Raw genomic sequence first — 58,046 nt, 5'->3', positions numbered from 1 at the left:
AATGGAGCGACCCAAGCATCGTGTGCTCTCTAGGGAAGAAGAGGCTAAGATTTCACGTAGTAAAAAAAAGGTCAAGGATGTTCACCACGGCGGGTTCAAAGTTGGAAATAGTGAAGGTGGTTCATCCCGTTGGCATCAAGAAGCATGGGGGTTGCCTAAGAAGTCCTTTAAGGATAAGCTCGTGGGAGAAATCCCAGGTGCATTCGCCAAGGCTTTTGATTTTACTGATATTATGGAGGAAGAAGCCGAATCAGATGATGAATTGCTGGATCTTCGGGAAGGTCTAGTAGCGGTGAAACTGTCCAAGGAAACCAAAATGAGGATTAGGAGCCCATGGGCTTTAATGTTAATTATCAAACCTTTTGGCAAGGCAGTGGGTTTTAGCTTTCTCCAAAACAAACTCAACTTGCTTTGGAAACCATCGGGGAGGATTGATTTGGTGAGGTTAGGATACGGTTTCTACTCAGTCCGCTTTACTCTGAAAGAAGATTTAAATGCTGTTCTTGAAAAAGGGCCGTGGTTCATTGGTGGACATTTTCTCGCCATTAGGCCATGGGAACCACTCTTCAAACCAGCTATTGCTAACGTGAACTCCATAGCTGTGTGGGTTCGGCTCCATGGTCTTCCCATGGAGTTATACGAAACAGAGGTACTGAAGCAGATTGGTGACTCCATTGGTAGGGTCCTGCGAATAGATTCTCACACGGCTATGGAAGAGAGAGGGGAGTACGCTTTACAGATAGATATAAATAAGCCTCTTATTAATATGGTGCTCATTGGTAGGTTTGAGCAGCCGGTGACCTATGAAGGTATACATAGTTTGTGTTTTTCGTGTGGGAGGGTAGGACACAGGAAGGAGGTGTGTCTGTACACTATTACGAACCAAAAGCCGCCGGAGGGTGGAGCTGGCGATGAGCGTGAAAATCAGGCCGTTAACCCTCACGCAATGCATGCTACGGATAGTACTAAGGTTGGGACTGATGTGTCAGATGGTAGTGGAGTGGATATGAACAATGAGTCGTACGGGGCGTGGATGATGGTGACACGTAAAAAATCTGGACAAAGAAGGACAAGGAATGCCGCGGGGGTGGAGGGACCTCCTGAATTGGGGTTGAATTCGGTTAGACAGTAGGAGGACGTTAGGCTTGGCACTAATTCCTCAAATGTGGGCTGGGACAGAGAGGCCAACAGGGCTGTGCCGAAAGGGGTCACAAGGAGTGGGCCTGAATGTATAAAGAGGGTAGAGGCCAATGGGCCTTTCGTTGTGGGCCGAGAAACATCTGCTGGTCACAAGAGGGGAGTGGTTCTTAATGAGGCCCGATCCAGCTCTTCGGTGAAGGGGAAAAAAGAATTGGCAAGAAATAGGGCTTCTAAGTGGGTGTCGAAGTCTGAGGTAGGAGAAGAGAGTAGAAAAGACACTCACACAAAGTCGGTCTGGGTTGCACAGGGGCAGGACGGTGATGGTTAGGGGTCCGGGGACTTGTTTCAGTTTGCAGCAAGTAACCGAGGCAAGCTTGGGCTCCAATCTCAGGCCGATGATGGTTCTGGGTGTGGCCGATTGGGTGGTGGTGCGAGTGTGAAGGAAGACCAGTCTGGGGATGGTGACTAGTGTAAGGCTAGAGGTCTTATAGCAAGCATCAGTGAGGTGCGAAGCAAGGTGAGCGGAGAGGGCTGTCCCATCGATGGGAGTTTGTGTGATCAAACCCATCTTAGAGAACAACAACCAGTCTGGGGCAAAGGAGCTGAATTGGGGTATGTTGAAGCTACCGACGATTTTGTGGTCCGAAATGGGAAGTGCACGGGAGAGGATGGCATGGATGGTTTGGAGTTTGGAGAGGAAGGCGGAGAGTTTGCTAACTCTGCTTGACTGGTTTGATCTTTGTAGTCTTTTAATAATGAATATTATAGTGTGGAATTGCAGGGGTGCTCTGAAGCCCAACTTTTAGAGGCATGTTAAGGAGTTGGTTAGGATGCATAATCTGGACATTTTGGTTGTTATGGAAACTCGGGTTGGGGGTGACAGAGCAAAGGAGATTACAGATCGCCTTCCTTTCGATGGTGCTATTATTGTAGAGACGGTTGGGTTCGCGGGTGGCATTTGGCTTCTTTGGAATTCAGCTAGAGTGGAGGTTGTGAAGCTAGAGAGTATGGAGCAAGAAATTCATGCCGAAGTGAAGGTACTTCATTCTAACCTTTCTTGGATTTTGTCTGCTGTGTATGCTAGGCCTAGGCTTGTGGAAAGGCAGGTGTTGTGGAATAATCTTATGAGAGTTGCAGAGTTGCATAGTAAGCCTTGGATTATAGCGGGAGATTTTAATGAACCCCTGGCAGAGGGGGATAAGTTTGGGGGAAGACCAGTTAGTATAAATAGATCGCTTCTTTTGAAGGATTGCCTGGATAAATGTAATATGGTGGATAAGGGTTTTAGTGGGCCGAGATACACGTGGACGAATAGAAGGGAGATTAGTAGTCTTATTCAAGAGAGAATTGACAGATATTTTATGAATCCTAGCTGGTGTCTTTTGTACCCAGATGCTAAGGTGTCGCACTTGACTAGGTGTCACTCAGATCATTGTCCAGTTTTGATGGAGACAAATCCTAGTAGACAGTTGCACCTTACGAGACCTTTTAGATTCCAATCCTTTTGGCTGTCGGATCCTTCCTTCTCCGATGTGGTTAATCAATCTTGGCAGCATCCTAGGAAGCTTCTTGAATCAATTGAGATGTTTACCAAACAGGCCAGTTTATGGAATAAGAACCAATTTGGGAACATTTTTCATAAGAAGAAAAGGGTTGTGGCTCGGCTTGATGGGGTTCAAAGGGCTTTGGCGAACCAGCCTTCATCATCTCTAGTAGGAAAATTTGCTAATTAAGGAGTTGGATGATGTGCTAGAACAAGAAAGGGATTTGTGGGCTCTTAAATCTAGAATTAATTGGATGATTTTGGGAGATAGAAATACTTCCTTTTATCATGTTTCAGCACTGGCTCGTAGGAAGAGTAATTTGATCAATGCTATTAAGAATGAGGCGGGGGAATGGGTGTCGGAAGAGCAAGAGGTGGCTAATTATATTAGGGATAGTTTTATTAATATCTACTCTACTTCTCAAGAGGCAGTGACTTGGGATTTCAACAACAGTTTGCAATGGCAGCCTAAGCTCTCATGTGAAGAGAAGAACAGTATTAGTCACTTGGTGACAGATGAGGAAATTAGAGTCGCTCTCTGGTCTTTAAAAGCTTTTAAAGCCCCTGGTCCGGATGGGTTACATGTTGGTTTTTTCCAAAGATTCTGGCTTGTGGTGGGAAGATCGGTTAGGGAAGAGGTGCATGCTGTTTTTAGGGAGAAAAAAATCCCGGAGTACATGAACAATACAAACATTGTGCTAATTCCAAAGAACCAGGGACCTGAAACCATTGGTAGCTATCATCCTATGAGCCTGTGTAACTCTGTCTATAAGATAGTGTCTAAGATCCTGGTGGGAAGAATTAGACCTTTATTGGAGCAAATTGTTTCCCCTTGCCAAACAGCTTTTGTTCCAGGGCGTAGGGGTATGGATAATGCGATTATAGTGCAGGAGATTATTCATACCATAGGGAGAGCTAAGGGAAAATGTGGTTATATGGCTCTTAAAATTGATTTGGAGAAGACTTATGACAAACTTGAATGGGGTTTCATTAGGAGTATGTTAATTAGATACAACTTCCCCGAAAACCTCATTGAGATCATTATGAGCTGCATTTCTACTGTTTCGACATCAATTCTTTTTAATGGAGGGAGCATTGAGCCTTTCAAGCCTTCGAGAGGTATAAGGCAGGGGGATCCGCTATCGCCGTACATTTTTATCTTGTGCATGGAGTTCTTAAGCCAGCTCATCCAAGAAAAGTGTGAGGCTAAGGAGTGGTGTCCGGTTAAGGCTTCCAGGAGTGGCCCTTCCTTTTCTCACCTCTTTTTTGCCGATGATCTTGTGTTCTTTGTTAGGGCAAATGCTGAGAATTGTAGCGCCATCAGGGAGGTTCTTGATACCTTTTGTAGGTGCTTCGGGCAAACAGTGAGTGATTCTAAGTCTAGGGTCTACTTTTCACCAAATATTGAACAGGATGATAGGGAGGCTTTTAGTGATATTCTCGGTTTCCATCAAACTGAGTGCTTGGGGAAATACTTAGGTTTCCTTATTAAGCATCAAGGCAACAGTAATCAGGACTTTGGTTTTGTGTTAGATAGAGTGAAGACTAAGCTTGCAGGGTGGAAGGCTAACCTCTTATCTATGGCAGGGAGAGCAGTCTTGATTCAAGCTTCCTCTTCAGCTGTTCCAGCTTATATAATGCAAAGCAATCTGCTACCTAGTAAGGTGTTGGATGGTATTGATCGAGTAAATAGAGATTTCTTGTGGGGGTCGACCGAAGACAAGGGGAAAATGCATTGGGTGGGCTGGAAGAAGGTTACAAGACCTAAAGATGAAGGAGGTTTGGGGCTTCAAACGGCTAAAGGAAGAAACACAGCTCTCCTAGCAAAATTGAACTGGAGGTTCCACACTGAAGATAAGGCCCCGTGGGCTAAAGTTCTTAGAATGAAGTACTGCAGCCCTCAGAGACTAAGTTCTAGAAATGCAAGCAAGCTTCCTAGCTCTAGAATTTGGAAGGGAATGATGCGAGGTAAAGAAGTTTTTAAAAATGGAATTAAGTGGCTTCCGGGGTTTGATAGTAATTTGGAGGTGTGGTATGATGACTGGACCAGTTTCGGCCCGCTAAGGAGTATAATTCATGGGCCTTTATCTAAAGAGGCGGCAGTTTTGAAGATCAAGGATGCTGTGGATTTGACGGGCAGGTGGGACTGGCCTTTATTCCAAATGGAATTTCCAGAAGAGGTCCTTAGTGACATACAGGCTACTCCAGTTCCTTTTTCTGACAGATTTAAAGACAGGTTGGCCTGGAAACTCTCGGCCAAAGGGGAATTTGAGCTTAGAAGTGCGTACTTGCTTGCTGTGGACTATAAAGGGGAGGCTCCTTTTAATGGGCAGTGGATTTGGAAGTTAAAAATATTGCCCAAAATTCAATTGTTTGTTTGGAAGTGCATGCATTTAAGCCTTGGGGTGAATCAGTGCTTGTGGGAAAGAGGGCTTCCAGTGGATGCCCACTGCCCTCGGTGTTATGGCGAGGCTGAATCAATTTTGCATATGTTACGTGACTGCCCTTTCAGCACCTCGGTGTGGACCAATTTAGGAGGCCAGGTAAGTAACTCAAATTTCTTTTCCTTAAGTCTTCGGGATTGGTTGTCCTCTAATGCCACCTCTAAGCTCATCTATAACTCGGGTCCCCTGCCTTGGAATCTTGTTTTTTTGTTATGTATCTGGATGCTTTGGGAAAATAGGAATTCGTGTGTTTTCAAACAAAAACAGCCTTGCCTAAACCTGAACAAATGTATTTTGGACCGGGCTTCTGAGTTTTTCTTTTGTGCCTATAATGGTGTGGTGACCAAAATGAGGATCATGAAGAGCATTAGATGGGAGAAACCGGGGGCGGGTTGGTTCACTCTGAACACGGATGGTTCGGTGGCTAGCAATTCTGGTTCAGCAAGGGGAGGTGGGCTTGTTAGAGATGAAAATGGCACTTGGGTTATGGGTTTTGCAAGAAAGATTGGGAACACCTCTTGTTATTTAGCGGAGTTATGGGCGCTTCGTGATGGTTTACAGCTGTGTTTACAAATTCAAGCTCATTCGGTGGTTATTGAGTTAGATGCAAAAACCATTGTGGAGGCTCTAAATTCTCCAACTTCTCCTAATTCTAGTGGAGCTCCGTTAATGGATGAATGCTGGCATATGGTTACCCGGATCCCTCAGAGGAGAGTTAGACATATTTATAGGGAGGCTAACAGGTGCGCTGACGCATTGGCTAGACTAGGCACTTTACTTGATAATGAATTCGTTGTATTCAACAGTCCGCTTGTGGACTTAGTATTCTGCTTGGAGGCTGATGCCATTGGCAGGGATGTTAACAGGGTGTGTCCTGTTCCTTTTCTTGCTGTTTAGTGTTTTATAAAATTTCCCTTTATACCAAAAAAAAAAATAAACGATTATTAAACATGACAGAGCGAGAAAACCCAAAGGGACCAGCCCATCTTAACTTGAACTAGAAAACTCAGCATGGGGAGTAGAAGATATGGGGATGGACCCAAACTGCAGGATTATGGGTCGAAGTGCTTTGTGTACGTGTAAAAGCAAAATCTCAAAAAATAAGACTAGAGAGGAGAGAAGCTATTATATCTGTGATTACATTAGCCATTTCGCCATTTCGCCAAAAAAAAAAAACTTTTACAAAAAACGTCGACAGCAGGGTTCGAACCTGCGCGGGCGAAGCCCAACAGATTTCAAGTCTGTCTCCTTAACCACTCGGACATATCGACATTGGCGATAGCTTTCCTCAAAAACCAAAAATATAGAGGTCCCTCTAATTCTAATTCCCTCCCAAATTCTTCGCCCAATTGACGATTTCATGGTAGCATGGAGGGCTCAATTTGATAAGCGATAAACTAATCAATAGCATTTTAAAATAGATTCAAACTAATGAATAAAGGGCTAATTCAATTTGTCTTTGGAGAGAGAGAGAGAGAGAGAGTGTGTAATGGAAATCAAGAAAAAGGAAATAAAAGGACAACAAAAAGGAGAAAGTAATATTAAAAAATCAATAGATGAATTAATAAAAAATGCTAACGTGGTTAATAGGATAATCTATATAACATGAGCAATGAAATTCAATTTTTTATTTTTTATTTTTTTAACATTAAGATAAAAAAAGACTCTAAATTTAGAAGATGTAATATTTATACAACATCGAATTTTCTAAACCCTAAATAATAAGTAAGAGCATTCACATTAGCTTTCCTAAAATTTATTTTTTATTTTAGGATAATCACCTACTTTTTGTAATGACCAAATGCAAAAAACAATCCTTATGGTTTAATTCTTTGTCATAACTTTATGAGGTTTTCATACTCCCCAAATTGAACATTGGAACTAACTTCACCTAGCTCTTATGGATGAAAAAAATCATCTAAAGATCAAATGGCCACATTAAGAAGAATCACCAACTAATTTGCACTACTGGTCAAGTGATGGTCACGAAATAAAAAATAGCTAATAAAAGTTAATTATAGGAGTCAATTTAGCTGATATGAAATATATATGGAAAAACTGAAATCCTATAGGGTATTTTCGCAACTAACCCAAACCTCGAAGGGTGTTTTTGCATTTAAACAATTTTCTATTTTAACTATCCACTTTTCAAAACATACACATTTGATTGTGTATTTAAATATTCATTTTTATTATTATTCCTATCCATATCTCTTTTTTATTTATTTTTTTATAGTTTTCCTCTGTCTTCTCAACAATCAACATAGGCTCACCGAAATTAAACCCACAAATCAACCCAAATCAAATCCACAAATCAACACCTAAACCCACAACAAAACTAACTAATCGTTCAAATAACTTAAAGGGATAGTAGGATCAGTAAAATAAGAGGACGAGTACGGTAGTTCTTGATTTTTGGGAAGGCATATATTGTAGCTAAATGGTATTTTGGCTAACGTTTAGATAGCCAGTGTGGGTGTTTTTATTAACAATTAACAATAGTGATATTTCCTTTATTTATTTATTTATCTAGTACGACATCCATCGATTACGACTTCATCAGCTTTTGAAAATTACAATTCATGAAATTGTGCATGTCTTCTTATCCATGTCACACCGTGGTCTGCTTTTGGGGATATTAATTCCTCTGTTCACATAGATAAATATATACATATATGCCTCTTAAACCTGATAATATTTCCACCGGAAAATCTTGTAATAGTGAATTACATCATGCAAATTTCAGATTAAAATATTAGAGGACGCGAAGTCCTCAACCATATTCATCAATCATCATCATCGTACATAGGTAAGTGGAAAATGTGAGTGGCTGATATCCTAACCTAACTACTTTCTTTCATCTGTAAGGCCAATAAATACACAGAAGGAGATGAAATAGAACTGTAGCAGCTAGGACCACTGGACCAGCGTAAAAAAAACTTCGACGACTAGGGAAGACCTTTGACTGGTCACCGTTGCGTATTGCCAGCTACTTGCATGCTATTAAAGTGCTTTTACTTCGTCTTCTCAAAAAGGAAAAAAACAAAAGAAGTGCTTTTTACTTCCATTCAAAATAAAATAAAGAAAGAAAGTGCTTCCATTATATATATATATATATATATGGACTTCTTCCAGAGATATTATTATTTGTTTTTTTGCTGTTTTTTATTTTTTATTTTTTATTTTTTAATCTAGTTTTATTCTGTATCATTCAATTCTTTTTCTTTTTCTTTTTAAAACCCTGTATCATTCAATTCAGACGAACATAAATTGAAAGGATTTATTATTATTCTTTTTAGAGTAAAATATCATTTTCATCCTTAAACTTTTATAAAAGTTCGTTTTTTGTCCCTAAACTTTCAAAAGTTCATTTTTCATCTCTAAACTTTACAAAATGTTTTACTTTTCATTCTTCCGTTTATGTTCGTTAGTTTATGTTCAATGTGGTCTAACAGAGTGATGATGTGATATCTGACTTGGACCAAATTGTTTTATTTATAAAATTATGGACACATGACAAAGATTTATTGGCACACATGGATTAAAATAAAATAAAAATATAATAGGTCAGATTTTAATGTAAGAATTTATCAAAATTTAAAATAAAAATTCAAAACACCAAAAATATCAAAATCCCTAATTTAAGCCAACTATTCATCTCCTCAATCTCTCGCTGTTGCACTAATTCAAGCTCTATTCTCCAGTAACCACCACCCACCCACATGTCCTCATCAGTTTCATTTCAATCCATCCAAATGTTCATCCTTTTTTGCAATGATGACAAGCACTAGAGAAACAAGAAGGAGAGCACTGGAGAAAGAAGAAGGAGATGATGACAATGACAACAAAGTAGTGGGTTTCTTAGCAACCAATAAACAGTGGCCTTTACGAATCACAAAGACTTTCATCCTTGTCCATAAAAATTCTGCTCTCACTTGCACACTAGTCCACACTACAAGAAGATCTGGTATTTTCTCAAAAAAATAGAAGTTAAAAAAAAAAGAAGAAGAGAAAACCCTTCCTCTATTCATGACTCTCTATATATAACACTCTAAAGATCCAAAACTTAATCATACACAAAAAAAAAAAAAAAGAAACCTACAAAAAAAAAACCATCAAAAAATGAATGAAAGATCTGGGAAGTTTTGGTTGAATATCATTAGAGATGGACAGCTTGAACTGGATTTTTTATTTTCTTTTAAGTGTTTTGGTGTTTTAAGTTGTTATTTTAAATCCTAATAAATTCTTAACATAAATACGATCTGGAATTTATTTTTTATTGTTTTAACATGCCTCATCAGTTTAAAAGTATGCCATATCACAAAAATATTTAATCCATGTGTACCAATAACTTTTTGCCATATGTCTATAATTTTATAAATAAAATCATTTGGTCCAAGTTAGATACCATGTTATCATTCTATTATGCCACATAGGACATAAATTAATGGTCATGGACGGAAGGATGAAAAGTAAAACGTTTTGTAAAGTTTAGGATTGAAAATCGAACTTTTAAAAGTTCAGGGATGAAAAAAAAAAACTTCTATAAAAGTTTAGAGAAGAAAATAATATTTTATTCTTCTTTTATTTTGAACTAAGATCCTTCCACAAGAAATTCAGTTCAATGGTAATTGGGATTAACTCTAGTTAATAGTGATTCATGCTTGTTTAGTTTAATATCATGGCACCTAGTTCATCAACTACTCAATCTTTTGTTGTTGTTGTTGTTGTTGTTGTTTGGAGAAAATCAACTACTCAATCTAATATATTTTGATTAGCTTTCAAGTTGCCTGTTAGATTTAGGATTAATGCCTAATTAGTAGTTAATCTTTTTCTTAAAGTTAATATATATATATATATATATATGTATGTATGCATGTATACTCACATTATATTTAAAACAATTTCTATATTATCAAGATGAAAAAAAAAAAAAAAACAATCTCAAAAAAGATAAGGTAGAGAAGTATTCATTTGTAAACAACATTTACTTTCAAAATTTTGTGTATCATCAAAGTACATTAGAAATTGACAATTATTCACCAAAACAAACTTTCTTAAAATCCAAACATTCTCATCCTATATCCAAAAACCATATTAATTATTTAAAAATTTATAAATCAAGGAAAATGAATAAAATAAATAATTTTTCTACTCAAAACCCAACAAAACATGATTCAAAACCAAAGCAAAGAAAATGTATTAAAAAATTTATAACAAACCAAAATTTAAATGAGATTAAAGCCCTAAGAGATAGAATTTGTAATAATCAATTACTCAAATAATTGTCAGATACATTCAAATGCATAACCAAGTTGAGTGTGTTATATAAACTCAAATTCTCTCTTCTGAAATAGCTAAATATTAACCTAAACTTGATATGAATATTGATTTTTTGAACTCACAAATTGAATATATTAGGTTTAGATTATATCTGTGTATGGCGCACAACTACAATCTATCTAAACCTTGTGAAGTTGAATTTCTAATAAGCTTTTCATGTGTTATGCACGCGGGGTACGAAAACCAAGGAAGTTGCTTTTAATTAAAACATGCAAGATTCTATTTTCACAATTTTTGATTGATCGAAATTACAATCGAAAAAAAAAAAAAAAAAAAAACTCTTTTGATCAATTGAAAAGAAATTGAGTCTGTCAACGTTTGCTATTTGATCAAATAAGACAGTTTAAATTCAAATAGAATGTCTTCTTTGAGCTATATCTTCAAACTGTGATCTTAATAATTGATCAACACATTATAAACTTGATGATTATTACATTGTTATGGAATTTGTTAATTTAAACGTAGTACCTAGAAAAAACAAAGTAGAAAAAATAAAAATGAAATTAAATATTTATGATTTTCAGTTGTTATATAATAAGTAGATAATAGCTTTGAAAAAGTTTATAGACACAAAAATTTGACACTTATTGATATGGTAAATTATTAGTAGTAAATAAAAAAAAAATAATGTAAATGATGGACCCAATTAAGAATGAAAATTAATATAAATTTGCCAACTTAATTATTATAAAAAATATTGTCAAATTTATTGTAAATCGTAAATAATTGCCGTAGCCGGCTAATATATATGTGCAAATTTTGTGCACTGCATGGGGTTCTCCAAGTGGAGTGTGATTATCATGTTATCATCTATCTCCTATTGATATTACAACTTCAAATGAAAAATTGAAGTGGGTTACAAAAATAGTATCGTGTATGTCAATCATTAAAATCAAGGTTACCTCATAATCATGACAACAGTTCGTAGAATCAAGCTAACCAGTTTCACCTGTCTCATGCAAACTGAACCTAACATTGTTACTTACTGACCCAGTCAACTTCCAGGCGCGTTGACTATTTGGGGAGATGGAAACAAAATCGAAGACTTAGATTTTAGCAGAAGACCCCAAGAACATCAGTACGTTACATGGTGAAGTGAAACTAAAAGTCCTTAACAGAGCGAATGACTTTCTACATTTTCTCATAAAAGAAACCACAATAAGCAAATCCAAAACAAAAATGGCTTATACCCTCTGCACCATATACACAATCTTGTTTTTTACTTGCTTCCCAATTTGCTCTGCTAGAGATACCATAACGTTGGACAACCCAATTCATAACAGCGGGGGAGAATCTCTTGTATCAGCCCAAAAAAGATTTGAGCTTGGTTTTTTTACCCCTAGTGGAAGCTCTAAGCATGGAAGATACGTAGGGATATGGTATTACAAATCAAGTCCAAGGGTGATAGTATGGATTGCCAACCGCGACAATTCAGTATCCAAAACCACTGGGGCTTTTGCTATTGCAGAAGATGGTGACTTACAGGTACAGGAGGATAATAATAAATTGTGGTCAGCTAATAGAGGTGGATCAATTTCTTTTAATAGGACAGTGAAGCTCTTGGATTCTGGGAACTTAGTTCTTATCGAAGGCCAAGCTGGCTCAGAAAGAATTATCTGGCAAAGCTTTGATAATCCAACTGATACGTTTCTTCCTGGAATGAAGATGACCGCAAAGATGAGTTTAACTTCATGGAAAAGTCATGCTGACCCTGCGCCAGGTAACTTCACTTTCCTGCAAGACCAAGATCGAAGAAACCAGTACATTATCGAGAATAGAGCAAGTCCTCATTGGAAAAGTGGATTATCAGGAAAGTTTTTCCACTCTGCTAACAATATTTATGGTAATAACTCTCATGTCATTTGCCCTGCTATATCCTCCTTGCTATCTAATTATACATCAGGTACTAGAAGAACGACATATCAGAATAAGACTTTTGACACCCATGGACAGGTTGATCATTACGGTATTAGACTGGTAATGGATCTTGATGGTCATATAAAGTTTTTTACTTGGGAGAATGACACAGCCTCTACGTCATGGAGTATGACCTGTATGGAACCAAGAGATAATTGCAGCCTGTTTAATGCTTGTGGTAACTTTGGCAGCTGCAATATTGAGGAAACTTGTATGTGCAAGTGTTTAGATGGGTTTGAACCCAAGGAGCTAAATAATTGGAATTCTGGACTTTATTCAGAGGGGTGCATTAGAAACTCCACCATATGCGGCAAGGGTGATCATTTCATTTTGTTGAAGATAATGGGAGTGGAAGCCCCTGGTGGCTACAGAACTGACATAGAGAGTGCAGATAAATGCAAAGAGGAATGCCTTGACGGATGTGAATGCCAGGCTTATTCATTTGAAGGAACAGAAATGAGCCATACAAAGGCTTATTCATATGAAACTAAAGCCACATGCTGGATTTGGTCAGAGGAGCTCAATAATATTCAGGAGTCCAAAGATGGAAGCAGTGAGGCCCGAGACCTCTATGTCCGTGTGGGTTCTTCTAATATAGGTACTTAATTTCGCTTCTTCTCGTTGTTTATAATAGAATCTTTATATATATATATATATATATAGCAGATTTGCAGGTTGTGGGGTTGATTGATCAATTTCAATATTTAATTAATACAGTGCGGCCTTGGTACGATGATAAGTGCCTTTTACCACCAAAAGTGATATGATAGGTCAAGGGTGTGAATTTGGACATCAGCCTTTACAATAATAATAATAATAATTAGCAGTAAGGTTACCTTCCAATCTCCTCTTCTAACCCCACAAAATTATGAATTTTATGCACTGTATATGATCTTTAGTGTCCATTTCCATATGCAACATGATTGGCCAAGTGCTGTGTTTTAGTAGTGAAACTAATTTTAATTTAGAATAACACAATGCCTTGCCATATTATGATGGTTCTGGGTCTTCTGGCACATAGTGTCAGTTTAATTCCAGAAAGAAATATTTGCTTTTAGACACCCACTTTTTCCTTTTTCTTCGAAAAAAAGAAAAATCTGATATATATATATATATATATTAGCACGGACCTATATTGAATCATCTCTTGACCAATGAGTTTTAAGTTTATTTATTGTTGTTCATTGTCCTCTGCTACAATGAAAGGCCAAGCCAGCCAGAAGTTCATGGCCAGCGTATTATATCCATCGATTTTCATATATGTTATGAATCATAAATTATGATCTACTGCCTTGAAATGTGCAACAATCATTGGATTACCAAGATCCCGTTTGGCATCATCATCATTTAGGATCCAGCTAACAAGAACTTGCACCTTTTAATTTGTTTGTTTGTTTGTTTTGGATAAATATAAAAGAATCAAACAATAGAGCATTTACCCCCGTGACTTAAAAACAAACTAAACCTGTATTTATTTTTGTTTTTAGTTTTTATTTAGTACCTGCAATAGCACTAGCTGCCAGGTCATTGTCATTCCTATATTTATATACATACTAGTCGTGTTTATTATGAACACCCATTACACTCATTCTTACACACACTTGAAATGTATTGAAATCATGACCTCAAGTCACGATTTTTAAGTTAGAAATCATGATTTCAGTGTATTTCAAGTGTGTATGTAAGAATGTGTGTACTAATATTTTCCCTATATATAATGTAGCTAGTCATATTATTACTTATTTGTTCTCTTCCATTTTTGAAGTTGCTCACCCAAATCCTGAAGGATCTTCCTACAAGAAGAAGCAATTTGGTCCAATGTTCTTGATGATTATTGCAACTTTGATGATTATTGCAACTTTGGTGGTTATTGCGTGCTGTTACATCTATTATTTGATAAGAAGAAAACTGGCCGAAGGACAAGGTAACCAGTGTGAAAAGAACCATTTATTATAGTGTCAAAATGAAAATAATTTGGTTTCTTCCATACAATTAACAAGGGACTGAAATTATAATCAATCCTTTCTCGAATCAGTTAATAGGGAAAGAAATCGGGAAAACACAGCATTTCGCCTGTATGACAGTGAGCGACGTGTCAAAAATTTGATGGAGTCAGGCCAATTTAGAGAAGAGGATAAAAAAGGCATAGATGTACCATTTTTCGATTTAAAAAGCATACTAGCTGCTACAGACTACTTTTCAGAAACAAAAAAGCTTGGACAAGGGGGGTTTGGGCCTGTTTACAAGGTAATTTATCCTTTTGGCATTCATTATAGTTAATTTTAAACTTGATTTCTAATTAATGGACGGTGCTTATGGGAGTATTTCTCAGGGTTCCTTTCTAGGGGGACAAGAAATTGCTATAAAAAGGCTCTCAAGTGGTTCTGGACAAGGCTTGGAGGAATTTAAGAATGAGGTTGTTTTAATTGCTAAACTTCAACATCGGAATCTTGTTAGACTTTTGGGCTATTGCATTGAAGGAGATGAAAAAATGTTACTGTATGAATACATGCCAAACAAAAGCTTAGACTCCTTTTTATTTGGTTAGACTCTAAACCTGCTGTTTAAAATATTTGTACTGCATATCATATCAAAGCCTAAGCAGATTACTAAAACATGTGCTGAAATGGAAATGACATGCAAGATCGGACTCTATGTGTGTTACTGAACTGGAAGATACGCTTTGACATCATTTTGGGAATCGCTCGAGGGCTGCTCTATCTTCACCAAGATTCTAGGTTGAGGATCATTCATAGAGATTTGAAAGCAAGTAATGTTCTACTTGACGAGGAGATGAACCCCAAGATTTCAGACTTTGGCTTGGCAAGGATATTTGGAGGCAAACAAACTGAGGCAACAACAACCAGAGTAGTTGGTACTTAGTAAGTTTGATGCAGATCATTGTTTTAGACTTTGTATTACAGTTTTCAGTTCTCCCATCTCTGCTCCCTAATTCACTGAAAATTTAAATAATTTTTGTTATGCAGCGGCTACATGTCTCCAGAATACGCATTGGATGGGTTTTTCTCGGTCAAGTCTGATGCGTTCAGCTTTGGAGTAGTTGTACTTGAGATCATCAGTGGAAAAAGGAACACAGGATTTCACCAATCAGAACATGCTTTGAGTCTTTTAGGTTATGTAAGTAGCATTAGTAAGCCAAAAGAAAAAAAAATGTTGCATCGATTACATATAGTTGTTTTTCCTGCACTCTATTTAATGCCAATTTCAATTTTCAAATTGTCTTAGGCATGGAAATTGTGGAAAGAAGGCAAGGCTTTAGATTTAATGGACCAAACGTTACGTGAAACTTGTAATGCAGAGGAATTTTTGAGGTGTGTGAACGTTGGGCTTTTATGTGTACAAGAAGATCCAAGTGATCGTCCCACAATGTCGAATGTAGTTTTCTTGCTTGGTAGTGAAACTGCAACTCTCCCATATCCGAAACAACCAGCCTATGTTGTTAGAAGATCCCTTTCTAGCACTGCTTCTTCTTCTAATACAAAACCAGAAAGATCGATTGAATTAACAGCTACCATCGAAGAAGGCCGATAATGGTGGATAGCATGGAGACTTTCAGGATTTTTGTTTTCTCTTTATCAGTGTAGCCTAAATTTCTAGTATTCATACTATGGTTCTCATAGGAACAAGTAAGGCGTATTTCTTGTTTATCAAATTGGTATTTTTTTTACTGTCCCTGATAACATTGTATCCAAAGTAAGTCTGATTGTTAACTATTTGAACCTCCTTTGTAGTAATTGTACTTCCCTGATTTCTAATTGTTTCAAACTCAGACCAACTGCCTTCATTTATTTATTCCTATTATTTTCAAGCCTAGCTAGAATTGCATTATTAGCAATTTTGCATCAAGAGGTACACTCAGGGTTACATTTGAGCTGTACTGTTCACTGCCGCACTATGCAGGAAGAGATTCAATATAATGCTATATCCTATATATTCACATGTACCATTAGTGTACTTATAAAGAATAGGCATACATGTCATGTCTGCATTGTAGATCATCTCAAATGCAGTCATATGAATCCATTTGGAAAGTGTTCTAATAGGACAGACTGGTCGAATTTCACGCAGTAGGCAGTGTAATTGTATTATGAATTATCTAATATTCCATCTAAACCAAAGAAACATAAAATTTTAGTAGTTGAAACATACTAATAGTATTGCGCCTTCTGCTACCTTATTTTCAATCTGATTTTCAATAATCGAAAAATGCAATTTTGTGTTGTGCCTTCTGCTACCTTTGTAGAATTCGTTACTCTGTTCTTGCACGATAGTATCTTGGCTTGCCTGCTGTGTGCGTTCTGTTATTGAGGAGATGTAGTACTATAGATTTTACTTTCTAGTGACTATTTATGTTTGCAACTAGTTCTTCTTTGATTTTGTTAGTTTGTGTGAGTTGAATATCTGTTATAGATAGTGTGAGTTTGGAGTTCTTCAGTTCTTCTGAACAGTATTGCTGCTGATTGTACTTGTCCCTAGTCTAGCTGGTTCTTTTTTCTGGTTTGCATAAAGTTATTCATTAAGAAAAAAAAAAAAAAAAAAAAAAGGAAGGAAAAGAAAGAACTAAAAATACTAGTCGATTTGGTGGATATGGAAACTAGGTATTACGTTTTAGATTAACAAATTCCATAACAATGTAATAATCATCAAGTTTATAATGTGTTGATCAATTATTAAGATCACAGTTTGAAGATATAGCTCAAAGAAGACATTCTATTTGAATTTAAACTGTCTTATTTGATCAAATAGCAAACGTTGACAGACTTTCAATTTCTTTTCAATCGATCAAAAGAGGTTTTTTATTTTATTTTTATTTTTTCGATTGTAATTTCGATCAATCAAAAATTGGGAAAATAGAATCTTGCATGTTTTAATTAAAAGCAACTTCCTTGGTTTTCGTACCCCGCGTGCATAACACATGAAATGCTTATTAGAAATTCAACTTCACAAGGTTTAGATAGATTGTAGTTGTGCATCATACACAGATATAATCTAAACCTAATATATTCAATCTGTGAGTTCACAAAATCAATATTCATATCAAGTTTAGGTTAATATTTAGCTATTTCAGAAGAGAGAATTTGAGTTTATATAACACACTCAACTTGGTTATGCATTTGAATGTATCTGACAATTATTTGAGTAATTGATTATTACAAATTCTATCTCTTAGGGCTTTAATCTCATTTAAATTTTGGTTTGTTATAAATTTTTTAATACATTTTCTTTGTTTTGGTTTTGAATCATGTTTTTGTTGGGTTTTGAGTAGAAAAATTATTTATTTTATTCATTTTCCTTTGAACGGTTTTAGACCCCTTAAACACACAGATTGCGTAGCCTAGATTAATTAGCCAAGTTGTTACTTAGTCAAATTAAGCAATTCTAGGTTAAAACAATCCAAACAATCATATCAAGATATAAAGCAGCGGAAAATAAATAACACAAGATATGATCACCCAGGAAACCACACGGTAAAAACCTGGGGAGGATTTGACCCACCGATCCTCAAGGCTAACCTGAATTCACTATGAAAGAATTGAAGTTCGTACAAAAGGACTACAAGCTCCCCGCTCGACTTCCTAATGCTACCCACCAGTAGAACTTCCTGACACGACCACGCGCAGGCTCCGAATCACGGACTACTTCTTTCTTGAATTCTTCAATCAGCTACAAGCTCCCCGCTTGCTTTTCTTTTAAGTTCCAATGGTTGCAACAGTAATGATCTTCAAGATGTTGAAATCATCTCTACCATGAAAACCCTAAGTTTTGTGTAAAGGAAAGCTCCTCAAAGATCTCACAAGAGATTCACACAAAACCGCAATGTATGAGCAACAATACAATATGGACAACCTCCAAAAACGTGACTAGGGTTTAGTTTATATACCTAGGGTAAAAACATAAAACCCTAAACGTTTAATGAAGTAGGGCTGAGTTGGAAATTCTGCAGAAAATTCAACCTGTGCGATTTTCGATCGATCGAGTCTATTCTTCGATCGATCGAGCCAGGCCGAAAGTCCCAAGTACTTCTGCAGCCACTCGATTCCAACTTTACAATATTAAACCAACTTTGAGCAAGTCTAAATAAGACTAAATACAATGTTTTGATCATGGTTTGCCAACATTACAAATTAGAGTTTTAAATACATAAAATCCTAAGACCTTAGAACCTAACATCCTTGATTTATAATTTTTTAAATAATTAATATGGTTTTTGGATATAGGATGAGAATGTTTGGATTTTAAGAAAGTTTGTTTTGGTGAATAATTGTCAATTTCTAATGTACTTTGATGATACACAAAATTTTGAAAGTAAATGTTGTTTACAAATGAATGCTTCTCTACCTTATCTTTTTTGGGATTTTTTTTTTCATCTTGATAATATAGAAATTGTTATAAATATAATGTGAGTATACATGCATGCATACATACACACACACACACACACACACACACACACACACACATATATATATATATATATTAACTTTAAGAAAAAGATTAACTACTAATTAGGCATTAATCCTAAATCTAACAGGCAACTTGAAAGCTAATCAAAATATATTAGATTGAGTAGTTGATTTTCTCCACACAACAACAACAACAACAACAACAACAACAAAAGATTGAGTAGTTGATGAACTAGGTGCCATGATATTAAACTAAACAAGCATGAATCACTATTAACTAGAGTCAATCCCAATTACCATTGAACTGAATTTCTTGTGGAAGGATCTTAGTTCAAAATAAAAAGAAGGGTAAAATATTATTTTCTTCTCTAAACTTTTATAAAAGTTTTTTTTTTCATCCCTAAACTTTTAAAAGTTCGTTTTGGGAGCCTAAAAACGTGTTTTCAAACTCCAAAATTCCATTTTTGCAACGCCAACTCCTCATAACTTTTTAAAAAGCACTCATTTGAAACTCAAAACACCATGTTGTACTAGTTTATACAAACACACCATTAAATAACATTAATATAATTACCATCTAGCTACAGTAAAGTGCCATCTTTGGAATTTTACTATAGTTAGGTGTTAAAAAATTTGACTCTGTTTTAGCACCCAAAACCCTTAAAAACCCACTATATTAATGGTGAGCTATTTTAGTACCCAAAACCCTAAAAAACTCACTATATTAATGGTGCCAAAAGTCAAATTTTTTAAAACCTAGCTAGCTATTTTAGCATCTTTAATGTGAATGCTCTTAGTGTTTTTTTTTTTAAATTATTTTTTATATTATATTCTCTGACTTTTTTCTCCTCGTCAGTTATCCACTTCTCCTCCAAACTCTCTTTTTTTCCTCTACTTGTCTTTCTCTCTTTCCTTCACCCCTACCTCCTTCTTAGTTGTCCTTCTCCCACTCTTTGCCTCTTGCCATGTTGCCAACATTGTTGACCTCGCAATTTGGATTTCGGGTTGATTTTTGTTGTTGTTGTTGTGTGTGTGTGTGTTTTTTTTTTTGGTTGGTGATTTGGGTTGATCTAATTTTGAGTTTTTTGGGTTGGTGGTTTGGGCCGGTGTTGGTTGAGTTAAGTTTTGGTGATGTTTGGTTGATTTTAGTGGTGGTTGGTGGTGATGGGTTAGCTTTTTTTTGTGGTAGTGGTGGGTTGTGGGGGTGGTGGTTGGTTGGTTGTGAATGGTGGTGGTAGGTTGTGGATGGTGGCTAGGTTTTGTATTTTTTTTTTTAATACCAGTGAGTTTTTTTTTTAGTATATTTTAATGCCTTGTAATGATAAAATAGAAGATGAGATATGTAAGTTTTATTGTTAAATACCATCCTAAAATAGACAAAGTGACTTTTTGGCGTGTTAAAATAGCATTTTTGTGTGTGTGTGTGGAGGATTAGAAATTCAAGGAGTGTTTTTTCATTTAGACATTTTGCTATTTTAGCTAATTACTTTTTAATATATATGCATTTGATTCTCTATTCTCTATTCAATTTATTTAAATATTCATTATTATTATTTCCATCCTCCCCTCCTTTTATTTTCTTTTTTCTTTTTCTTTTTTATTTTTTTTTTATTTTCTTGTGTTTTCTTAACAAATAAACAAGGGCACTATAGCTAAATGATATTTTGGCTAATGTTTACTGAAGCAAATGTGGATGTTTTTATTGGGTTCATTTTCCATATTAGGTTGTTGTCCTATTTTAGAGAACCCATTATGAATGCGGAAGGGGTGGGGGTGATTCGAATTTTAGATATATTTTTTGAAAGAATTAAAACGTATCAATTGAATTACAAGGCTTTTGGTCTAACTACATAAATATTAGTATATCAACATATTAGACATTGAGCAAAACAATGTCAATATTCTTCAACATTTGATAATTACAATTCATGAAACTGTGTTAAGTCTTTCTTACACATGTCATACCAATTGACAACATGCATGCTGTGGTCAACTTGTGGGATATTTCTTCTGTGAAATATACCACGGGTTCAGGGACGGAGCCAGGTGGGAGCCCCCCATGACCTTAAGAAAAAAAGGGTAGGTATATTCTCTACTTTTATATATTTAGGTCCTCTTAGGGATGACAATTCGTGTTCGGGTGTCGGGGTTTGTGTTGTGTTAACTCATGAGTATCCGACTATATGAGTCAACATTAATCCGACATGTTTATTAAATGGGTCAAGATTCCTCAACCCTAAAATGACACATTTATTAAACGAGTTAGTTGTGTTGACTTGTTTATCAGATTTTTTCAAAATGAAAAAAAAAAATTATGAAAAAACAAACAAATAAATATTTTTAATATAAAATTCAGAACTAATGAGTAATTGCATCACAAATAATCATTCAAAATCAAAGTATATCTCAATATCACAAATAATTAATCACAATATGTCAAAAAAATAAATAAACCATAACAACTAATAAGTTTATATACCTAGGGTTTGAAGGGTATATTGATAAAATGTCATTTAATTAAATGGGTTAGATGGGTTAAACGGGTTCCATGGGTTGAACACCAATCCAACCCATTTATTAAACGGGTTATTCTTGTCAACCCGAATATGATACGAACCTAGGGCTGTCCAAGGACCCGCCGGACCGACCAACCCGGTGCCGCTGACTAGAACCCGACCCGCCGCCGATCGAACCGACTACTCTGGCGGTCGGGGACGGATTTGATTCTCCGAAATTCGAGATCGACGGGTCGGAGGTCGGATCTCCTTCTCTCAAATCCGAGAAACCCAATCCGACTGACCTATCATTTTTCCCGCGAGATTTGAGATTTTTTTGGGAAGCTTTAAGCTAGATCCGGCGAGATTTCGCTAGATCTAGCCAAGATCTTGCTAAAAATGGCCAAGATCTCGCTAGATCTGGAGAGATCGGCCGGATTTCTACCGTTTTTCAAAAAAAATTACTGGAGTTCTGCCGTTTTTCATCTTTTTTTCGCCGGATTCTCGCCGTTTTCCAAATAATCAACCCCGATTGATCTGCCCGAACTCTGTGGAAGCTCCGACCTGTCCGATCCGATCTACCCTCTGGTCGGCGGCGGGTTAAAATTTGGAAGACCTGATCTAGTCGGGTTGGTTCCGGGTTGGGCACAAACCCGACCCGGACCGACCTGTGGACAGGCCTATACGAACCCATCAAATTTCGACCCATAACCTGCTAATTTTGTGTCATGTTGTGTTAGATTCATAGGTCGTGTCCAATTTTACCACCTCTACGTCATCTCTTTCAAAAATCCTGGCCCCCCTCACCTCTAATTTTACATTGATTTGATTGTAAGAGTATTAACATTAGTAGTAAAATAGCATAAGGTTCTAAATTTGCCCAATAAACCATAAAATACACCCACATTAGTCTATTTATCATTGTGTAAAAGTATTTGTTTTAGTGTAACTATGTAAATTTACATAGTTAATGTAGCTATGCAAATGAATATTTTAGTAGTTCTTTTGATTGACGAGGTTTTTGGTTGAAGAAGAGAGAGATATGATTTGGGATATTAATAAAAAATTGACAGGAAAATAGTATTAACGGTGTAATTGTAAAATAGATAATTTGATACAAGGTATTTTGAAAAGTGAGTATGTAAAATAGAAAAAATAGATTCTTATGCTAAATTAGACAATAATTTTTGCACGAACTAATGTAAATGCTCTACTATAATAAGAAATAATGGTATTTTATGTTTTTTTCTTTTTAAGAAAATGATTGCATTGTAATGTATTATGAAGAATGATTCAGTGTCTTTGTTTTTGTAAATAGTTTGTTTGTTTGTGTTTTTTTTTTTTTTTTTTTTTTTTTATTTTTTTTGATTTGTTAATAGTTTGTTAATATTAAATGAATGCTTATTTGGAATTCCATGATAATTGTTTTTGCTTATACTTCGACATCCCCTAACCAAAAATCTTGGTTTCGTCACTACATGAGACCTATGGGTTTTTGCTGTAATGAAAATATACAACAACCCCTCATATAGGGATGGATCTCATGTGAGTATTTACAACAACCCTCCGTTTGGAAATTGTTTATTTTTAATAACATATTTACATAGTATTTATAAAAAAACATATAGTTTTTAGTAACTTTTATGTTAAATATGTTAAAAAAAAGCTAAAGGCTAGTTTATTTTTTTCTTTCTTAAAAAGCTAAATTATTTGAAAGAAAAAAAAAATTAAGACAAAAAACTAAAAGATAAACTTTTTCAACAATTCCCGAATCTACACTGGATAATATTTCCAACAGGAAAATCTTGTTATCAAGATGCAAATTTCATGTTAATTAGAGGACGCGTAGGCCTAAACCATATCCATTCATCGCACGCGGAAAATGTGAGTGGCTGGTATTCTTCTATCATCTGGTAATGCGAACACTGACTGGACCAGCATGAAATAGGTGTAGTGAACATTATTTAGACACTGCAAAGATCTTTGACGTATTGCCTGCTACTTGCTATTAAAAGTACTTTTAGTCTTTTTTTTCTTTCTCCAAAGATGGTAAAAGGTGCTTTTACTTTATTATTCTTACTTTCCAAGAAACTACCACTCCAAACTGCAGATTAATGGTATTCCTCTCTTATCTATATATTGTCGTGACCCAAAATTATGGACTTCTTCAGGAGATATAAATACCCTTTTTTGGTTTCAAAGACAGCTAACTTCATACTTTTTAATCTTGTTTTCTTCTGTATCTGTCAATTCAGGACAAACATAAATTGGGAGGATTTATTATTATTATTATTTAAACTAAGATCCTTCGACTAGAATTACAATTCAATGCTAATTTAGCTTGGCTCTAAATGATTTGTGCTTATTTGGTTTAATATCATGGACCTAGCTCATCAACTACTCAAAGATTACCTTCAAGTTTCCTATTTGCTTCAGGATTAATGCCTAATGTGAAATCTTATTTAAACTCCCTAATTAGATTAAAGTACATTTTTTTAACTCTTAAAGTTTGTTACTATTTTCATTTTGGTTCTTATAGTTTGATTTGGTTTTCATATTGCCCTTGTTGTTCATTTCAATTAATAATTTGGTGATACGATCATTATATGAGTAACGTGACTTAATGGATGCCACTTAGACGGCACTTAATGGTGAGATTAATATCAGGAGTGGTTGACAGAGATATGAAAATGAAATCAAATGTGAAGGGCCAACATGAAAGTTTAAAACATAAAAAGCCAAACGGAAAACAATCCCAAACATTAAGGACTAAAAGTGTATTTTAGTCAATTAATTAACTATTTAACAATTATGCCCATTTAATTAGTGATTACAATTATGTTAATTTAATTGTATTTAGCACAAAAAAAAAAGAAGTTAATTAAATTGTAACCACAACAAGTACCAAATCTAAAGAGTAAATCAAGAGACAATAAAAATTGAAATTTGGCTACAAAATGAAAAACTAATTGAAAAAACGCCAAAGGAAAAAGCACTCTTGAGGGTAACCTAGCCCAACTAAGAAGATCTAGTTAAACTTACTTTACCCTAGAAACTACACTACCTTGTCGACCTATAACAGTTTCAGAATGTTTGAACTCTTTGTACATTAACCCTTTCAAGAATAGCCCGTCTATGTTCACAACTAGAATTTCAGATCGACTCCAATGAACTTTGAATGTTTAAATTATTAGTGTTATGTATTGGGTTGATAAACTTATGGTAGCAACTTTGTAGCGAATAATGATTTTTCAAACTTTCAGGTTGAACAAATTAGGTTTGGTTTGGGTTGTCTCTGTATATGGTTCATGGCTACAACCTCTCTAAACATTATGAAGTTGAGTTTATAATAAGAAGCCTATTAGATGTTATAAAAGCAGGGTACGAAAACCAAGGAAACTGCCTTTATTTATAACATGTTAGATTTTGTTTTCATGATTTTCGATTGATCAAGTTACAACCAAATAGCTATCAAAAATCATATTTTGACCAATTGAGAAGAGATTGATAGTCTATCAAAACTTGTTGTTTGATCAATTAAGGCTGTTGAAATCCTGATAAAATATCTTTTTTGAGTTGCATCTTCACATTATGATCTCGATCATTGATCAACACATCATAAACTTGATCATTATTGCATTGTTATGGAAGTTCTCAATCTAAAACCCAAAACCTGGTAAAAGAAAAAAAAAAAAAGGATTTATAATTATGATTTACACTTTGTCATATAAGTAGATAGTTGCCCATAGGCTAATATATCTACAAAATTGTGCGCTACATGTGATTCTCAAGGTGGAGTATGATTATCACATCATTTATCTCCTGTTGATTTTTACACTCTCAATTGAATGAATTGAAGTGGGCTACAATTCAGCATCATGTATGTCAATTACTAAAAGCAAGGTTTCCTCATTTCCATGAAATTATTCATAGAAAAAAGTTTACTCGTTTCGCCTACCTCATGCAAACCGAAACTTACACTGTAATTTCCTGACCAAGTCCACTTTTTGCGCGTAGACTATTCAGTGAAAAGGAAACAAGATTTAATAATTTTTAGCTAGAAGACTTGGATTGTAGCAGAAGACCTCGTGGCCATCACAAAAGTGAACTACGAGTCCACAACAGTGCGCACAACTTACCACATTCTCTCATAACAGAATCCACAAGCAGCAAAACCAGAATAACAATGGCCTTCACATGGTCTGCAAGTCATATTTCATTCTGTACCATATACACATTCTTGTTTCTATCTTCATTTTCATTTTGCTCTGCTAGAGATACCTTAACATTTCGCAACCCAATTAATGACAACCAGGGAGAATCTCTTGTATCAGCCGGAAAAATATTTGAGCTTGGTTTTTTCACCCCCAGTGGAAGCTCTAAGCATGGAAGATATGTAGGGATATGGAATTACAAGTCAAGTCCAATGGTAGTTGTATGGGTTGCCAACCGTATTGAGCCAGTATCGTCCAAAACCACTGGGGCTTTTACTAGTTCAGAGAATGGCGACCTACAGGTACTAGACAATACTAAAAAGTTATGGTCAGCTAAGATCGGCGGATCAACTTCTTTTAATAGGACAGTGAAGCTCTTGGATTCTGGGAACTTAGTTCTTATCGAAGGTCAAGCTGGCTCAGAAACAATTCTCTGGCAAAGCTTTGAGAATCCAACTGATACATTTCTTCCTGGAATGAAGATGAATGCAGAGATGACTTTAACTTCGTGGAAAAGTCAAGTTGACCCTGCGCCAGGGAACTACACTTTCCGGCAAGACCAAGATCGAGGAAACCAGTACAAAATTGAGAATAGAGCAATTCCATACTGGAAAAGTGGATTATCAGGAGAGTTATTTAACTCTGATAACAATCTTATTTTTACAGCAATATCCAGCTTGCTATCTAACTCTATATCGGGTACTGGAAGACCGACATATAAGATTAAAAATAAGACTCTTACAAAAAGTACTACCCCTGGACGGTTTGATTATTACCGTATGAGACTGGTAATGGATCTTGATGGTCATATAAAGCTTTATAAGTTGGATAACGATACAGCCCCTGCCTCATGGAGTTTGACCCTTATGGAACCAAGAGATAATTGCAGCGTGTTAATGCTTGTGGTTCCTTTGGCAGCTGCAATATTGAGAAAAGTCCAATGTGCAACTGCTTAGATGGGTTTCAGCCTAAGGCACTAAATCATTGGAATTCTGGGTTTTATTCAGAGGGGTGCACTAGAAACTGCTCCATATGTCGCAAGGGTGATAATTTCTTGATGTTGAAGATAACTGGAGTGGGAACCGACGGTGGCAATGGAATTTACAAACAAAGTGCAGATGAATGCAAAGTGGAATGCCTTAGCGATTGTCGCTGCCAGGCTTATTCATTTCAAAGTACAGATATAAGCCATACAAAGGCTAATACGGCCACCTGCTGGATTTGGTCAGAGGATGTCAACAATATCCAGGAGGAGTCCATCGATGGAGGCAGTGACGCCCGAGAACTCTATGGGTCTGTTTGGATAGCACTTATTGTTGCTGAAAATTGATAAAAACTGATTGTTGCTGAAAACACTGTAGCAAAATAATTTTTTAAATATATGAATAGTACCGTGGGACCCACTTTTAATATTTTTAATATGTGAACAGTGTATGAACAGTACGTGAACAGTACACGCACAGTACATGCACAGTGTTTTTTTCTCACAAAAATCAACAAATCCGGCTGAAGGAAAAAAAAAAAAAAAAAAGCAGAAAACGCAACACAACTTTGAGTAACTAACCGTGCTATCCAAACGTAGGCTATGTCCGTGTGGGTCTTCCTGACATAGGTACTTAATTTTTGCTTCTTCTTGTTCTTTATAATGGAATATATATAGCACTATAGCAGATTTGCAGGATATGGGGACTGAGGGTTGATTGATCAATTCCGGTCTTTAATGGCTAAAATTTTTGGCAAAACTATAATATTGGTCCCTCAAGTTTATTCTGCGTGCACAATTGATCCCTTAAGTTTGAAGTGAGCACAATTGGTCTCTCAAGTTTTAAAACTGAGTTGTATTGGTCCTTTTACTAACTGCCGTTAGTGGTGTTACTTATGTGGCTAATAGGATAATGACTTGGCATTTTTTTTTAATGATGTGACATTTTTTTATTAAAAAATTATCAAATAAATTTACATGTGAGATGCTGCCAACAACTTTGCCCGTGGCCACTATTCTAGTAAGCATTTCACACTTGTCAATGTTTGTTTTTTTTTTTTTTTGGGTGCCATTTTAATTACAGCATCTAAAACAAAACTATTTCCCCAATACCAAGTTTCTGATCCACTATTTATCAAAAAAAAAAAAAAAGTTTCTAATCTGCCACTCTCACCCCACCGCCACTGCCACCATCCTCTACATGAACCCGAATCGGCTGCAAAATTCACACGAAGGCGAAGAAGAACTGGACCTAAACAACGACATCATTTCCAGTATCGACGAATCAGGCACCGAATGGACTGTATTAGAAAGCTTGCCGACAATTGCACTGGCCTCCAAGGATTTTTGGTTTTTAATGCTGTTGGTGGAGGCACTGGCTCTTGGCTTGGCTTCCTTCTCTTAGCTGCATTTGTCTACTGTTTATAGGAAGAAATCAAAGGGGTTTCACATCCTAAGCATTTTGTAATTTTTTAATAAAAAAGTGCCACATCATTAAAAAAAAAAAATGACAAATCATTGTTCTGTTAGCCACGTAATTAACACCACTAACGGTATTAGTAAAAGGATTAATACAACTTAGTATTAAAACTTGAGAGACCAAATATGCTCGCTTCAAACTTGAGGGACTAATTGCGCATATAGGCTAAACTTGAGGGACCAACATTGTAGTTTCGCCAAAATTTTTCTAGCACAGCACGGACTTGGTGTGATGACAAGTGTCTTCCACCAACAAAAGTGACGTAATATTTATTTCTTTGGGTTTGAATTTGGAAATTAGTCTCTTCAATAATAATAATAATAATAATAATAAGAAGAAGAAGAAGAAGGGGTAAGGCTACTTTCCAATCTCCTCTTCTAGCCCGGCAAAATTGGGAATTCTATGCACCCAATTCCAAAATTCCATATGCAACATGATTGGCCAAGTGTTTTGTTCTAATATTGAAACTTAATTTTAGTTAAAAATAACACAATTCCTTGCCATATTATGGTGCTTGTGGCACATAGTGACTGTAACGACCCCGCTCTAACTGTGTAGATATTATCCGCTTTAGGACCCATACCCTTCACGGTTTTGTTCTTCCCTAGGTTGCACTAAGGAAAATGCCTCTACACGTTGAAGGGAGGTCATTCCTTATAAACACATTCCCATGTGCTCTCCTAGGCGATGTGGGATTCCATGGAATGCAAGACCCCCCTTTTTGGGTCACTACAATCCACCCCCTTTACGGGCACACGCGTCCTCGCCTGTGGGGCCCACACTTTCGAGTAGGATATGGCTCTGATACCATCTGTAACGACCCCACCCCAACTGTGTAGATATTGTCCGCTTTGGGACCCATACCCCTCGCAGTTTTGTTCTTCCCCAGGTTGCGCTGGGGAAAAGGCCTCTACATATTGAAGGGAGGTCATTCCTTATAAACACATTTCCATGTGCTTCCCTAGGCATTTCCAAGCCTTACCATACACGGTTTAGGCATATTCATATATATGAGAGTTTGTTACAAATTCAAATTGTCAATACAGTTCTGCTATATAGATCCGGATATACTTCAGCTATACATATCTCTTAGATACAAAATTCAAAAATGATTCTATCTTATCCTAATCCTTATCTCATCACAAGCCTAAACCTATCTGATCATATCTTATTCAATATGATTCAAATATACAAAATCAAATACGGATCAGCTGCTATCCTTGGCGACTACAGCTGTATCCTTAACACGCCCCCGCAAGCTCAACGGTATGGAAGATACATTGAGCTTGGTCCGAAGAAGAGCAAATCTGGGGGAAGACAAGGGCTTTGTAAAAATGTCAACAAGCTGATCTCGGGTAGACAGAAAGCGAATGAGAAGTGAACCATCAGCAACCATATCTCGAACAAAGTGAAAATCAATTTCAACATGTTTAGTGTGGGCATGAAAAACAGGATTTGAGGATAAATAGGTTGCACCAATATTATCACACCATAGAATAGGAGAACTAGAGATAGGAATTCCAAGTGTATGCAGCCATTTAACCTTAGCAGAGGCATTGGCAAGGGCCTTGTATTCAGCCTCTGTGCTAGACCGAGCCACTATCTGTTGCTTTTTACAACCCCATGAGATGAGATTGTTGCCCAAAAAGACACAGAAACCTCTAGTAGACCACCGATCATCACAACATCTAGCCCAATCTGCATCAAAGAAGGCTTGAAGAGTATGGAATTTGGAGCGGTGCAGCTGTAAACCAAAATGAATAGTTTGCTTAAGATAACGCAGGAGGCGTTTGATAGATTGCCAATGGATGTTGGTGGGATGATGCATAAACTGAGAGAGCTTGTTGACTGTGAATGAAATGTCAAGACGGGTGATGGAGAGATATTGTAAAGCTCCAACGGTGCTTCGATACAGAGTGGCATCAGAAAGGTGATCACCCTCAAAAGCAGATAAACTTGTAGATTGATCCATGGGAGAGCTAACGGGCTTTGCCTTAAGCATATTTGTCTTCCTTAAAAGATCAACAATGTACCGTTTCTGAGACAAGATAAGACCTAAGGAGTTTGGCAGAACCTCAACACCGAGGAAAAAATTTAGAGCGCCTAGATCCTTAATGGCAAAATTAGTCTTTAGATGACAAAGAAGATCATCAATTGCAGAAGGTTTAGAGGCAGTAACAATAAGATCATCCACATAAATGAGAAAATATATAGTAACTGTGGCACTGTGATAGATAAATAGAGAGGAATCAGACCTTGATCATCTGAAGCCCAAAGCAAGTAAATGAGAAGAGAGCCGTGAGAACCAAGCTCGAGGGGATTGCTTCAACCCATAAAGAGCTTTCTTCAACTTGCATATGTGTTTAGGAAATTGAGGATGAACAAACCCAGGAGGCTGAGACATATAAACATCTTCAGATAGGTGTCCATGTAAGAAGGCATTTTGAACATCGAATTGTCGAAGAACCCAGCCTCGTGAAACGGCAATGGAGAGAACCGTTCAGATAGTGGTGGGTTTGATTACAGGACTGAAAGTTTCCCCGAAGTCTATTAGGCAATTGATGAAAGCCCTTTGCCACCAAGCGAGCTTTATATAGCTCAACAGAACCATCGGCATTGCGCTTAACTCGAAATACCCATTTGCAGCCAATGACATTGCGAGCAGTGTAAGGAGGAACCAGAGCCCACGTTTGATTTTTTAGCAAGGCATCAAACTCGGCATTCATGGCGGCACGCCAATTTGAGTCTTTCATAGCAGTGGTGAAACACGTGGGTTCAACAATGGGCTCATTACCATCAGCGAGAAGAGCATGTGGAACTGGATATCGCACGGTACCATCGGTGAAGGTTTTGGGTTTGGTGATGGAGTTTTTGGAGTGGGTTGTCATGGGATGGGTGGGTTGAAGTTCAATAGATGTGGGTTGATGATCGGTGTTTGGGTTTGGAGGGAGAGGAGGGTCGGGGTATGTAGGTTGATGATTGGTGTTTGGGTTTTGAGGAAGAGGAGGGTCAGTGAGGGTTGGTTGAGAGAATGGAGAGTTATTTTGGAGTGGAGAGGGAGGCGGAGTGATTTGAGAGGGATAGGTTTCAGGATGGTTTGTAGGAGATGAAGCAGGGGCTTTGGACTGGGCCTGTGAGGAAATGGGGTGGGCCGAAGAGTGACTTGGAGCAGAATTGAAAGCTGGTAGCCCAATAGAAAGAGGAGCTGCTGCATGAAGCCCAGTAGAGGATTATACTTGACCTGAAGCAGACATGGACCTGAGAGATGTGGAACACGGTCTAGCAAAGGGAAAAATATCTTCGTTGTAGAGTACATCTCTGGAAAAATAGACTCGACCTGAAGGAAGATGTAAACATTTGTTGCCCTTATGAATTAAACTGTAACCAAGGAAGACACACTGAGTTGAGCGTGGTTGAAATTTGTGAGAATTATAAAGACGTAAATTAGGCAAACATTCACAACCAAAGACACGCAAGAAAGTATAGTCAGGTGCTTGAGTAAACAATTTTTCATAAGGGGATTGATTTTGAATTGTGGGAGTTAGGAGTCTATTTATCAGATAACAAGCTGTTTGAAATGCATCTTCCCAATATTAGAGAGGAATTTGAGCGTGATTTAATAAAGCTAAACCTGTTTCCACAAGATGATGGTGTTTGCGCTCAACAACACCATTTTGTTGAGGGGTATGAGGACAAGATACATGATGAGTGATGCCACAAGTTTGGAAAAATTTGTTAAGTGAGCGATATTCACCACCCTAATCAGATTGAACAACTTTTACTTTTCGATTAAAATAACGCTCAACATATTTTTGCCATTTAATAAAAATAGGTAACACATCACTTTTATTTGTCATGGGATAGAGCCAAGTATAGCGACTATATGCATCAACAAAGGAGACATAATACTTAAAACCTGATTTTGAGCAAATAGGAGATGGACGCCATACATCAGTGTGAATTAAATCCAAAGGAAAAATTATTTGAGTGCAAGATAATGAAAAGGAAAGTTGTTTACTCTTAGAATTGAAAAAAGCAGAACAAGGAGTAACAATTTTGCTAGAAATAACAGGCAAATTAAATTTTGAAAGAACATGATGAACAATATGAAAAGTAGGATGTCCCAAGCGTGAATGCCATTGAGTTGGAGAGGTACGTTCACCAACAAAGGCAGATGACAACGAAGGCAATTTATTGAAAGCAGAAGGAAAAAGGTACAATCCATTCCTACTCAGCCCGCACAGCAAAACTCTCCCCATTGGTCGATCCTTCACAAGAAAATAAGAAGGGTGAAACTCAATAAATGTATTGGTGTCAGATGTGAATTTGTGAACAGAAGTTAAATTTTTGGTAATGTGAGGAACATGGAGTACATTATGTAAAAGAAAGGAAGAGGAAGGAGTGGATAATTTAGTAGATCCAATGTGTTTAACATTCAAACCAATACCGTTACCAATGTGAATCTGATCAGGACCATGATACTCCTCTGCCTTCACATTCTAATTTGCAAAATCAGAAGTGAGATGATGAGTTGCACTAGAATCGGGATACTAGTTAAGATCAGGTGAAGCCTGTGGAGCGGCGAGCAAAGCATGCATGTTGTTGGTAGTGTTAATGGAGAAAGAATTATCAAACCTGTGATAGCACTTCAAGGCCGTGTGTCCTGGCTTGTGGCAAACCTGGCAAATAGGACGATTTTGGGGGGAAGAAGAATGACCATGCCCCCGTCCTCGAAAATTCCTTTGATACTTGGCTGTTGAGTCACGGCTTATTGAAGGAGAAGAGCCACGGCCTGCTGAGGGAGAGGAGCCACCACCATGACCACCACGTGAAGGTCCTCGTCCTGCAAAATTGGCCCCTGCAATGGAGAGGTCCACGGTTGGTTGCTGATGCACAAGTCGTAATTCATGGGCTAACAAATGCCCATATAACTCATCAATTGAGAGGGGTTCAACCCTTGTGGTCACAGATGTGACAAATGAATCATATTTAGATCCTAAGCCAGCAAGGAGAAATGAGATAATTTCAAAATCATTCAAGGCATGAGCAGTAGCAGCAAGTGTATTAACCAGTGTTGTAAACTGGTGAAAATAATCAGCAATTGAGGAATTGCCTTTCTTCAAAGTGGCGAGCTGATAGTGGATTTGCATTGTTCGAGCCCTTGACTGAGAGGTAAACATTCTCTCTAAGGCTTGCCATACATCTCTTGATGTGTTGAATTTGACTACATGAGCCAAAATGCGCTTAGAGAGGGAGGATATTATAGCACTAAGAATCATCTGGTCTTGGAAGTACCAGTGATTGAAATCTGGATTTTGGATGACGTGGATGTCTCCATCGGTTTCAACAGTGAGAGATTGAGGTGAAGCAGGAGTGCTTCCATTGAGATAACCAAACAAATGTTGCCGAGCTTTCCAGAGTAGGTAGTTGTCACGGGTAAGTTTGATGGTGATGAGATGATGGATGGTAGTAAGGGAAGTGGGAGAAGGAGAAGTGGTAGTGTTGACAACAGAGATTGATGAAGACGAGGAAGCCATTGGAAAAAAAAAAGACGTATGTCACAATGGCTTTGATCCCATGTAAAATCAGAGACACAAAATATTTCCAAGCCTTACCATACACGATTTAGGCATATTCATATATATGAGAGTTTGTTACAAATTCAAATTGTCAATACAGTTCTGCTATACAGATCCGGATATACTTCAGCTATACAAATCTCTTAGATACAAAATTCAAAAATGATTCTATCTTATCCTAATCCTTATCTCATCACAAGCCTAAACCTATCTGATCATATCTTATTCAATATGATTCAAATATACAAAATCAAATACGGATCAGCTGCTATCCTTGGTGACTACAGCTGTATCCTTAACAATAATGGAATCTATATAGCACTATAGCAAATTCGCAGGATATGGGGACTGAGGGTTAATTGATCAATTCCGGTCTTTAATGGCTAAAATTTTTCTAGCACAGCACGGACTTGGTGTGATGACAAGTGTCTTCCACCAAAAAAAGTGACGTGATATTTATTTTTTTGGGTTTGAATTTGGAAATCAGTCTTTTAAAAAATAAAAAAATAAAAAAATAAAAAAAATAATAAGGGGTAAGGCTACTTTCCAATCTCCTCTTCTAGCCCAGCAAAATTGGGAATTCTATGCACCCAATTCCAAAATTCCATATGCAATATGATTGGCCAAGTGTTTTGTTCTAATACTGAAACTTAATTTCAGTTAAGAATAACACAATTCCTTGCCATATTATGGTGCTTGTGGCACATAGTGACTGTAACGACCCCGCCCAAACTACGTAGATATTGTTCGCTTTGGGACCCATACCCCTCATGGTTTTGTTCTTCCCCAGGTTGCGCTGAGGAAAAGGCCTCTACACATTGAAGGGAGGTCATTCCTTATAAACACATTCCCATGTGCTTGCTAGCCAGAACTTCATGGCAAGCGTACTTTTATATGTTTTGATCCACTGGCTCAAAATGTGCAACACTCATTGGATTGCCAAAACTCTTTTTGGCATCACCATCATTTAGGATCCAGCTAACAAGCACTTACACCTTTCACATACTTTGTTTGTTTTGGACACATAAAACAGAATCATAGAACAATATAACATTTAATCCTGTGACTTAAAAAAAACTAAACCTGATTTTATTTTTTATTTTTTAGTTTTTATTTTGGCAATGTAACTTAGTACCTATATTTATATCCATAATGTTGTCAACTTATTACTTATTGTTCTATTCATTTTTTGAAGCTGATCACACAAAGTTTGAAGGATCTTCCTACAAGAAGAAGCAATTTGATCCAATTATCCTGATGGTTATTGCATGCTGTTACTTTTATTATTATACAAGAAAAAAAGTGGCCAAAGGACAAGGTAACCGTTTTGAAAACAACCATATATTCTTGATTTCTTATGTCAAAATGAAAATATTTTTATTTCTTCCATACAGTTTGCAAGAGACTGAAATTTTAATTTAATCTTTTAGAATCAGTTAACAGGGAAAGAAATCAGGCAAATGCAGCATTTCGCCTATATGAGAGTGAGTGGCAAGTCAAAGATTTGATAGACTCAGGCCAATTTAGAGAAGATGATAAAAAAGGCATAGATGTACCCTTTTTCGATTTGAAAAGCATACTAGCCGCTACAGATTATTTTTCAGATGCAAAAAAGCTTGGACAGGGGGGGTTTGGGCCTGTTTACAAGGTAATTTAACCTTTTTGGTATTCGTTACAGTTAATTTTAAACATTAGTTTCCGATTAATGATGGATGGTGCTTACGGGAGTTTTCTCTTAGGGTTCCTTTCCAGGTGGACAAGAAATTGCTATAAAGAGGCTCTCAAGTGGTTTAGGACAAGGCTTGGAGGAATTTAAGAATGAGGTTGTTTTAATTGCTAAACTTCAGCATTGGAATCTTGTTAGACTTTTGGGCTATTGCATTGAAGGAGATGAAAAACTTTTACTATATAAATACATGCCAAACAAAAGTTTAGACTCCTTTATATTTGGTTAGACTCTAAACCTGAAGTTTAAATATTTGTACTGCATATTATATTGTTGCTTAATATGATTACTTAAAAATGTTCTACAATGGAAAATGGCATGAAAGATCGGATGCTATGTGTGTTACTGAACTGGAAGATACGCTTTGACATTATTTTAGGAATTGCTCGAGGGCTGCTCTATCTTCACCAAAATTCTAGGTTGAGGATTATTCATAGAGATTTGAAAACAAGCAATGTTCTACTGGATGAGGAGATTGAACAGTTTTAGACCCCTTAGAACAACCAGATTGGTTAGCCTAGATTAATTAGCCAAGTTGTTACTTAGTCAAATTATGCAATTCTAGGTTAAAGCAATCAAATAATCATATCAAAATAATAAAGCAGCGGAATAATAAAAGACATAATGATATGATCACTCAGGAAACCACACGGTAAAAACCTAGGGAGGATTTGACCTAGCTATCCTCAAGGTAAACCTGAATCCACTATGCGAAAGAATCAAAGTTCATACAGAAGGACTACAAGCTCCCTGCTTGACTTCCTAATGCTACCCACCAGTAGAACTTACTGACACGACCACGTGCAAGCTCCGAATCCACGGACTCCTTCTTTCTTGAATTCTTCAATCATGTACAAGCACCCACGCTTGATATTCTTTAAGCTTCAATGGTAGCAACCAAGTTGATCATCAAGATATTGATACTATCTCTAACTTGAAAACCCTAAGCTTTGTGTAAAGGAAAGCTCCTTTAGATCTCACAAGAGATTTACACAAAACAGAAATGTATGAGCAACAATACAACTGGAGCAACTCTAAAAACGTGGCTAGGGTTTTACCTTATATACCTAGGGTAAAAACATAAAACCCTAAACGTTTAATGAGTTAGGGTTGAGTTGGAAATTCTACAGAAAACGCAATCTGGTCGATTTTCGATCGATCGAATCTATTCTTCGATCGATCGAGCCAGACCGAAATAACCCAATGCATCTGCAGTCTCTCGATTCCAACTTTACAATAATTAAACAACTTTAAGCACACTATAACAAGACTAAACATATTGTTTTGATCATGGTTTGCCAATATTACACATTAGAGTTCTAGATACATAAATTCCTAAACCTTTAGAACCTAACAATCTTCCCCTTTGACAATCCGTGACAAAACCCTAATTAAAAGCTCAAAGTTTTACAAGTAAAAAGCCCTTTACAAAGATAATGCTCATAAACTCAAATTCAACCCTAACTACTATCCATCGGTTGCAAGTGTAGACAGCAGCTTAGTTGAATCAACCTGTATATTCCTAAAATACTCAGCAAACGCATAAACGCATGTGTGACAGAAAAGAGTAAAATAACGGGTATAGCATTCTTGTAAGATTCACACAACACAAAATAAAGACATATATGAATGAACAACTCATAAATATAAATCAATAAGCAGTGAATCACAAAGCAACAAGAATCAATAAAAAAAACATGTATATCAATCAATGTTACTCTCCCTAACATGAATATCCCCAAAAATGATATACAAAGTGAAGCACCTAGATACAATCTAAAAACTCCACAAGCTCCTCTTAAAAAGAAACAAAAAAAATCTCCCCCTAACTACGAAACTCCTCTACAAGACAAAACTCCACTCCCCCTTTTTGTGACGGAATGCCAAAGAGCAATCATAAGTCGCCATCAAAAGGAGGTGGTGAGGGTGAAAGAAGACGCGCTAAGTTGGCTCGGAGAGCACGAATCTCATCGAGTAAGTCCACCAAAATTTGACCATGAGCCGCCTGAACGGTCATGACAGTCTCTAGAGTACGACGAACATCAAAGTCGGTCGAAGGAGGTAGAGGAACATCAGCAGTAGCAGCATCATCACCAACTGGATCAGGAACATCCTCACCAGCAAGACCTGTAGAAGAAGAAGGAGGAGGAGTGCTACTAGATGGCTCAGACCTAGGGTGTTACCAGTTCAAAGATGAGCGGCCCTCTGTCTAAGAAAAGACGCACCTATGGGAGCTATCACATGAACGGGCTCAGAGGAAGGGAAGTCACTAAGATCAAGATAGAGCAAAATCCTATGAATAAAAATAGGATGTACAAGAGCATGAGAAGTAGATGAACTCCTATAAACATCGTTCAAAGAACAAAGAAAGAGATGGGGAAAACTAATAGGAGCATCAGTAACCAGAGCGTACAAAAATACACACCTCTCAAGAGAAATGGTGTGAACATAAGAAATAGGCCAGATGGAATGACACGCTATCCTAAAGAACAGATAGTGCAACCCGGAGAGCTCAGCAGAAGTGATCCTCGGATCAGAACCCCACTGGACAGAAGTCCCAATGATGTAAGACAAAACGTCGCTCAGCTCGGGTGACTCGTCATATGGATAGACAGGATTCCTAACCAACGGTACCCCTAGAGCATCAGCCACTACCTGAGGAGTAATGGTGTATTCTATGTCTCATATCCAACTCTTTACTAAAGTGTTGGAATTATAGATGCGGATAGAGATGTTCGAAAAGAACTCTTCAATCAAGGCAGAAGGTGGAGGAGGATCAGAAACAGCCATCAAGGGTAACCAGCCCCGACGCTCAAAGTTTGCCCTAATGGCAGGATCAAGTTCATCTAACAGAACAGAACGCTTAGCCCAAATCTTCCTCCTAAGGTTAAGCTTCTCAAAAAGCTCTTGGTTTTTCTCACTCGGAAACCTCTCACGGTCAAAGGAAGGAGGGGATGGAGAGGAAGAGGGAATAGTCCTACGGGCTCTAGTCTTCCTAGGCATGATGCTAAGGAAAGGACAAAGACACAAAGAGAAAACCAAAAGAACACAAGAAAACAAAACCAAGGATAGACTGCAAGTTAGCACAAAAAAAAACAAAATAGAATGAAAATCTATATGATGCATTAACAGATACAATGCCATGATGCATGTACTAATGCAGTAAGCAATTAAGTTCAAGTGAGATTAAATTGACAAAATTGGCTTGAGCAGGGAATTTCTAATCAAAAACCCCAAAAATTGAAAACCACTTGTTGAAATTTTTAAACAAATTGATGAATTGAGCATTACAAAACACAGCACATAGATTATAATGCTTAATTTCATCAATACAACAAGCCAATTTCATCAAATTCTACCCAATTTAACAAAAGCCCCAAATTGGATCAAGAACAAACCCTAGAATTTTGCAAATTTTCAACAAACTCAAAATTGATCAAATTAACAGGTAAGAATCATGTTTATGATGTGTCCCCACAAAAACCCAATGATCAATTTCACAAAATAGGGCTTGAATCAATCAGAAAAACCCAATATGCAAATTTCGAAAATCTCCCTTAAATGCATGGATTTATGCATGAAATCATGAAAATAAAATCAAAAGGAAGGGCAAAAGAGTCTTACCGGCTTGAGGAAAGAGAAACTTTGCAAAAACTTCGAAGGAAAACGACAAAAATCTGAACTATTTAGCTTGCCTCGTCGGAGAGAGAAAGAAAAAGTTTGAAAAAGATTTGAAAAGTGTTTGAAAAAGTTAGATCTGATCTTTTAAAAAAGCTTCTCCACGATCTTCGATCGATCGAATGAACCAGACATTTTAAAACAAATTAGAGCACTTTTTCGATCGATCGAAAAACAGACTGGATCGATCGAGATGGGCAGAGGCTCACTAAATTTTGAAAAAAAAAAAAAAAAAACCAGTTTTGAAAAACACAAGCCTAATTTTGAAAAACAACTCCTCAAAGCATTAACCAATGAAAGCAAAATGCATGAGTATGAGATGGAATGCTTTTTCAAAAACCCAACATTTTAAACCCAATTTTGTCAAAAACAAGTTTCAATCATTCTCCCATTGAATTTTCTCAAGCAACAAATATGTTATGAACAAATCTCAAGATATTTTCAAACTTGAGTGGTCAGACCAAAACCACACACACTAGCATGTACAGTGTTTAACAAAGAGTAACTTGTGTAGTGTGTGATACTAGCAAAAACTTGAGATACATGTGAGGTGATATGTGAATAGCAATCAAACACAAAGTCTACACAATTCATCACATAGAATTTAAAAGAGACTATCACCTAAAGAGTTACATCATATAACTCTCACATCTCCTAGAACAAAAGCTTGCAATCATATAAGTTTCTTGCATTTTTGCCTCTTATTTGTATGAAATGGCATTCAGCCTAATAGTACACACCGGTTTGAATTAAGTGAATTGGCATCAAGCCTAATAGTACACACCAGTTTTAATTTAATTGAGGCTACACCTTATGTTCTTTTTGTGCATGTGCTACACTTTTTCGAGCACACAATCTTATGATATGCACTAAGGTGTTCATGATTGGCTAGTGAACAGTGGTGAGATGGTTATTTATGCCTTTCTCAAAAGAATCAAGTCCAACAGTTAAATAACATATGACTTCATGATTAAGACAAAGTGATTAAAAACCACACACATCTTTCCTACACAACATGCATTACAAAGTTTCAACTAGTCAAGTGTAATGAATAAGTTCATCAAAGTTAAACAAGGTACATAGGACATGACATGTATAAAAAGATAGACCAACCTTGTTTTTCAAAAATCAAGAAAAATAGTGTCAAACATAATTTTTGCTTTCTCCCTTTTTTTTTTTTTTTTTTTTTTTTTTAAGAGAAAACAAATAAATCCTAGAATGAAATGCATGAATGTAATGCAATGCAAATCCTAGAAACAAAACAAAAGAAACACAAAACCAAAGAACAATGGTCACAAAGGAATGAGCAATGAAGTACAAGGACCAAGAAAGCCAAAAGAGACTAAGGACACCGAAGTACACCAATCACTTGACGAAGTGTTTCAAACTTACTTCCATCAAGCGGTTTGGTAAAGATGTCAGCATTTTGACGATCAGTAGGGATATACTCAAGAACAACAATTTTCTTTTCAACCAAATCCCTAATAAAGTGATATCTAAGTTCAATGTGTTTGGTCTTAGAATGCTGAACAGGATTCTTAGATATATCTATAGCACTGGAATTATCACAATAGACAACCATGGTGTCTTGAGGTATCCCATAATCACTCAACAACTTTTTCATCCAAAGAAGCTGAGAACAACAACTCCCAGCAGCAATATATTCTGCCTCAGCAGTGGATAAAGAAACAGAATTTTGCTTCTTACTCATCCAAGCCACAAGATTGGCCCCAACATAAAAACACCCCCCAGTGGTGCTTTTTCTGTCATCAGCATTCCCAGCCCAATCAGAATCAGAAAACCCAGCAAGAGACAAATTAGACTCCTTACTATAAAAGAGTCCATAGTCACAGGTTCCACTCACATATTTTATAATTCTCTTAACAGCATTTAGATGAGAAATCTTAGGGTTGGACTGAAATCTAGAGCAAACACCAACACTAAAAGATATATCAGGCCTACTAGCAGTCAAATATAACAGACATCCAATCATGCTTCTATACAAAGTAATATCAACAGACTCACCTGATGGATCAATTGTTAATTTTGCATTAGCAGCCATTGGTGTTCTAGCATGAGCAGCCTTGTCCAAGCCAAATCTCTTGACTAAATTTCTTGCATATTTAGCTTGATTGATGTAGATTCCTGACTCTGTTTGCTTCACCTGCAATCCCAAAAAATAAGTCAATTCACCAACCATGCTCATTTCAAACATTGCCTTCATTTCATCTGCAAAAGAATGAGCAAGAGAATCATTAGTAGCACCAAAAACAATGTCATCAACATAAATTTGAGCTACAACAAAACCAGTCTTATCCTTTCTTATGAAGAGAGTTGTATCTGCAGATCCCCTTTTGAATCCATGCTCAGTGAGATATGCAGTCAATCTGTCATACCAAGCCCTAGGAGCTTGTTTCAAACCATAGAGAGCTCTCTTCAACTTGTATACATCATCCGGTCTGTGAGAATCCACAAATCCCTTAGGTTGCTCAACATACACCTCTTCTTGTAACATCCCATTTAAGAAAGCACTTTTGACATCCATTTGATACAACTTGAAGTTCAGGTGACTTGCAATGGCCAACAGTATCCGAATGGATTCCAATCTTGCAACTGGTGCAAAGGTCTCATCAAAATCAATCCCTTCCACTTGTGTGTATCCTTGTGCAACAAGTCTTGATTTGTTTCTAATCACGGTGCCATGTTCATCTGACTTGTTCTTAAAGATCCATTTAGTTCCAATCACATTTACATTTTCAGGCCTAGGAACTAATTCCCACACATCATTCCGAACAAATTGATGAAGCTCTTCATGCATGGAATTTACCCAATCAGCATCTTGTAGTGCCTCATCTACCTTTTTCGGTTCAAATTGGGACAAATAACATGAGTGTGTGATCACATTCAGGGCTTTTGATCTCAATCTCATGTTATCATTCAGACTTCCCAATATATTCGTGGGAGGATGATTCAATCTCACTCTAGAGGTTGGACGTTTAACAAGGGAGGTTGTGGTACCTTTCTGTTCAAATATAGGACTGAACTCACTTTGTACCTGTCGAGTGTCATGAACCGGAGTGGATGGTTCTGAACTTGAGGGTACTGAGACTGTATCATTCAACACCAGCAACTCTTCCTCACTATGTTTCACAACATACTCAGGAAGGGGAGAATCATTAACCTCTAAAGACTTATCTTGAGCAGGAACAGTGCTTTCAGAAGAGGTTTCTGGACATACTTCATCATTTATTACAACATTTGAAGATTCCATGACTGTCTTGGTTCTCAGATTGTATACTCTATAAGCTCTGCTGGTGGAAGAGTATCCTAGAAAGTATCCTTTGTCACTCTTTGCATCAAATTTTTCTAGGTTCTCTCTATCACGTAGAATGTAACAGTCACTGCCAAATATCCTGAAATACTTGACAACAGGTTTCTTCCCTCTCCAGAGTTCATAGGGAGTTTTCTTGGAGTCAGGTCTAAAATACACCCGGTTGAGTGTATGACAAGCAGTGTTGACAGCCTCTCCCCAGAAGGACTTGGGCAACTTTTTGTTGTGTAACATGACTCGTGCCATTTCCTGTACAACTCTGTTTTTTCTCTCCACAATCCCATTCTGTTGAGGTGTCTTGGGTGATGAGAACTCTTGGTGAGTGCCTTGATTATTGCAGAAAGTAGCCAGCTTGGTATTCTCAAATTCTCTTCCATGATCACTTCTGATTCTGGCTATCACAGTATCTTTCTCAACCTGCAATTTCTTGCAAAGATGTATCATCTTCTCAGGAGCCTCAGCTTTATCCTTCAAAAGCACAACCCAAGTATATCTAGTAAAATCATCCACAACAACTAGAATATACTTCTTTCCACCCAAACTTTGAACTCTGGCAGGACCCATGAGATCAATGTGTAATAACTCTAAAGGTCTTGAAGTTTGAACACTAGTCACAGAGGGATGCTTGGATTTTACTTGTTTACCTATCTGACATGGTCCATAAATGCACTTATCAATCTTCTCAAATTTAGGTAAACCGATAACTGCCTCACACTTGGAAATCTTCTCTAACTGCTTATGACTGGCATGCCCCAACCGTTGATGCCACAAATCAACTTGATCAATCTTTGCACTAAAGCACTTGTTGTTTACACTTGGTGTTATGCCATAACAGTTGTTAGCTGTCCTTACACCAACACACATATAGTCACCTCCTCCATCAAGTATCTCACATTCATACTTGGTGAAAAGAACATTCAGTCCATTATCGCAAATCTGACTTTTGCTGAGTAAATTGGCCTTCAATCCATCAACATACCAAACATCTTCAAACACTAGCAATCCTGGAATTTCCACAGTACCAATGCCTCTGATCACAGATTTACTTCCATCTCCAAAATTGACTGTCCCAATCTTTCCTTCGAAGAGTGTTTTGAATAAACCTTTATTTCCTGTCATGTGCCTGGAACAACCACTATCCAAATACCAAAGACAAGAATCACGTGCCTTTAAGGCGGTTAAAGCAGTATAACATACATAATTCTTATCACATGTGATTATGCCAAGATACTTAAGGAAAGATTTAACAAAAACAACGAAAGGCAAAGACAGCAAGTAGACAAGTTGACAATTAAGCACAAAGATTTTCCAAGAATCCATGACAACAAGAGTCAAGGATCAACTCAGAGATCAAGAAATCTCAAACAAAAGAGATACCCGCTCTGATACCACTTGAACGAGTTTTAGACCCCTTAGAACAACCAGATTGGTTAGCCTAGATTAATTAGCCAAGTTGTTACTTAGTCAAATTATGCAATTCTAGGTTAAAGCAATCAAATAATCATATCAAAATAATAAAGCAGCGGAATAATAAAAGACACAATGATATGATCACCCAGGAAATCACATGGTAAAAACCTGGGGAGGATTTGACCTAGCTATCCTCAAGGTAAACCTGATTCCACTATGCGAAAGAATCGAAGTTCATACAGAAGGACTACAAGCTCCCCGCTTGACTTCCTAATGCTACCCACCAGTAGAACTTACTGACACGACCACGTGCAAGCTCCGAATCCACGGACTCCTTCTTTCTTGAATTCTTCAATCATGTATAAGCACCCACGCTTGATATTCTTTAAGCTTCAATGGTAGCAACCAAGTTGATCATCAAGATATTTATACTATCTCTAACTTGAAAACCCTAAGCTTTGGGTAAAGGAAAGCTCCTCTAGATCTCACAAGAGATTTACACAAAACAGCAATGTATGAGCAACAATACAACTAGAGCAACTCTAAAAACGTGGCTAGGGTTTTACCTTATATACCTAGGGTAAAAACATAAAACCCTAAACGTTTAATGAGTTATGGCTGAGTTGGAAATTCTGCAGAAAACGCAATCTGGTCGATTTTCGATCGATCGAATCTATTCTTCGATCGATCGAGCCAGACCAAAATGCCCCAATGCATCTGCAGTCTCTCGATTCCAACTTACAATAATTAAACAACTTTGAGCACACTATAACAAGACTAAACATATTGTTTTGATCATGGTTTGCCAATATTACACATTAGAGTTCTAAATACATAAATTCCTAAACCTTTAGAACCTAACAGAGATGAACCCCAAGATTTCAGACTTCGGCTTGGCAAGAATATTTGGAGGCAAACAAACTGAGGAAACCACAACTAGAGTAGTTGGAACTTAGTAAGTTTGATGCAGATGGTTGATTATGAAAGCTCTTTGTTTATACTTTGAATTACATTTTTCAGTTCTCCCATCTATGCTCCCTAATTCACTGAAAATTTAAACAATTTTTGTTGTGCAGCGGTTACATGTCTCTAGAATACACACTGGATGGGTTTTTCTCAGTCAAGTTTGATGCCTTCAGCTTTGGAGTAGTTGTACTTGAGGTTATCAGTGGAAAAAGGAACACATGATTTCACCAGTCAGAGCATGGTTTGAGTCTTTTAGGTCATGTATGTATGTTGTATTAGTAAACCAAAGAAAACGTATGTTGCATTAAGTACATATGGTTATTTTTAATTTTTCCTACACTCTACTTATTGCCAATTCGATTTTCAAATTGTCCCAGGCATGGAAATTGTGGAGAGAAGGCAAGGCTTTAGATTTAATGGACCAAACAACACATGAAGCTTGTAACACAAACGAATTTTTGAGGTGAACTAACATTGAGCTTTTATGTGTACAAGAGGATCCAAGTGATCGTCCCACAATGTCGAATGTAGTTTTCATGCTTGGTAGTGAATCTGCAACTCTCCCAACTCCTAAACAACTAGCCTATGTTGTAAGAAGATCCCTTTCTAGCAAAACTTCTACTACTAAACCAGAAAGTTTGAATGAATTAACATGTACCATTGAAGAAGGCCGATAATGGTGTAGAAGTTTCTAGTATTCTTACTATGGTTCTCGTAGGAACAATTAAGGCACATTTCATGTCTGTCATATTGATACTTTTTTTATTGTCGCTGATATGTGATTACATTGTATCCAATGTAAGTCTGATTGTTACCTATTTGAACCTCCTTTGTATTTATTGTACTTTATTGATTCTGATTGTCTCTAACTCAGACTAACTGTCTTCATTTATTTATTCCTATTATTTGGAAGCCTAGAACAGCATTATTAGCAATTTTCATCAAGAGGTACAGTCAACCTTACATTTGAGCTGTACTGCTCATTGCCACAATAAGCACGAAGAGATTCAAGAGAATGCTATTCACATGTACCATTAGTGTACTCATAAAGAATAGGCATACATGTCATGTCTCCACTGTAGATCATTTCAAATGCGGTCATATGAAGCCATTTGGAAAATGTTCTGATTGGAAAGACAGGTCGTAATTCACGTAGGCTGCCATATAATTGTATCTAATATTCCATCTACACCAAAGAAACATAAAAGTTAAGTAGTCGAAACAATCAAATAGTTAAAAAGGAAAACTGGAAAACAAAAAGGACAAGATGAAAAACTCATTTTAGTTTAGAATAATCGAAAAACGCAATTTCGTATGCTGTCTTTGGAGAATTCCTTACTCTGTTCTTGCATGACAGTATCCTGGCTTTCCTGTTGTGCGTATTCTGTTGTTGAGGAGATGTAGAACTATAGATTTGATTTTTTAGTGTCTACTTCTAAATACAAGTCTTTGCTTCTAATTCCTCGGTATGGAGAACAATGCCTTTAATATGAGATACATCATCCTTATTAGATTGTAGGGATTTCGTACCTTCGTCAGTTGTAATTAAAAGTATGCATTTTCACCCATTCAACACCCGTAGACACTATGCACAGAGACAGAGTCAGAACAGGAATTTAGCTTAGGAGTTAGGAGGAATCATGAACAAATTTTTTTTTTTTTTAATCCAAGATTAATGAAATACATGCAAGACTAAGGTTGGTTTGGCATCTATATATTACTAAAAGTTGAAGCGCAGCATTTATTGTTGCTACGCTCCAGTTGAGCCACGTCATCATCCATGTCATCTTTTTATTTTTTTATTTTTATTTTTTGTTAATTTATTACCTTTTTTAAAAGAATGCAAAATATATGATGACTTTACATATTTTCATGACTTTACACATTCTAAATAGTCTTAATTCTTTTGTTTTGCTACATATTCTCATGACTTTACAATATATCATGACTTTACATATTCTCATACTATTTTGCATTAAATTATGCTCTCCTCCTATTAATCAAACCTTTTTTTTTTTTAATTTAAAATCCCCAACTATCCATTGAATGTTTTCCTATTTTTCAATTTCCTCAATTTATTTATTTTTGGATAGAATATGTAAACTCCTTTCCATAATGACTGAGTGTAACCCACTCATCTTCCCCATTTACTCCATTAAACCCAACCGGCTAACTATTCCAATTCCCAATTAACCATCCTCCTTGGTCTCTCTCTCCATCAAACAAAGGGATAACATCACCCCACTTTCCAACCACCTTATTAAGTCCATTTTAACCTCAATTTAGCACTACTTCAATTCTTTGATCTCAACTCCTATTTTCTCTTTATTGATTTATTTTCTTTATATATTGCAGTTGCCCCCTCTCCACTTCTGCAAAAGCTGCCGAAACACCATCCTACTAGGTAATGCTACGGTCTTTTTTGCTCTTCTTCAATTAACCAGGTAACCAATTTGTCTCTCCTAATTTCTGTCTCATGCTCTCAGTTCCTTTTTTCTCCATCTAATTTAATCTATTGAGAAAACCATATAACTAGACAGTGCAAAAGCAAAAGAGACATATTGAAAAAGAGATCAATCTTTAGACCTGATTTTTTGTCAATTATTTTTCTCCTTTTTGTCAATAAAAATGTTTTAATTGTCACCCATTCGTTTTTTTATCCCATGTGGAATGTCAATAAATTTTTTTTTTGGTTATTGTTGCATGACATATACTTGATGAAATTTTTCTTAGATGTGTGGGAGCAAGTAATCAATGGGGAGAATACTTTTGAACACTATTTCTAAACTTGGGCACCCTATTCTCTTTTGAGCTTCAAATGTTTTGGCATGTAATGGTTGGGAGAAGTTTCTTAAGTTTATGTCCCTAAATGCCATCTATATATTGCATGAATTACAGCTCCTTATGGTGAGGGTTTTGATTTTAATATTTTTGTTTCTATTGGTCACATTTGCATATGCACTCTCTTTTTGTAGGGTTTGGCTTATCTCTAGTACTTTTTTTAACTCGAAGTCTTCTTTTATTTTAAATACATAATAGCATGTAATTGCAAGAATAAGATTGAAGGGGAAAAAAACTTGTTTTGTTAGTAGTAGAAATAAGATGTTCGATGTGGGTATGTGGGTTTGCAACGTTCGATAGTTGTAAAACTATATTTTACACTTTTTATATAATTTTATAGACATTACTTGAAAAGCTAAAAAATTATAAAAGTTTCTAATTATAAAAATAAAAAAAATGACCAAACAAGAAAAATGACCAAACTATAAAAGTAAATTTTTGTTGTTGATGAATTGCAAGATTTTATTGAAGGAAAAAAGCAAAAAAAAAAAAAAAAACACACAATAAGGGGACTAATTGCCAACATCAAAAGAACCAAAAAATCTGATTTGAAGCAACCAATGTTCCTTTAAAACTAATTTATAAATGTTTTGTTGTTGGAAACAATCAAGCTCAATCAATTATTGAAGCTTACGAATTTTTGTTGGCACTTATTATTATTATTCTAATTATCCTTATATCTAGCTCCTTAGATTAATTTTTGGGGGTTCAAGATTTCAAGTGATAGCCTACCAGTAATGACATTCTTTGTGGTATCCCACTATTTACTTAAATATTCATTTATGCAATGCTTATTTCATTTAACATTTTTGAATTAATATTTTGTTTTTCATTTTTCCATTTTAGTCTCTTTGCAAGTTTTGAAATTGCATAACTTCTATTACAACATTTAGCACTAGCTAAAGCACTACACCACATAAGTTTCTCAATAGTGTTGGTTTCTATGATTAAGTCATTGGTATTTGTAATGCAAGCCTAAGTGGAGAATAAATTTTGAGATTCCATAACTATATACAACACATGGAACAAGAGGTTGAATTTATCTGTACAGAGTTTTGAACAATAATGTATTAAATAGTTTTGCATAACTACTCTACAATCGTTGTAGTTTGTATATGCCAATGTAATCTTCATTTTGAAAAGTGAGAAACCAAGAAAATTAAAGAGAAAACTCACATGGTTGACAATGATTAAATATTCCTTGATTAATTCATCTTAGTTGAACATGTACGTTGTCTAGAAAAAAAAAAAAAAAAATCTTGATCTCAATGTTGAGGGCAGTAAACTAGAATTCTCTGTCATATTTTACCTTTTAAAGATCTTATCAGTTGTATAGATGGTACTTTTAGTTTATGAGACAATATCAACAAAACGGTGGTTTTATATGATTATATCTAGATGACTTTAAAATGCCATGATGGATGGGTTGGTCTTATTTTACCATATAATGCAAGTAATCATGTAATTTATGAATTTAAAGGGCAATATATTATGGGATTTTTTCATATGTTATAATTTAAAACACAATTTCAAATAACACATATTGACTTTCTAAAAATATACATTTTATATTATATTTATTCAATAATATTCCAATAAAAAGTAATTATATCAAATTTTTCTGTGCATTGCGCGGGTTTGCAACTAGTTTACTTAAAAAGCCAGTTTTTTATTTTTATTTTTATTATTCAACTTATTTTTGCAATTATTTATGGGTCCCATTGCATTTTTTGGTACTATTCATATGTCTTATTGTACTATTTCAGCTACTTTTTAGTTTTATCTACAGTATTTTCAGCAAAAAATAGTACTGTGCATTCAATGTTGATATATATAAAGTATGGGTCATGCTATGTTGATATATATAAAGTATGAGTCATGCTAACGAGTGTCCTTAAGGCATTGGTTATCAATCCATTTTAAGAAAGTATTGACACCATTTTTATGAGAAACTAGTCGCGGTCTCGCGCACTGCGCGTGATAATTTTTATTAGGGTGGTCTTTTATTTTATTAATATTTATCATGTTATTACGTCTCAAACTGTGTTATATATGTATTACCAATATATAGTAGGATTCATGCTGACAGGAGTTTTTGCTCATGGAACTATATATATATTTTTTATTAGAGATTACTATTTGGAAAAAAATGAGGATAATTTATAATAGAATTGATTTTTTTTTTTTAAATGTTAATTCTACCATACTCGGTTGACTAATTTATATATTTTCAAGTCAATTGAACACATTTTGCATGTTACATGTAATTCCTTGTTTCCATAAGGGTAAGGACATTCATAATCCCAATGATCCACTCCAATATTTTTGCATGCTTGGTTTTTTAGGATAAGAAATGTGTTTGTTACGAAAATTTTATATGGAAGGATTTGTCAACAGTTTTGGAGAAGTTTTTTTTTTTTTTCAGAGAGATCATATCTGAATTCTCATCCTTCCTTCTTGTTATAGTCGTTAAGCTTTAGTTGAAATATAAATGTTTTTCCAATGAGCTTTTCTATTTTCATTCAGTAGGTTGAAATTTGCATTCATCTGATAAAATATTGAATTTAATTTAGCAAGTAGATGAAAGATCATACATGCTAATTGTATGGTCTTAGTAATTTTTCAGCTTCTTATCAAACAAAATAAATACAGCACACAACTTATTATTATTATTATTATTATTATTATTATTTATTATTAATGTTGCTTATGAACTCACACGAAGTCTTGTTATTTAAAAAACATAAAGTAGAAACAATAGCTTGTAAAAAACAAACAAAAACAAAGGAACCCAAATCTGCTTTCAACCATTACAAAATTAATATATAGAAATTAATAGAGAAACATTGTGCCCAAGTTTAATGAAAATATCCTTAATTAATAATATTATCGATATGATACTTGAAAGATTATTATAGAAAATTTGGGGCAATATTTTTGCTCTATTAAAATTCAGATGATTTTAACTATGGTTTATAAAATTTTAGAAGTACAACCCAAAAATATGGGTATTACATTTGATAAATGATCACAACCCAAAAATAAAAGTAAAATTTTGATTACTAAAATTCTAATTTTAAAGTTTCTTTCTGATTATATGAATTAGATGTACCAAAGACCAAACATAGGAATTTTCAATTAGAGAGACAAATACTTATGAAAGTAGAGTCACATCTAGATTGGAAAAAGCATACAATCTAATGAACCAAAAATCATGCCTATCAATTGATGGTGTCAATCTTGCACAAAAGTATTATAAAACTTGAGTTTTGGTATTTGTCTATGAACAAAACGTCAAAAACGTGATAAGCGAATCACTAGATGACCTTAACGTTTAAATTATAAAGATTGAAAATTCAAATGTTAAATTAAGGAAGTGCATTGCTAACATAAATAAAGCGACACTAACCTTTTGCATAAGCCTTTATATTTGTTGGGCATTTGCCTATTCCCATAGCATAGGGCCATTTCTTAGAGGCTCGTAAAAAACACACATATCAATATCACAATATGCATTACATGTCACTAAAACTATCAATGTTCATATTTTAATAGTACAACTTAAAAGGAGAAAGGAAAATAATGAAATTTGATAAAAGAGTACCTACAATAATGTTTAAGACAACATCATATATTGTAATCCTCGTCTACTTTGGTAAAAGAATGGTAGTCCTACCGGAGAGAGACAAAGACAAAAACACTTACAATCTTGAATACTTTTCAACCTGGATTTAAAGGGTAATTTGCAATTTTTAAAAAATAATCGATTAGAGTAGATAAACAATAAAAAAAAAAAAAAAAAACAAAATCAATCGCATCAACCAAAAGTAGATTTCTAAAGAATACAAAAATTTATCAACCTAAAGTAGAGATGTAAGAAACATAAAAAAAATCAACCAAAAAATTAAGAGAGAGAGAGATAACCCTTTTTTTTTTTTTTTTTGTGAGGGAAAACTATGCAAAGAATAGAAGAGAAAATGATGAATTTATAGTAAAATGGTATGAATAAGAAGAAACAAAATAAGGGAAGATGAAGAGAAAGATGAATAGTGATATTAAAGTAGAAGATAGTGGGGAAATGAAAATGTAAGGGAGGGAGAAAGTATAAATATTAAAAAAAAATGAGTAAATGTTAAAAAAAATTATAGAAAAATTTAAAAGAAATTAGATAATGACGTGGACGCTGATGTGGCTCAACGGAACGTAGCAACAATAAATGCTCGCTTCAACTTTTAGATATATATAGACTAGTCGCAAACCCACGCGATACGTGAGTATATATAATTATTTTGTAATATGCTATAATCTATAATTTATTCTCTAAAATTTATTGAAGATAATATGGTCACCTTAAAAACTGAATTATTTTAAAAGTATTTCCAACACTATCTATACAAATATATCATTATATTATTTGGGTTTTTTTTTTTTTTTTTTTTTTTTTTTTTTTTTTTTTTTTTTTTTGAGATTTGATATTTGTAACCTTATAATGGAAGGACATGCCAACACAACATTAGATTCCTTTTTTTTTTTTTCTTCATGTGATAAGATTGTATCATATTTTAATTCTTCTGAATTTTCAGGTGCAACTTCATACCAGCTACATGGTATCTTAATTCCTAAAAGTGATGTCTAGTTAGTTGCTAAAANAATTTTTTTTTTTTGGTTCCCTTCTATGTTGGCTTGAAGAAGGATTTCTTTTCCCTTTTAATTTGATCTTTTACAAAATATTTGTGATCATGTTGTGTGCTCATTTTGTGATTGTGTAGTTATATCATGTTTTTAGTTTGTAATTTTTAAGTTGTTTAGGATTGTAATTTATAGTGTTGTGTGTGTTTTATGGATTAGTGATTGCTCTAGTTATTAGCAATAATTTTTCATTGTCGATTAAGTGAATAAAAGCTTTTCATATACCCTTCACAATAAAGCCCAAGCCTTATAGTATTTAATATATTTTTCAATTATAGCTGATGTTTAATGTTCTCCTCAATGAAGCCCAAGCCAAATAGTCTCTCACACTACAATACATGTTCAACTGCCACTTTCCTTAAGAAAATCAAAAGGCAATAATATTAAATTATTGTCTTTTATAATATCAAAAGTCTCTTATAATTAAATTATTAATAATATTGAAACAACGGAAACAATCACTAATATCCAATTCTTTGGCTCTTCCTCTCTTTATTTAACTAAACTACTTCGTCATACCTATTCAATTGCCACTTCCTTAAAAAAAAAAAAAATCAAAAATCAAAAGACAATATACCTGAACTATCAAAACTCCAGTACAAATTAATTATTAATAATTTTGAAGTAGCTAAAAAGTTATTAATATCCACATCATTTATTTTACCTACACATAGTAAAAGGTGAAATGAAATGTTGGAAAATGTGATATTTAAATTGGGTAACTTTATTTTTTATGTTACTTATATTATTACTGGAGGAAATATCCTTGGTAGCTATGTTATTTTATTTTATTTTTTTTTCTAATGCACTAAAACGTTTCATAAGAACACTTTATGTGGATTTTTTTTTTTTTTTTTGAATTTAAGTTCTTCCAACAATTGTGTAGATTTCAAACAGTAATTCAAAAAATAATTGATGTTATATGTTCATGCTTTGATTGTGTAGTTCTATTATGGATTTGGGTTTTAACTTATAAGTTATTAAGGAACTCTATATATTCTACTTCCTTAGATGATTAAAAACATATACTATTAGCATAATCTCTCTCTCTCTCTCTTCTCTCTCTCTCTCTCTCTCTCTCTCTCTCTCTGTGTGAGAGAAAAAATAATTTAATAAATTTGGAGGTTGTAGTTGAATTATGTTGAATAAAATGAGCCAAGATTATATTTTGATTGTTAAATAATGAAGTTTTTATTTCAGCTTAAATGAGTAAATTTCATGGAATAGTAGTAGCCACAATTGCAGGCTAGTATTGATGCTATTCATTATTTTTCTATATTTTACAGTTTATTTTTATCAGTGTTATATTTAATTGGATACCCTTGATTCATGTACCTCATGGGGTCAAAAATTTGGCTGCTTTATTATATTATTATTATTATTTTTGTTATTTTAATGATAATCAAAGTAGGTAGAAGTTAAGAACTTAGGTAGTATAACTTTATAAGTTTCATTTTCCAGAAAGACTTTATTATTAATGGATCAAAGACTTTTACTTGATTGTTTTGACACAATATGAATTCCTATATCTGAATTCTCATCCTTCCTTCTTGTTATAGTCGTTAAGCTTTAGTTGAAATATAAATGTTTTTCCAATGAGCTTTTCTATTTTCATTCAGTAGGTTGAAATTTGCATTCATCTGATAAAATATTGAATTTAATTTAGCAAGTAGATGAAAGATCATACATGCTAATTGTATGGTCTTAGTAATTTTTCAGCTTCTTATCAAACAAAATAAATACAGCACACAACTTATTATTATTATTATATTATTATTATTATTATTATTATTAATGTTGCTTATGAACTCACACGAATCTTGTTATTTAAAAAACATAAAGTAGAAACAATAGCTTGTAAAAAACAAACAAAAACAAAGGAACCCAAATCTGCTTTCAACCATTACAAAATTAATATATAGAAATTAATAGAGAAACATTGTGCCCAAGTTTAATGAAAATATCCTTAATTAATAATATTATCGATATGATACTTGAAAGATTATTATAGAAAATTTGGGGCAATATTTTTGCTCTATTAAAATTCAGATGATTTTAACTATGGTTTATAAAATTTTAGAAGTACAACCCAAAAATATGGGTATTACATTTGATAAATGATCACAACCCAAAAATAAAAGTAAAATTTTGATTACCTAAAATTCTAATTTTAAAGTTTCTTTCTGATTATATGAATTAGATGTACCAAAGACTAAAAGTGATGTCTAGTTAGTTGCTAATAAAAAATGATAAGACCACAAAATAATAATAATAATAATAATAATAATAATCTATATATTACTAAAAGCTAAAACATAGCGTTTAATACTGCTACTCTCACGTTGCACCACATCAGCTGCCACGTCATTCTTTTTTTTTTCTTTTTTTTTAAATATAATTTTCCTACAATTTTAAAATGATTTTTACAATTTTCAGCCTTATAAATGTAGCCTACTACTTATTTATTTACTTCTACTATTACCCTATAATAATCCAGCCCACTACTTATTTATTTACTTCCACTATCACCTTATAATAAATCTATATAATTAATCCAGTCCACCTTTTATTTATTTAGTTTCACTATCAAGCCCAACCCAAAGCCTTTTCAGTTCCACTATAATAATGATTTTTTTTTTTTCAATTTTCCTATAATTGTTTTTGTAAGGTAAGAATTTGTTCCACCCCACATCTAATTGTTGTCCTACCGCGGAGCCAAGCGTGATGCGATTTTTGCCTTTGGCCCGAGTGCAGGACCAAAAGGCCACGGGCTTGCTGCTTGCGCAAGGCACCGAGCTTTGGCTCAAATCTCACATCGGTTAGAAGAGCGCCCCCCTCATGCTTTATATGCCTCTGGGACTTGCATGAGGGTACCACTACTCACATGTGAGTAGTGGTGCACTCATGCAAGTCCCAAAGGCATATAAAGCATGAGTGGGGCGCTCTTCTAACCGATGTGGGACTCCAGGCTTGGGGCTGAGACTATGAAACCCTCCTTACTTGCCTGCACTCGGGGCAAAGGCAAAAACCACACTGCGCTTGGCTCCGTGGTAGGACAACAATTAGATGGGTCGGAATTCAACATTCTTACCTTATAGTTTTTAACATTTATTTTTTTAAATATTTACACTTTTCCAATCTTTCGCTCTCCCTTACCATTTCATCTCCCCACTACTTCTTCAATCTTTCTCCCTCTATTACCTTTTCATCTCCCCACTACCCTCTACATTAATATCATTCTTCATCTTTCCCTTCATCTTTCTTTATTTTTGTCTCTTCTTATTCACACTCTCTTATTATAAATTCATCATTATCTCTTCTATTCTATGCATAGCTTTTTCTCACCAAAAAAAGGGTTCCCTCTCTCTCTCTCTCTAAATTTTTTTGTGAATTTTTTTATTTTCTTGCATCTCTACTTTAGGTTGATAATTTTTTATATTCTTTAAATCTCTATTTTGGGTTAATGAGATTTAGTTTTGTTTTTTAAATTGTGATTTAGTTTTGTTTTTTAAATTGTTGTTGATTTTTTTTTTCTCTTTGGTATTTGGTATTTATTTTGTTATATAGCATGATTTTTTATAGTCCTCAATTTAGATGTTAAACTATGAGACTTTACTAATTTTTGTTTATTTTCTAATCCTTTGTAGTGGACAAAGTACTCTTAATAGTTGTATTAGAAGTACTTTATAATGCCATTTATTTAAAGAAAAGCAAAGGTTAGCTAAACGAAAATAATTGGATAGGTGACAAATTTTAACTTTTACAATTTTATTTTGATTATTATTATTTTATAACAATGCATGTATAGAAATTTAATTCTTAGATTTTGCTCATAATTGTTTATTTGATAATATGTTTTGGGCGGCCGAAATTATAATTTCTACAAAAAAAAAAATAACCTTAATAGATTATCAAAAACAAAATTTTATCATAATATTGGTTCAATTAATCATTGTTAAGTTTTATTAATTTTTTTTAGTTTACGTTTTTTTGGTGTTTTGGATTGTTCCTATATTACATTTATGATTGTTCCTATAATAAATAAAAATATAATTACAAAATACATTACTCATTATTAGATTAGTTTAAATTGTAATTTTTTTTTTAATAAAACCACCATAAAAATAATTATCATGTGCAACGCGCGGGTTCGCGGCTAGTAATAATAATAATAGAATCGTCATATACAAAAATTTATCTACAATAAGGTAAATAAATAAAATATGTTTTTTTTTGAGCCATAAATAAAATATGTTTTAAACAAACCTTACTTCAACAAATTAATCAAATTTAATAGACCCTCACTTATACCAATTTTCATCAAAGACCAAATTGTTAAACAATATTGTGTCATTGATTCCACCCATGTCCTTCACACACATTCATCAATGTGTCCATATACAAATCACACACTTGTCGTTACATTCATTTTATCAATGTTCTGAATTCTCACATTGATTCCACCCATATCCATCACACACATTTATGATTCATCAATGTATCCATATACAAATCACCCACTTGTCATTACATTGATTTTATCAATGTTTTGAATTCTCACAAAGAATTAAAATAGTGCGCATGCGAATTGTAAGTAAGTGAATTAAGAACATAGATGTATATATTATATCTTACTAACCTAACCACGCACATCCACACACACACACACACACACACACACATATATATATATATATATATTTGTGTTGGTCAGACGTAGCATTCCCAAATTAAGTCCATATTTTAATTGCAATCAAGTTTTTTTCTCCCCATTGGTTCATAGTAGTAAAGGTAATGTTTATAAATTTAAAGAAATTTGAAAAGCTTCAACACAAAGCCTTAAGTTTGTGGCCAAAAACAATTAAACCATACGTTATATCACTATATGGGATTAATTATTAAATAGAAAGCAATTTACAAAGGTTAAAAGTTGGTAAAAAAGAGAACTAATGAAAAGGATATGAAATATAAAAAGAATATGAAAATTAAATTAATTTGATCTTTTCACTTAAATGACCATTTAATCAATAATAATAATTTTATAAAAATTGTGCAATACGTTGTGGTCGAAATTGGTGGCAAACTTGCTAAACTCGGCCAATTATTATTGCCTCAGAGAAGATGGCTATTAGCATTCCAACTCATGAACTTTAAATGGCTACAATAAATTATTAGATTGTATCAGCTGCTATGCCCCAAAAATAGCAATTGTTTTTGTCTTCATTGGATCACATTAACTATATCATAATGTGTTAAATAAGGAAAAAAATAGCAAAATCCAAAATTTTAAACTCGCAGTATAGTAGTATTGTTAAGTTTTGTTTAGTACTCATGTACACAATATACTAGATATTCAAGAGGAGAAAATTCTAAAAAGAAAATCAAGTTGTTGAAAAAAACAGCATAACCCAAAATCTAAAACTAAAAACCCAACTATTGTTCATATGCACAATATTATAGATAGGTATTCAAGAATCAAGAACCAATCAGTTTTTCCATCCACACAATAATTAGCTTAAAGCTAGACACTAATGGAATTTAAAAAGAATTCAGTTATTTGAATTTTCTCACTCCTAGAATCCCAAACAATTTCTCAAAAGCTAAACAATCCACAAAGTTGTTTGTCAAAACCAAACAGGCCAACTAAGGTTCAAAACACAAAAATTCCAGCCACAACACAATAGCCTACTTAAGCTGATGTACTTTGAAGAATTTATGTTTCCTTTAAAAAATTAAGATAAAAAAAAAAAAAAAACTGTTACACCCCAAGTTCCATACAACCAAAAAAAAAAAAGATTCAAACACTACTCTCTTTTCTCTTCCATTTTCCCACAATTTCTAGG

General features: G+C 35.1%; 2 protein-coding genes, 2 non-coding genes and 1 pseudogene across 4 annotated transcripts; 3 read left to right on the top strand and 2 right to left on the bottom strand.

The window, feature by feature from the left end:
- Positions 1 to 1,970: 1,970 nt before the first annotated feature.
- Positions 1,971 to 2,873, top strand: LOC112006782 (uncharacterized). The gene has a single exon (XM_024039097.1). It carries the CDS (start codon positions 1,971 to 1,973, stop codon positions 2,871 to 2,873), a length of 903 nt encoding a protein of 300 aa, XP_023894865.1.
- Positions 2,874 to 6,316: 3,443 nt separating this feature from the next.
- On the bottom strand, positions 6,317 to 6,398 carry TRNAS-UGA (transfer RNA serine (anticodon UGA)). The gene has a single exon. It is a non-coding gene; the product is annotated as a tRNA-Ser (tRNA).
- Positions 6,399 to 11,557: 5,159 nt separating this feature from the next.
- On the top strand, positions 11,558 to 26,557 carry LOC112012370 (G-type lectin S-receptor-like serine/threonine-protein kinase At4g03230). The gene is made up of 8 exons (XM_065777509.1): positions 11,558 to 12,985; positions 14,153 to 14,311; positions 14,423 to 14,634; positions 14,720 to 14,930; positions 15,032 to 15,269; positions 15,375 to 15,525; positions 15,634 to 15,931; positions 25,585 to 26,557. Exons 1-8 carry the CDS (start codon positions 11,650 to 11,652, stop codon positions 26,475 to 26,477), a joined length of 3,498 nt encoding a protein of 1,165 aa, XP_065633581.1. The 5' UTR covers positions 11,558 to 11,649; the 3' UTR covers positions 26,478 to 26,557.
- Positions 26,558 to 32,886: 6,329 nt separating this feature from the next.
- On the bottom strand, positions 32,887 to 33,025 carry LOC112012422 (small nucleolar RNA Z247). Its single transcript, XR_002882969.1, has one exon. It is a non-coding gene; the product is annotated as a small nucleolar RNA Z247 (small nucleolar RNA).
- Positions 33,026 to 34,714: 1,689 nt separating this feature from the next.
- LOC136069215 (G-type lectin S-receptor-like serine/threonine-protein kinase At4g03230) lies at positions 34,715 to 45,350 on the top strand (annotated as a pseudogene).
- The last annotated feature ends 12,696 nt before the right edge of the window (positions 45,351 to 58,046 follow it).

Source organism: Quercus suber, unplaced genomic scaffold (assembly GCF_002906115.3).
Source record: "Quercus suber isolate HL8 unplaced genomic scaffold, Cork oak 2.0 scaffold_157, whole genome shotgun sequence".
Lineage (NCBI taxonomy): Eukaryota > Viridiplantae > Streptophyta > Magnoliopsida > Fagales > Fagaceae > Quercus > Quercus suber.
The sequence above is the reverse complement of the archived record's forward strand: the minus strand, read 5'-3'. Positions and strand labels throughout refer to the sequence as shown.

Bases quoted from the DNA above. Each gene is read 5' to 3' on its own strand.
- LOC112006782 (XM_024039097.1), top strand. From the start codon at position 1,971: ATGCATAATCTGGACATTTTGGTTGTTATGGAAACTCGGGTTGGGGGT.
- LOC112012370 (XM_065777509.1), top strand. From the start codon at position 11,650: ATGGCTTATACCCTCTGCACCATATACACAATCTTGTTTTTTACTTGC. The intron at 14,931-15,031 runs GTTAGACTCTAA...ATGACATGCAAG, and splicing joins CTTAGACTCCTTTTTATTTG to ATCGGACTCTATGTGTGTTA. The intron at 15,932-25,584 runs GCCGATAATGGT...GCTCTGCTAGAG, and splicing joins AACAGCTACCATCGAAGAAG to ATACCTTAACATTTCGCAAC.